The following is a 72,089-nucleotide window of genomic DNA, read 5'->3' on the forward strand; positions in this document are numbered from 1 at the left end:
TCATAATACGTAAAATTGTGTGTCATGATTTAGAACCTAAGGTAGCTAGGGTAACGGTACGACTGATGAGATGATAAGGACATGGTAGATACGCCGTTGGTACATCCTATATATAAGTGCCCTTATCGGATTGTCATTTGAAGCGTTGCTTTGGTTATTATAAGTTCTAGGTTATGATATTTTCTTTAAAAAGCTTAGCTGTTTTCAAAACGATGATGTTGTGGTTTTTCTTAATTTCGAGACGAAATTCCCTAAAGTAGGGGAGACTGTAACAACTCGGGTTTTCCAATGAACGAATTTATATCTTTTAACCCGACTCGTTTTAAAATTCGGAAAATTTATCACTAAAAAGTTCGCGTTTATCGAGAAAATATGATAGGATTTATATTTGATTACTATATTTATTTAATACATATATTTAACTTAGAAAGATATCCATTTTTGCCCAAACATAAACTTTAACCCCTTATTGTTTCCACCTTCAATCTATAAGGGCTAAATTGCAATTTTAGTATAAAATCTTTATAACCCATTTAACCAAACCCGTAAACCATTTACCCAGACCCGAAGTTGATATCCATACCCGCATACCGTGACCCATTTATCTTACTTGATGCACAATCTTCGTCATAAATTAGGAATTGAATCATGTTTTTGATTATTCTTGCTATTATCGGCCTAAATAACTCAAGTAATTAGGAAACCAGATCATAAAAAACTTGTTTTAGGCCTAAGCCTTGAACTCGTGTGTGTGTGTGTGTGTGTGTGTGTGTGTACTTGTGTTCATAGTCGTTAATGAAATATGCGGTACAGTAATACAGTAATAGTAAGTGAGTTTAAACAATCAAGTAGAGGCTCACATAATTCTATCATGCAACCTAAACATTTAACAAATAAGCTATAGCTACATAGAACACTACGTCTAATGTCCTATCTTATAGCCATGGCTCTGATACCAATCTGTAACACCCCGGCTAAAGCGGAAATGCCTGAGTGTGACGTACAGATTGCTCAAACACACGTGACACTATTAGGTGACTATAATAACATTATTTCATTTAAATCTTCATGTAACACAAGTTTATCAAATAATACAAGTTGTAATAAATAAATAAACAAATGATAAGTGGTTCTTCAAATATCCTATAGGCATGCTATGTGTCTTCTAACTTTCATCCTCGTATCTTTATACCTGTAACATATGTATAAAATAAAGTCAGTTATGAACATAGCTGGTGAGATTCCCACAGTTTGATATAATACGTAAAAATCATATAATTCATGGACATGTGATAAACGAGCAAGTAAAGTCCTTTCCAGTTGGTATCAACCAACGTACTCGGGTAATCGCGCAAGAAAGGTGCTTTCCAGTTGGTAACAACCAACGTACTCGGATAATGAGGCCCTTTTCCATTTGATACAAATGGACCTGAGTGCAAAAGGGGGCGTATGATTATACTTATTGAGGCTACCACGTGCAAGTAAATTCGAGCAAGTAATCAAGTAACACACAAGTACATATAGTGAATTGTAGTTTGTAATCGAAATAATAAATACTTGAAGTTTTATAGGATACATATGCTACCCCATGTCACACCCCAACCTAAGGCGGAAATGCCGGGGCATGATCCGATTGCTCACAGCTCGAATATACTATCATAAATATAAATGACAATATCTAATTAATTATTTACAAATATTACACACATTATCCAAATATACAAAACAATTCAAATACATAAATATGAGTTCATATAACAATTATCTTGATTATATCCTAAGGTCTTGTCTACATTTCCAACTTCAATCTTCAGACAACCTACATATGCGTAGAAAATGGAGTTTTTGTCAACAAATATGTTGAGTGAGTTTACCACCAAGTTTTGACACCAAAATAATGTTAATATGATAAATAAGCAAAACGTAATAAGTGCGGCAATGAAATCAGACCATAAGCAAGTAAGTTGTCGATTAAACTATTGCCAAGCGAATCGGGCGCCGGTAAATCAACTATGAGCAAATAATGAGAATAAGACCGTTGCCAAGCGAATCGAGCGATGGTCACTGAGAATGAGAACCCTCTCCAAGGGGATATGTCAAGCGAATCAATACAATACCACATAAGCACATAACAAGTAGATTTGATTAATCACACACAATTACACGTTTGCTATTTTGATATGTATGTATATATAGATATGTATATATAGTATTATATATGCATATGTCCCCAAAACGTTTATGAAAATCGAGTAAAATAGGGGAATGATAAAACTCACCTTAGATGGAAAGCAAGTGATTAATAAATACGATAATTCGAGTTAACGAATAAGCGAGTCGTCCAATAAGCCTCCAACGAGATTAATGATCAGAATCTGAAACTTTGTGATATGAAAATATAAATAAAAAAGAACTTAATGCCGCTGGAATCAATCCAAACGGATGAGTAGAACTCTAGTTATGTTGAATTAAACGTTTAAGCGAGCTGGTACTGACCAGAATCTGAACAGCGAGTCGGAAGTTGGGTTTTGGCCAGTATCTTTAAAATTATGTTACGAGAATAAAAGTCTTTGGACCGAACGTTGAATCCGACCAGAAGTATGAGAAAACGGATAGTCAAAGTTATTGACTATTTTACCCTTAAACGGGTTTTAAGTGAATTGACCAGTCAACACCCTTCAACCACCGAAATTTATTGAAGGTTATTTAATAGGGAATATGTATGAACAATTCCTATGTTTACAACTTACCCGGAAAGTGAAAGGATCAATGAGAAACGAAGAGACAAAGTTCGGTGCATAAGCAAAGTCAACCGAATAAACGTGTATCTTCAACAATAATGCAAAAACCGAAGGATTTGGGGATGAACAGCAGGTAGGACGGCTGGTATTGGTAGGTTTAGGGATGATTTGTGGCAGAGAATATATGATATGTTTATATATGATTCACTAAATCGAACTAAATATGGTAACTTACTCGTTTTAGAACCAGGTGGGCCTTTAATGATCAAATCAACATTATAATCTGTAAAATTCGTTCTTGAACAAGGGGTAATGTATATGGACATGTATCTAAGCTAGGTTAGTTTTCTTGGGGCTTAAAACACTCGATTTATGCCAAAAATAAACGATTTGGATGCTAAAACGAACTAGGAAACGAGACGAGCATGTAAACTGCCCAGCTACCCCATAGCGCCGCGTGATGGGGAGCCCTAGGCTGGTCGCACAACGCCCCGGGCCTCCCTAGGTTGAAGTTTCAATTTTTGTCATATTTAGTCCTTGTGGTTTGGTATTTGGTCATTTATTGAATCTTTTGTGCATAAATTAAGAATTGAACAATATAAGAAGTATGAAGGGCCTAAAGTGAACATTATAAACTTAAATATTTGATTCTTGATTAATAATAATAATCTAAAATATTCTCGGGTCGAATTATGAGTAAACGAATACGGTTTAGAAAATCCGAAATGTTACACCCCAAAATATGAAAACGTTTAAAAAGAGGTTATAAGAAACTCACCTCGAAATCGAAGACAAACTTGTAATAAAAGCCGAAAGCACAATAACGAAACTGAAGCAACTGAAAGTACTTTAAAGAATCCGAAACGATTGAATTTCTCGAACTATAAAATAAATACATATGTTTAAAGACCAAACTATCGGGATTAATAAAGTTAATTATTGTATTTTGTTGGGAATATATAATGTTTTATTTTAAATTTTACTAACTTTAAGGCATTTGATTATTTTAATAATATTTTATGTTTTTAACGATTTAATAATATTTTAATATTAGTTGATTAATATCTTTACGTAAATATGAGAAATATGGTATTTGCTAGGCACGAGTTAACGAATTATAAAGTTTATCGAAATAAAAGTTAGCGAATTGTAAATTTACTTTTAAGGTATGACGAAAAGAAATCATAATATAATATTATATTTAAATGTTGTTTCAACTAGTTACGTATGATTAAATATGAGAATTTTATCACGTTTGCGAAGTCCGGATTTTAATGATATGATTTTATAGTTTTTGTGTTTTATAAAGTTTAGCGAAAAGAATACTAATATTAACGGGTTTTTCTTTACGAAACATTTTGAATATGAAAAAGTTGGGTTTTTGGACGAAATTTGGTAAACTTTAATTTATAAATAATTCTATTTATTTAAAAATAATTTTATTTGATTTATAAAGATTTTTAAATAATTTATAATATTTAACTTTGGTTTATATAAAAAAATTGATTAAGAAAAAGTAAATGACCTGACCCGGATTCGAAAGATTGTTTTTAGGTGAAAACGAAGATTATAATTTTTATAATTGGTTTTATATAATTGGTTTTATGTGATTAAAAATGATTTTATTTCATTTATAAAAGAATATATATAGTTTATAATATTTAATATAAAAGATTTAAAAATCAACAAAAATATTGCTTTGACCCGGGTTCAAACCCGGGTCCTTTTGGAGACAGCCAACTGAACTACCACTAGATCAAGCTGCTATTTTGATTATAACATAGAAACAAAATAAATACTTTATGCTTCAAGATCATCATCTTCATCCAAAAACCCTAAGTTTCAAGTAACTTAATCCGTTCTATGTTCGATCAATTAACGTTAGTGTAAGGCCCCGTTACCGGTAACCCTACTCTCGTGTTGGATTTACTCATAAACACAGTTCTAAATATCAGAGTTAAATAAAAAAAACTTTACGCGGAATATAAAACCTTCATAAAACATTACATATCAATTCATAATCATGTCTTAAAACATTCCTCTTGTCTTTCAAAATCAAAACATAACTTATAAAACATATCAGATCTTCAGATGCCAGGCTTTAGTCTTCTGCCATGTGTCCTCCACTCAAGCCAGCTGTCTCATCCTACTCACCTGCGTGCATACTAAAAGTCAGCTACGCTGAGTGAGTTCTAGTTAATCATACAATACCATACAATACCTTATTACATACATACGTACTTAACCTCATAACTTTCTTTCATACACACATAAGTACTCATACCTTCATTCTTACTTACATACTTTCTTTCTTACTTACATACTTTCTTTACATTCATAATCATACGTTTTAAAGAGCCTTTCGCCCTATAACCTCACAGATATTATAAGGGTCTGGTCCCTAACATCACAGATATTATAAGGGTCTGGTCCCTAACATCACAGATATTATAAGGGTCTGGTCCCTATCCTCACAGATATTGTAAGGGTCTGGTCCCTAACATCACAGATATTATAAGGGTCTGGTCCCTTGTTTTCGAATATTAGTAGGGTTTGATTCCCTCTTCGTTACCATACAACCATACATCATACCTCGAGTATTATTAGGGCTCGGTACCCTTCTCGTAACCATACAACCATACAACCGTCATTTCCTTCTTTTATTAACTTTATTACGTTCATACACATAAACATACATATCATACTTGCCATATTTATAACGTTACAACCTGACAGTACGTGCAATATCCGAAGATCGTTCACGAACCATCAAGCAATCATTCATACATATCACATATATCACATGTGGCTTTATAACGTTACAACCTGACAGTACGTGCAATATCCGAAGATCGTTCACGAACCATCAAGCAATCATTCATACATATCACATATATCACATATGGCATACACTTATCACTTAGGATAAATGTATTAACAACACATCAAGTATGCACACAGCCCCGAAAATATAACAAGGAATGGGGCTAGAAACTCACCTGGATCCTGTTACGCTCGCCGTTGATCGTAATTCCTTTCTTTAACTGGGCTCGGCTAACTGTATAATATTTACACATATCAATTAACTACTACTACTCGTTTTGTATTTCTATCTATATATGACCCACAACGAACGGGGGTCCGGGGGCAGCGCCCCTGGCAGCGGGGTTCTAGGGGCGGCAGCCCCTAGCGAGGTCCAAGGGGCAGAGCCCCTGGCTGGGGTTAAGCTGCCAGGTCAGCTTGGAAAAATTTTATTTTCGATAACTGCCTTAACACATTTTCCATTAGGTTTTTAATTTATTTTATAAACGAACTTCACTTCAGGCGAAGTTAAACCTTAGGCGAACTTGGCTTCAGGCGAAGTTAAACCTTAGGCGAACTTGGCTTCAGGCGAAGTTATACCTTAGCCGAACTTGGCTTCAGGCGAAGTTATACCTTAGGCGAACTTGGCTTCAGGCGAAGTTAAACCTTAGGCGAACTTGGCTTCAGGCGAAGTTAAACCTTAGGCGAACTTGGCTTCAGGCGAAGTTATACCTTAGGCGAACTTGGCCGTAGGCGAAGTTATCCTTAGGCGAAGTTACGCTTGAAGGCGAAGTTACGCTTGAAGGCGAAGTTCATCAGGCGAACTTAATCTTGCAGGCGAAGTTATCGCGCTGCAGATCTGTTTGCCCATAAATCCTTCGTTTCTTAGCCAAATAACTCGATTTTGGTACCCACGGAATCGTATGATCGGCGCCTACAAACCCCAACCATCAAATCGGCCTAAAATCGACGTTTTAGGGGTCCGATTTGGGCAGTTTGGGTTTCGGGTCCGGTTAACCCATCCAATCCTAACCATTTTCAGTAATATTAGCTTTGTTGGATTTGTTCTTACCTTACCAACTCAGATCTATCAACAAAATCTCGGGTCTCGGCTTCGTATCTTGATCGGTTAGAATGTGTGTGTTTTGAGGAGTGTGTGGAGTGTGTGTGGAGTTTGGTGAGAAATGAGATATTTTGGGATTTTGGGGGTATTTATATCCCTGAAATCCCATTCTCATTTATCCTATCTCAATTAATCCAAGTCCAGGACCCGCTCCTACTCGACATTAAATAATTAACAACGTGAAATCACTAAACATAACTTTCTTTATTTATAATTAAAATTTTAGGATGTTACAGTTAGGGGTTTTGTTTATCAGTTCAAATTGATGCAAAAGCACTTAACAATTACCTGGTATCGTTGCCTTTTGATGTTAAACCACAGCTCGCCAGAAAAACGAGTTTGGACGGAAAATTACGACACTTAGGGAGTGAATTAGATGAAAAGAAAGAACGGGACGAGTTTAGATGAATTCTAGGGTCCTTTTTATAGCCACAATTGGAGCGTATAGGCGTTTAATCATCATTATTGCATTTACGAAAATTCCGGCGGGTCACGCAGCCTTAATGGCGATTACCGCATATTATGGTGCAATTAATCTATTGACTAAAGATTGTCGTTGATTTGTTAAGTCGCTACGAAAGTTCAATTGGTCAAAGACATGTTATTTCCCGTTATATGCTCGCCGGAGTTATCACGACCGCTGTAACATTCGTTACTTTTCGAACCCGAAAATTCGACCCATTTTAAATTTTCGTTTTTGTTTATTAATACACACACACACACACACACACACACACACACACACACACCTCAAGTTTTGTTCCGTGTATTTTATTTAACATTCGGGCAATGTCTATTATTCCTAATTGTATTTGTATTCGTTAAACCAACCCGATTTGTCATTTTATTGTATACTTGTTTATCGTGCATCATTAATGTTTCAATCTCAATGATTTACTAAAACAAAAGTTTATAACTTACCTTTTACAAAGTTTAAGGTTTAAAAGTAATTATATATTTAAATCAAGAACTTAAAGGATATTGAATCTTGAGGGTTTAAAATGAAAATTTATTTAAATCATTTTATTAAGATATTCATCCCAAACCAGCCCACCCTCCCCCGTCTGTTTTACGTTTTTCCGGCCCCAAGTTTCCGGCGAAGCAGAGTAATTCCGGCGAGCTTTTAAAACTCGTTAAACCCGCGTTTTAATTCAATTAATCTCGTAAAACTCTTAGTCTATAACGGAGAAACATAAAGCACCATCTATTAACGCGTTTTGGCAACTTATAATTAGGAATTAATCCCGTGATTCTTGGCGGAACTGCCGGAATCTGTTTAAACAACATTAACAAGCATTAAACTTATTACGTCCCAATTGGGACTTTAAATAGATCTTAAAAATCAAGCTAAACTCGTACCAAACATCAAAATAACTTAAATCACTCTCTGTAATCGTTGATTTGTTCATCAAGTTAACTTTCCGGCGAGCTCTCGTTCTCCATCAAACTGTCATCTTTCTGGGTTAATTTTACATGGCTTTTGTTCGTTTTCCTTTGGCAATTGGAACCCCTAACACAAATCGATCAAACATGGGACGAATTAATCTAGTTGAAATCCTAGGGTTTGTATGATGAAGATGAACATGAATGCTTATATTTAAATTTCAGTTTCTATTCTCTTATTAAATAAGCAGATGGTCCAGTTGGTTAGTTCACATGGTTCTAGGCCATAGGTTCCGGGTTCGAACCCGGCTCAGCCTATAATTTTGTATTATTTTTATAAGGCCCTTTTATATATATATATGTAGTTTTTTTTCTGAATCAATTATTGTTATTAATTAAAGATCAAAATAATTTAAATAGAAATTATTTTTAAAACTAAATAAAATTTTATAATATATATATATATATATATATATTATTTCTCATCTAAAAACTAAACTTTTATAATCGTTAACCCGTTAATTTAAATTAGTTTGTTAAATTGTTACATCGTTAAACTCTTTTGTTTCAACCCGTTAACTTATATTTCGTCAATCGTAACCCACTAACTCTAGAATTTGCTAGTTTGTATTTTCGTTAAACCTTATTTTGTAAATTTTAATCCGTTAGGAAACTTTGATTAATTTACTCATTTCGTTATAAGCCCGATTAAATATTATATAAATAATTAGGTAACTTTGCATCGTTTAAATAAGCTTTTATCCTTCAAATCTCACTTAATAAATGCTTTGAACCTCATTACTTTGGCCATTAGAATAAATCGTCATAACTTTAAAACTCGTTAAATTAATTCGCCCGTTAAATTTTAGCTCGGTAATATTAATTCGCTAATTCGTCAAACATTAATTTGTTAGCTTATAATTCATTAAACCATTATAAATAGCTTTAAGCTTCGTTAACTTTTAATTTTTCTTTAACTTTAAATTCGTTAACATAAATATTATCCGAGATATGATTATCATTTAAAAACCGTTAAAACTTGAGGATAATATAATATTATAATACCACAAAATACTAATAAATATATTAACATAACACTAAATTCCTAGAAATCAAATTGTTTAACGTTATAATCCTGTTAGTTAAGCTTTTGTTTTAATTATAGTTCAAGAAGTTCAAACGTTCGAGTCCTTTAACGCACTTTTGGTTGCTTCGGTTATCATGCTTTCGGTTTTCATAGCAATGTTTATCTTCACTTCGAGGTGAGTTTCTCACAACCCCTTTTTAAACGTTTTCATATTTTGGGGTAGCATATGTATCCTATAAAACTTCAAGTATTTATGATTTCGATTACAAACTACAATTCATATCATGGACTTGTGTGCTTACTTGCTTATTTGTTTTATACGTGGATTTCAAGTGGTTGCCTCAATAAGTATGATCATACGCCCCCCTTTGCACTCAGGTCCATTTGTATCGAGTGAAAAAGGGACCTCATATCCGAGTACGTTGGTAGCCCCAACTGGAAAGGACCTTCGTTTGTTCTTTACGCTCAGGTCCATTGCATCGAGTGTAAAGAACCCTTTTTATGTGCTCATTTCACAAGTTTCATTGAATTGTATGGTTTTTACGCATTATATCAAACTGTGGGATTCTCACCAGCTATGTTCATATCTGAATTTATTTTATACATATGTTACAGGTGTAAAGATACGAGGATGAAAGTTAGAAGACACATAGCATGCCTATAGGATATTCAAATAACAACTTACCATTTGTTTACAACTTGTATTCGTTGATAAACTTGTGTTACATGATGATAATGTTATTATGGTCACCTAATAGTGTTACGTGTGTTTGAGCAATCTGTACGTCACACTCAGGCGTTTCCGCTTTAGCCGGGATGTTACAGCCGCCGCCGCCGCCGGCCGGTCACCAGAAAATCAGGAGTTAGGGGGGGTGACGAGCTGGGTTGGAGTTTTATATAATATTTTGATTAATTTACACACCAAGCCCCTGTACTTTCTAAAGGGTTTTAAAACATATTTAAACTAATTATTACATTGAAAACCTTCTAGTTTTATGTTTCTTGTAAATTAAAAATGAAGTATATTTGTAATATGAACCATGAACTTTGTCATGCTATAACTAATGAATCGAAAGTTATTATACTTGGATATAATATATTCGTGTAGCTTTCGAATTGTTTAAGCTTAAAACTTTAAATCCCTGGGCTTCATTATTTGAACAAAATGAACAAGAAAACAAACGAACAATAAACGTAAATCCACGTGCGTATTATATTAACGATGTACGTTAACCGCAAATATAATGAAGTGGCGAAATAGGTCGGTTTAACGATTACTAATACAAACCCAAATAAAAATAATGAATGACACGTAAAATACATGAAACGAAGTTGAAACACAGTTGATATATATCTAAAAAAAACCGAAAATTTAAAGTAGGTCGGGTTTTCGGGTTTGAAAAGTAACGAATGTTACATTTTGGCCATTTTACTTGAAGATACAAGCTTCGGTGTTTAACTTTAACATTACAACAACCTTTGACTTCACTTTTCGGTTGAATCATACACTTTTTGGGTAAGTTGTGAGTTGTAAATCATTCATATATATTCCTTAGTCAATAATCTTCAATCAATTTCTGATATTGCGGGGTATTGACGGGTCAATTTAACGCAAACCCGTTTAATGGCATAATAGTCAACATCTTTGACTAGTCAATTTCTCATGCTTCTGGTCGGAACCGGATTTTGGTCCATAAGACTTTTATTTTCGTAACAATATTTTAAGGCTAATGACCAAAACCCGACTTACGACTCGCTGTTTGGATTCTAGTCAGTATTGACTCGCTTAAACGTTTAATTTAACATAACCGGAGTTCTAGACATCCGTTTGGAACAATTCCAGCGGAAACGAGTTCGGTTTTACTCATATTTATTTATCTCAAAGTTTCTGGTTCATTTATTTACTTAGTTCGACGCGTTAGAGGACGATTCACTTAGTTGTTAACCATTTATTCTTATTCTTGTTTGCTCGCTTACGAAATAAGGTGAGTTTTATCATTCCCCTTTCGTTTTACTGATTTTCATAAGTTTTGGGGATATATGCATACTATTACTAATATCTAATTATATTTTTATACTACATATCTACACAAAACTAGCAAACGAATGATTGTGTGTATTTCGATCAAATGTTATTTGTTACTTGCTTATGTGCTCATATTCTATCATTTTCAGAGAGGTCCATCAGAAGTCTAGCATGTCAGTATGATCATACGCCGTCTTAGTAACCAAAGTCTGATTCGTTTGGCAATGGTAAACAACAATCACAGTTATACGCAGTCATAGTAGCCATAGACCGTGTTCGTGAGGCATGGTTAATTGACACTATTTGTTTATGGTTTGATTGTTTATTACTGATGTGTCCAAATTTATTCGTATTTATTGCACATCTTTTACCTTATTTTACACACTTTTGGTGGAAATTTAATAGAAAATTGTTGGAGTATATACTCATATATTGAATTGTGAATTTCCAGGGATTAGCGCTGAATAATGAGAATTTTGGAGGAGTAGTGTGGAAAACTGGAGTTTGAAAAGTGGAGTTACAGCAAACATGCAAAACATGATCATGTTAGCAAGCATGACCATGTCAAACACATTTATTCACATGACACATGACCATGTCTTTGTAATGACATGATCATGCCACTCTTTTCTACATATCTAATCAACTGTACCGTGCTGTGTCTTCAAAAGAGAAAGTCATGCCCTGCCTTTTTATTCTTGAATTCATGTTTACCAAATCTAGCTTATGTCCATTTGCATTCCCATGCCTAGTAACTTCAATCTACAGGGAATAGTTTCTTGGATACCAAAGAACCAATCAGAGTCTTAGATCTACATTGGACTTGAACATAACCATGTCTCTCTACAAGCATGACCATGTCTTCTTTTTTACAATATAAAGAGGTTGTCCACGGAACAGAGTGGGGGGGGGGGGTTTAATCCACTGTTTCTAAACTCTCAAAAAATTTTGGTGACTTCAACTCATTTTGTCACACCCGGCCCTGAGCGGCGGAAACAGCCGGGCGCGCGTGAGTGGGGATTGATAATTAAGCACGGGCCATTGCAAACATTCAAAGTAAGATTTTCATTGCGCATGAAATGTTTAATACAAATACATTACATTGTTTAAAAATTACATAAAAACATCCAAGTATAAAAACTGTTGAAGATTTCCACGCCATATCCCCTTGCGCAGCGGGAACAACCACGCGCATCGAAGGGATAGAACTAAAATCTTCCAAAAAGCTAGTTTTAGATGTTCAGCGTGAGGTGCTCTAAGTGTGACTCCATGCGCTACTTAGTTATCTCCTGAAAGACACGTAACACATTTGAATCAGTATAAACTGAGTGAGTTCACAAGTTTTAGTAACTTGATAAATCGTATTGCATCATAATCTTGATAAAACTCATTCTGAAACATAATTCTGATAGCATCATTAAAACACATGCTTGGTAAAACATAGTTCTATCAACATATTCTGATAAAATCGTTCCGCGGGTTACGCGCGAACATTTCTGGGAACTGTGCTCGTCTGTGTAAGTGGCGCTGCCGCTACGAGCGAAACAAGTAATACTGTCCCGCGGGTTACACGCGGACACTTCTGAAAAATCGTGCTCGTCTGTGTAAGTGGCGCTGCCACTACGAGCGAATAATACCGTCCCGCGGGTTACGCGCAGACGTTGTGCCGGAAAACAAGGCGCTCGTCTGCGTAAGAGGAGCGACCTCTACGAGCGGGCTCAAACCCATAGTACTGCCCCATGACCATACTAGGCACTCGTCTGTGTAAGAGGTGCGACCCCTACGAGTGGGCGGATCAAACCAGCAGTCCCTACCCTTAGAGTTCCAATGGTAAAGTGATCACTTACTCGAGTTCTAGCGCACATACATCGAAAATCTTAGATAACCGTTCGCATTGCTCATCATGAAATATAATTTAAGCACATAATCGCTTGCATAGCTTGTAAGTATACCATGATAAAACATTATTTAAGTACGTGTCCCTCGCCCCGAAAACAGTTTAAAAACAGTGAAAATAGTGAAAATAGGGGCTGTGAGACTCACCTGTGGTTCTTGTTAAGGGATTAATCGAGATTCGGGTTTTCTTGGTGTTGGCCTTTGAATTGAAGGTCTAGTAACTGGAACGGAATTGAAAATAACGGATGCTTGGGAGATGTTTAGTGCAAGTTTGCAGTTCTTAAGAGAGAAGTTTGAAGTGTGTTTTGGGTGATAATTTAGGTTACATATTTATAGGCAAACTCAAGGGAACACAATCCCTTGCTTTAGGGGATTGTAATCTTTTCATATCTAGGTGTAATGATGATAAAGTATGGAAATTATTATTATTTATTTAAGAGTGGAGTAGTGGATAAAAGATTTTGATTTTGATTTGGTCAGGACATGCAGGTCTGGGGTTGGTGAGAATAGGGTGGCTGACAGTTGACTTTTCATGTTACAGTGTGCTTTTTCAGGTACTTTTGTCAGTGTACAGTAAAAAGTGGAAAATCTCTGAAACACGCTACTGTTTCCTTTTGGGCGGGAGTAATCCCCTTACGTCTGGAGAATAGACTAAGTGTTCTGCGCGTATTACTTTGTGCGCATAGCTTTCTGCGTGAAGGACATTTCTTTGCTGCGGGTAGGCACGTAACCTTCTCGCAGTTAGGGACATTGAGTTTCATTTGTAGATTCTCCAGGTGGTCTTGGTATTTCAACATAGTGATCAGTTATGTTGAAGTCAATTCCATCTTGGAGCTTCAGACAAACTAGCTCTCAATGTTCCCGCCATGCGGGGAGGTTAGTTCCCTTCCGCACGCGCATAAACGATTTAGGATGCACCCGCCTTAGCATCATGCGGGATGGTCAACCCATTAGACAACATAACGTTAAGGTACATGAAAACATAAAGCCAAAACATTCGCGCATGGCGCATATAACATATGCTCACGCTGGTTCTTAACATGGCGCGCTCGCGCAGGGCGCACATAACAAATGCACGCGCTGATTCTAGCATGGCGCGCTTGCGCAGGGCGCACATAACAAATGCACGCGCTGTTTCTAACATGGCGCGCTCGCGCAAGGCGCATATAACATAATTACCTAATATTTAGGTTGATTACTTGGTTTAAGGGATTGGGAATTTACCGGGTGTCACACATTTGCAAGCATCTTGGAAGGCTTTCATCATCCTTAGATCATCCATTCCATAATTTCAATCTTTGTTCATCTAGTCTACACTTATTTGTTCTTAAACATGATTTGTAAGCTTCTTTTGATTGTTTTTGTATTAACCCTTATGGGCTAAATACCTTTACTATCTAGACAATGTTGAAGCTTTTACTAAAGTGATTTATTATCTATGCATGATTATGGTAAATTGGTTTTCTTTCAAGAATATGTTGAAGTTATGAGTTGATATTGATGGTGTTCATGCTTGTTAGAATTGCATACCTTGTTAGTCTTACAAATGTTTAGGCATTCATGTTGGAAAACTATGTTCTAGATGTTTGTTTATAAACTTTGAATACTCATTTTCTTTGTTTACATTACTAAGTTAGAAATGACTACTAAAGATTAGCTTGGTTATAATATTGTTGATGAGCATGAAACCCTACACTTGATATTGGAAAATTGATGAGTGTTGTTATGATTCTTGACTTGGTGATGACTTGTTAGTTAAAGTTTCATAAGTTGATGTTTAATTCATGAGTTTAGCTAGTTTAGTGTAATCTTAGGTGGTTAGAATGTTGTTCATGCTAGCTTTCCTTGGTTATGAGACTTTGTTGTTTTGACAAACAAGTTAGTCTATGTTTATTTCTTGATTGAAACTCATCATGATGATTATTTGTTAGTATTAGGTTGCTTGATTGTAATCTAGTATTTATATTTAGATTCATGATGTTTTACCATATCATTGCTATTTAATCATATTAGTGGAGTGGATTCATGTCTAGATAGTTTTGTTGGATTGATTGTTCTTGTCTTTTTTACTTGCCTTGTTTGATTGTATGTTAGTTTAATTAGCTTAAAAATTCACTTTGATCTAGTTGTTCGGTTTTTCAATTACAAAGATTTAGTATCAAAAAAATTAGCCGTGTCCATGGATTGACACTCGGTTCTTGGCGACGCTTTATTACAAACAATAGGTACACTTGCCTTTCGTGTGTGGTTTAGTCGTAGGTGAAAACCTATTATTTTTAAAACCCCCGATTTGTGTGGAACTTTTATCCAAATTTATATATAAATAAATATATATATATATATATATATATATATATATCACACACGTTGGGGTGTGACACCCTTGGACCCTGCTAGGGGCTGCCGCCCCTAGACCCCACTACCAGAGGCGCTGCCCCCGGACCCCTATTCGTTGATAGTTCACTAACCTAGAAGTACGAGATAGTTAGATCTAGATAATTGATACTTATAATTGTTACACGGTTAGCCGTGCACGGCTAAGGAAGGGTATTACTAACTCCGAGAAAAACTGGATTCGGATGAGTTTCTAGCCCTTTTCTCTGTTATGTTTTCGGGGTTGTGTGCATACTCCTATGTGTTTAGTAAATATACTTACCTTAAGTGGTAAGTGTATGTTATATGAATGTTTATAGATGTAAATTGAATGATATATAAAGAGTTAAGAGTATGTACACAGATGTATATGAATATATATATATATATATATATATATATATATATATATATATACCAAAAAGATAAGTAAAGTATGTATGGTTGTACGACAAGATATGTATGGTTGTATGGAACGAGAAGAAGGGCACCGGACCCTAGTAATATCCAAGGCATGAAGGACACTGGACCCTAATAATATCCGGGGTATGAAGGCATCGGACCCTAATAATATCCAAGGTACGTGGGGCACCGGACCCTAATAATATTCAAGGTATATAGGGTGAAATACTCTTTTAAACGTAGAGATAGTATGTATGAACTAAATGAGTTAAAATATGAAAGCACGAAAGCTATGCAAGCATGAAATAAAAAGAAAGAAAGTATGAAAATATGAAAGAATGAATGTATGTATGTATGTAAGAATGTATGAATGAAAGATAAGCAGGTTAAGTATATAATATGTATATTTGGATGTGTGTTTGTAAGTATACGAATGAAATGTATGTTGCCTGATTAACTAGAACTCATCCAGCGTAGCTGACTTTTAGTATGTACGCTGGAAAATAGGTTGAGGCAGCTAGATTTGGAAAATAGGTTGAAGCAGGTTAAGTGTATAATATGTATATTTGGATGTGTGTTTGTAAGTATACGAATGAAATGTATGTTGCCTGATTAACTAGAACTAATCCAGCGTAGCTGACTTTTAGTATGTACGCTGGAAAATAGGTTGAGGCAGCTAGATTGAGGGAGACACATGGCATAGACCGTAGAGGCCGGCACCTGTGAAGAGAATGTTATAGTGCTTATTTTATGACATTATTTAAGACAAAGATTTATGTTTGTAATATATTGGTTGAAGTTTTAATATTCCGCGAAAATTTTTAATTCACTTTGATATTTAGAACCGTGTTTATCAGTAAATCCAACGCCAAAATAGGGCACTGGAATCGAGGCCTTACATGAAACAAAAGCATTACGATCCAATACCAAATATAAGCCTAATATCGAAAACATATACAAACGTTAATTATAAACCGGAAGTGAAAATAATAGCAAATATGAACCAACAACGAGCGAACACAAATACGAATCAAGAGAGCGATTATAAACAAATGAACGATAATCGAAAGAAAAAACGGAATTTAATACCGTGTGGCGGCCACAACTCTTCAACTATCACTTGCACAATTGGATTGAAAGCAGCTCTGATACCATGTGTACTGATAAACATGTAAAAGAGAATGCGACGAGGATTTATTATTAATGAGTAAGAAAAATGTTACGTAAACAAAGAAAGAAAAGACAATATATAGGAAAGCAATCTAGGTTAATCGGCTAAATGGGCTAAGAACTAAGTCCAATGTCTAAAATAAACGAGCTCATACTTTATTATGCTAACTTAGAGCATTCTCAATCCGTTCTCTAAAATTATGTAAGGGAGATTGACAAATTATATGGTATGGTTTTGAGTGGTTGTGAGTGAAGGGGAGAGAATTTATATGAGAAAGTTAAATTTGAGGTTTTACTGTAGATACTGTATAATTTTTTAATATTTTCATAAAGTGGTTGTGAGTGAAAGAGAGATAAAATATGATGATAAAGGTATAAAAAATATTATTTAATTAAAAATGAGAGAGAAAATACAGTATTTTTTAGTATAATTATATGATATATATGGATATAGGGTAAGGAACGGGCTGGGAATGCTCTTAAGGAACATCTTTTTTAATAGTTTGCATCTAAAAGTAAGTTTGCATAGCAAAAAATGTTTTATGAAGAAGCAACAATGTAGCATACATATTTGATAGTGTTTGAATGGTCACATTATTTTGTGAGAGTATAAATAATGAAAACAAAATTTGTAAATGCATTTGTCATAACTTATAAGGAACCTAAGCCACCAAGTTTGTCTTGGATACAAGGTAACCTAGCTAAGCTCTTAAAGATGTGGATGGAGCCCTGAGTGTGAATGGTCCAGAGTTAACTACTATCAGCCATTGACTCAATTAAACCTCTTTCAAAACCATTTTAAACCACATATTTCTTCTTTATGGTTTATACATAAAATTTTGTATCTTTGATTCATTCTCATCTCTTTTCATACACTCAAATACACCCATTTTGTTAAATTTATACTAAACATATAAATGCATAATTAGTATAAAATACGAGTTAAAAACATGTAAAGCCGTAAAGGTAAACATAAAGGGTGACAAGTCATAATTAAGCCATTGATCCAATAACCCCTTTTGACCAGTCACCCTACCTGCCTGCCCATTTGGCAGGCTTAGTAAAGATCAATAATTCTCGTTTGCTTTGACTATGAAACCGCTTATGGCCTTTGCACGAATGAATTATATCGCTGCATTAGTTAGGAAATTCGTAATGAACCAAGACTAGGACTTGACAAAAAGAAAGAAAGAAAGGGACAAATCAAAAGAACATGCACATAGAAGAATAAACTTAACTATGGTGATTGAAAATAAAACACATACAAAAATATCCCCTTCTCCCCACATGACAATTCAGTCCACTATATTATATGGTATGATCCATCACAACCCAAATTAGAAATCCCAACTTGGGGCCTACAAAATCCCATATTGAAAGCAGAGAATCTCATCATAAATCTCAACCATTGAGAGGTTGGGTTGGGGGGGGGGGGGGGGGGGGGGTAGGATTGTTATTTATATATGAATTCAAACTTAGTGGGGAATACCAAATTTGGAATCTGATAACATCAGAAGAAAGCAGAAAACAAGAAGAAAGATAAAGATCCTTCCCACATGCATAGGCAGCAGCAGCAGCAGCATACACCTCCTGTTGTCCCCATGTACATGCCCACTATTATACTATAGAATAACTTTCATTTTTTAGTTAAGACCTTTTTTCCAGAGGCTATTCACTTACTTGTATGTTGTGCAAGAAAGTTTGTACAGTGCTTCTCTGGATAAAGGTCTAGCCTTTCTTTATAAAGAACCAGTTTTGCAACTTGCAAGTGACTGTCTTTACATTACCCAGCCTTCTTGTTCTTCATCAACTTGCACACAAAATAAGCGCAAAAATAAGCCCAAAAATAAATGGCATTTTCAAGGTTATTATCAGTAGTACAAAAAGATTGATCTTTAATACCCAAGAAATTATTTTTTTTCTTTTTATATCATTTTTAGTGATGGGTATTTAAGTAATTTACTTACAATTGTTTTGTGTAAACTTTCAGTATTGGTGACTATGGAGTTGCAGAAATAACATGGCAAAATGGTCAACCAGCCATGCATGAACTTGGAAGGACTAATGAAACACTAGAGTCCATAGTTCATCATGCTACAACAGTTTACAACCAAAGTCAAAGTCAAGACTTTGACCTACAAACAAGTCAAAATCTGCCAAGAACTTACAATCTAAGCTCAAATGTGGCGTGTTCGAGTGGGAAATGGGTCGATACCACAGGCCCGAGTTACCTAAAGAAGCGGCCTAGATCATCTGCTATTGTACATGATCAAAGTGCAGGAAATTTGGCTTTGCAACAAGAAGATAATAATGACACTACCATGATGACTTGGCCTTCATACGAGTCGCCTAATCAGAGCTTGAAGAGCAAAAACACAGATGATGATTCTAATTGTCAATATGGATGGGTAAGACTTTTCAAAATTTTATGAAAAAAGTTGACTTTTTAAGTCATTTGAATTCATATTTTGAAACTATTTGCAAACATGTTTCTTGATTTTAAACAGGAAAATAAAGAAGAGGAATGCAGGACTGAGGATGAAACGGTTCGATCTCGATCAAGTAGGAGAAGCCGAGCTGCTGCTATTCATAACCAGTCTGAACGGGTAATTTGTTTTTATGTTTATTATATAAAAAAAAGTACCAAAAATTAAAAATTTGAACACTAAATGTTCTTATATGATATATCGATATTCTAGCGACGAAGAGAAAGAATTAACCAGAAGATGAAAGCTCTACAGAAGCTTGTGCCTACTGCTAATAAGGTTAGAACTTAAAGTCAATCCTACCAATTTCCATTTCTAAATTCATTATTCGTTTTTCGATGAATTTTGCACCAAAACATTTCTATATAGAGAAAATAGCATAAAGTAAATTGGCTTATCAAAAAACATTTAAAACCATGATCTATTGTTATCCATATTTAAAGTTATAAATTAGTATTTTGACTTCAAAAGTCAACATGTACCTCTCTTTTTAGTCATTTACATGTGAAAAATGAAAAGTGTCTAAATTTGGGAATTGTTTATACAGACAGATAAAGCTTCAATGTTGGATGAAGTAATAGATTACTTAAAGAAGCTTCAAGCACATGTGCAAATAATGAAAAACATGTCAATTCCACCTCAGCAAATGATGATACCGGTACCGTTACAATTGCAGCAGCACCAACAACAGCAGCAGCAGCAGCAGTTTCAGATGTCAATGCTAGCAAGAATGGGAATGGGATTAGGCCTTCAGATCGGTATGCACCCGCCAGCTCAGCATCCTTTCATGGTCCCACAAACAATGATTAGCCCCCTCCATATGGGCGCCACGTCACAAGCAATCCACAATCACCTGCCTGCCAACACCACGGTTCCTTTCAACGATCCACATAACGCGCTTCTAGCACAAGTATGTCAAGAATCGAAAAATGTGTAATTCAAATTTTATTTCGACTTCATAAGAATTAAGTCATTAACCATATTAAGTTTTATTTCTTGGTGCAGCATATAAATATGGATATGTACAACAACATGGCAGAGTTCTATAGGCAACAGGTCAACCAGGGAAAGTCAATGGGCCCGAGCTCGTCTCAGCCGGACCATGTTCCGGGGGAGTGATGATTAAGAAAACCGTCTTGTAGTTAATTCTATTATTACAACTTAAGTATGCATTATGTGTTAATTAATTAATCATGTAAAAGTTTTTTTTGGTGTATTTATTCATAGTATATATCCATTGCACTGGTTTGTTCCAAAAACATGTTACACTAAAGGTGTCATCTTTATTGCACACAGTACAACTATTAATATAGATGAGTAAAACACAAAAGACAGTGGATAGGTTTGACAAAAAGTGGGGTCAGACCATGGATTTCAGTGATTCTAAGCTTTGATGTTCCCATAAAACTGGATCAATAAATTATCCCCAAAAGATTTGATCTTGGTTTTCATGGCCTCAAGAAAGATCTTGAATTGAAATAAAAAATAAAAAAATGAAAGTGAAAAGGGGTGATAGGATAATATTAATAATTGAAAAACTCAGTGTAAGTGTGCTGAATAATGGAGAAAGAGTTTAGTTTCTTTGGAGTTATGAGGTTGTTCCCAGCATTAAATCACACAGGCTGGATTCATGTGAAATGATTGGATAAATGTTGTAGTATTGAGTTGCCTGATGCTGACATTTACTCCATGAATGGACTCCACAATCATTTCCACTGTCTGTCCGTGTTACTTCACACAACAAAACATACTCTTTTCTTGCTTAATATATTATGTGAACCTAATGACCAAAAAGGTACATGTTTTTATGCTCAATATAATACTATATATATCAACTAAATTGTTTTTTGGTGAGAGTGTGTGAATTGGATCTTGAACTTATTTAAGTTTTTTAATGTGTAAGATTGAGACAATATTGTAATCATAAAAAGGTTAAAAATTGTTGAAAGTGTAAAAACAAAAATAAAAAAGAACAATATTGTTTTTACAGCGTTTTTTTTAACTTATATACTTCATTATATCTAAAAACAATATACCATTTATTATAACTAATTTGAGTATAATATTGTTATATTTAAAAAAAAATCTGAACTTTGATAATTGTTGCTATACGTTGCATAAGTATAATGCATCTTAGTACATTGTCAATCCTGGTTTATTTTGTTTCATGATCTTAATCTTTCTTTTTTTCATTTTTTATGTATAAAGAGTTTAATAACAAAGAGCATGAAAACAAATAACAAAATTAAAAGAAAAAATTTTAAAAAAAATCAGTATGTGGATTTAACTAAAAAGTCTAAAAAAATTATTCAACAGGTCATTATGGGCAGGCTGGAAAATTTGCTGGTTATAATGGGCAGGCTGAAAAGCACACTAGGATGTTGCAAGTGAATGTCGCAAAATGTACTTGATGAGATTCAAAGCAATTTTCACTTTGCAAATGAGTACTAGATTTGAGATAAAGGACAATGATGCCAACTTGGCGGTATTAGACGGATAGTTGTATAGAGATACTACTGTATATTTGTATAGAGTTTGTTAGTTTGAGATTTTGTTTAGATTCCCTTTCATCATCCTTATATGTAAGCTACTGTTGTACACATTTTGATATAAGATTTAACAACAGATTTACACTAACTTCATTACAACTCTAATATGCGGAAGCATACGTCGCTCTCAAAGATCAACCCAAAGTTGGACTAGCACACATTAATACGATGAACTCAATTTTAAGAGTCAGTGTCTAAATTCTATGTATCTTGATATTTCAGAATCTATTATTGGGAGGTGGATGTTGCAATCCTTAAGGGTTGGGTGCCCACCAAAGAGAGACACCATAATGTGAGTTTTCCTTCTGATATTATGAATGGGCTGAAGGTTTTTATTTTTCAATTTTGTTAGAGTAAAATGATATAAATCATTAAATGCACTTGTTCACTGTAGAAGTTCTGGACTTCTGGCTGCTGCCTGTCTCATTCAACCTCGAAAACCTGGGCCGCACTATAAGGTGTAACTTAAGATTTTCGGTTCATGTATGACACGAATTGAAGGTTTCTGCAATTTAACCATTTATGGTTTACACTTTCTAGTTATAAAAGAGCTAGGACTAGGCATGGCATTTTTTGCCCAAACTCCTAAATTTTATCATTTATCTAAAAGTTTTTGGCCTCCTCCAGTCAAATAAAAACTGTATGAAAAATCAAAAAGTCAACACTGGAACAAAATTGACCATTTTTAAACCCACCCGTTTTCACCATATCCATTTTTGTCAAAACTTGATCGACCCAAACCAAAATGACCATTGTTTTAAACGAAAATCCTACTCAAACCCATTTTGACTAGTTGCCCCACCCAACCCGACTGTTTTGCCATATATATTTTCAATAATGTTTTGGTTAATTTAAACTCGCAACCAGCATACCTACTATTCAAATTTGTTAACAACCCAACTATATTGCTTTCAGGATCATCCTCCCTTCACTGAGAGATTTAAACATTACCATAAAAAATCCAATATCATAAAGTATATAAAGAGTAGAGTCTTCTTTTTACAAGCATTGAGAAGCAACATAATACCAGATACTTTATGTTTACATCCCAAAGATTGAACAAGTTTCAAACTTTAAACACAAATACTAAAAAGAGGTCCAAAATCAAGAACCAGAAGCCTCAGGTGATAATTTCTCTTACCAGCCAATCAAGACTCGGGTACGCGAAATAAAGAACAAGAAAAGACGGAAGAGCAAACAAAATTGTGATGAGTATATACACAACCAAGATGATTGCACTTGCGGGTATTGCATACAGAACAATCAGTAGAAATATCAACACCAGCGGAAGCTTAGCCGTTAAGTGAACAAAATAGATTAACGACTTACGGATTGTCGACTGCAGCCTCCCACCATGAGACCCACCTTGACGGTTAGACTCACCAGCACGTGGCCTGGCCAAACCATTACCATGACCATGACCATGACCAGTAACTAAACCTCGAGCCCAAGACCAACCAGGGCCTGGTACATGGTCATTACAAGAAGACAGGTGAGATTTGACCCGATCACCATTCAAGCTCTCAACCATCCAAAGAAGAAAGTAGTTCTTTCTTGGAAACTTTAGATTACCTTTATAAACGAGACGAAACGATAATAAGTTGCACCATGGGCAAGATATGAAAAAAGGGAGCTGGATTGGAAGAGTCGGTAGTTTGACAACAGCCCATTGCAGCCCGAGAACACAATTTTTACAGAGTGTGTGTCCACACCATAAAACATAAGGCACATTTTCCACAATATTGAAAGATTCCCAGCAAATTGGACACTCTAAACCTTCCTCCCTGCTGTTATTTACAGATATCTCATCATCAGAGCAGTCTGAAGAAGTTTGGCCAGCCCTTGCGGAGTCAATTCTCGGTCCAGATGTGCCCGTTGTAGCTTTCGACCCAAAACCCCACATGTTAAATAAACAGTATATCGTCTTCACCTTCTACAGAATTATCAACAATAGCTGCTCATGTCCATGCCTGCAACATCTAGACATGTTAACAATTCCATTTTATTTCAGATTCATATGCTTTTTAATCAAACAAATTAAAAATAGGGCTGTAAACGAACTGAACCGAACAAGGCCTTGTTCATGTTCATCGGTTCACTGGTTCATTTTCTACGGAATCATCGTTCATTAAAAAAATGAACTTGTTGGTGAAAAGCTCACGAACAAAAATAAACACAAACTATGTTTTATTTGATTTGGCTAACCGAGAATGGCCAGTGCCAATGATTCGGTCAAGCTACCAACTTTGTGGTGGTGTTTTTTTATCATTCATATTTTTATGCTAATTTTACATATAAACTAATCACATAATATACTCATATATATTTCTGTTCTTCTATCATTATTCAAATTTTGCCTAAAAACTATATGATAAAAAGTATGAATAACCGTTAATTAACAAACATAAATAAACAAAAATTATAAGACATTAACAAACGCATTATCATCGAACATTCACAACACAATTGAACGAACATTACCTATGTTCGTGTTCGTTCATTTAATTAATCGAACAAAATTCCTTATTCATGTTCGTTCAGTTATTAAACAAACTTCCTTTCGAACAGTATGTTCACTTCGTTTACAGCCCTAATAACAAGATATTAACAATGCAATGCAACTAAAACTGTGTAGTAATAATGTTTTCAATAGGCGGAAAAAAAGCCCTAAATCTAATCATATCCAGAGAATCAGAACATATTCAGAAAGCAAGCAATCTACACACCATATGCGAATCTAATCCAGATCATATAAACATATCAAAAGGCAGCAGAAATTCAAATGGAAACAAAATTGGCATAATAATATTCAGCTTTACTAATAAAGAACCTAACACATAATAAACAATAAAAAGCACTGAAAATGATAAAATAGAAGCAAAAATGAAGATGGTTTGCCTGGATCCGTTGGATATACGGAGCGGCTGTAATGATAAAACGGTGAAGATATAATAATATTAATTAATATGAAGAGAGGACGTCGGCAAAGAGAGAGAGATGACAGACAACGACCACTTCAAGACCACAAACACAAGTGTGAATGTGAACTCACTCTCAAATGGCGTGTGCTTCAGTAGTTTGGGCTAAGTTATCATCCACGGGCCTCATGAGCCCAAGTGTAAAACTCCAATTATAAACACCAACTACACTTTATTGGTAGAGGTAGAGACCCGTACATGAATCGCGAGTACGATTTGGAATTGGGTTTCTTCCCAGACTTGTACCCGAAACCGTACCTGTCGAAACCGGTTCCACCTTTACCCGGTCAATGCTTGACCCGACCCTACTCGAAACCCCGAAAACCTAGTCAAATATCCGATATGCCGGAACCAGTTCCAATTTTGACTTTTTTTATCATACCTAGAACCGGTTTCTACCGGGTTCCAATTTCTAATGGTACCCGGTTTGTGCACCTCTAAGTAGAGGTGGTCAAAACATGTTTTTTTATATGGACCAGTTCTGGAAATGATCAACAAAAGTCAAGAATCGGGTTGAGTAAGAACTTGTTCCGGGTATGGTCGAAGTTTTGATTGGTTTTGTTGGGTTTGTATCAAGTTTTGCCCTGGTCGGGTTCAGGTTTTGACGAGGTAGAGGTGGAACTAGTTCCACCAGGTCTATGTACGATTTTCCAAGGGAACCAGAACTTTGTTTGTACTCACAGGTCGGGTAGTACTGGTCCAGTTCCGAATTAGACACACCGGGTCGGGTCTGGAAGGACCGGGACATGGTTTTTTTCCAACTTATATTTATTAGTAGTCAACTTAACTAGTGTAAGAACGAAAGACAACAATGTCCAATCATTTTTGCTTCTTTGTTAATTTCTATTATTAAAATTCAATTATCACTGAAAAAGAAAAAAAAAGAAGAAGCTTCATAATGGTCCCATTTTAAACCCCTATTATCTTTTTTCAAAAGCATGATTCGAGTGGTGGTGGCACACACAAAAGTTTGATAGGAAGTATGTGATTGCGAAAAGAAAACTAAGAAGACAGTTGTACATGTACGGGTATGTTTGGTAAAACTAGCTGGTAGCTGTTAGCTGTAGTTTTTTAGATATATTTAGGTGTTTGGCAAAGTAGCTAGAGCTTTTTAGATATATTTAGATATTTGGCAGAGTAGCTGGAGCTTTTAATAAAACTAATTGGGTGCCAACGTGGTGCGGCGGAGTGCGCGCGCAACCTGAGATGAACCGCATAATCAGTCGATACGTGATTCACTTGATATTAGTGCTCGCATAACCCGAATGCAAACGTGTACTTCGTGCAAAGGCAGCAAGCGTGTAATCGTGACGAAAATCAAGAAACAAAGCTAAAATATACAGTAATTTCAAATAGATAGTTTTTTAAACCAACCTCTTTTGATTTGAAACCCTTTCCGACCCAACACCGTTTTAATCTGAAACATGTTCTGACCTGGCCTCTTTCGACCCAAAACCGTACCGACACGAACCGAACTAAATTAACCCTTTTTTATCGACTCGTTCCGACCCTAATTTGGTCTTACACATGACCCAAGCTCGTCTGACTCGACTTGTTGCCAATCATAACCGGTAAAGAAGTATGTCAATATCATACTCAAATTAAAGAGAATAAAATGATCTTTTTTATGATGTAATGTGTTTAAAAAATATTAACGTATGAAAAAATTAGGACTTTTAAAGAGTCATGGGGATAGTTAGTTTTGAATAAGGGTAAAATATGTAACTTTTATATAAAGTAACAAAAGTTGATGAAAGTTCAAGTACCAAAATTGTAAATTCAATTGTAAAAGCTTGTAGCTTTCTTAAACGCTAGTAGTAGTAGCGTTTAGAAAAAGAGCTTTTTCTTCTACTATAAAAGCTTCAAACTCATTGAACCAAACAAAGTTTTTTGTTATGTAGAAGCTTTTTCTTAAAAGCTTGAAGCCCCTAAAAGCTCCGTGCCAAACATATCCGTAGTATATATCGTAAAGCAGATAGATGGCGAAATGTCAGCATGGATACGTCACCAACAATATAAAGAAGTATCAAATTGAATTGAGGGTATTTGGTTCGGTTTGTAATCGTTATAAAACTAGTCAAAGCCAAACTGGTTATTTTTATAGTATAAAATTTCTTTTTTGTTCTTTTTTTGGTTTATAGTTTTTTAAATATTTTATCGAGTCCAGTTCTTGAACATATCCAAGCAAATAATCTTTTGATACTGAGTTGTGCTGCTATATTAGATTCTAAACATACACCGAATCAAACCTTATCCTCAATCCTAAATAAAACCAAAGACCAACTTAAATAGCAAAATTAGCAAACTGGACTAGTAAATTGTGAATTGCAAATAATCATTTTTATTGGTTTTAACGTGCATGCGTGGACAGACTAGAAAATGTTTTGGGTGAACATCCTTTTCAAAAGCACCCCTACACTTTTCCAAAATTAAAGTTTCTTTATTCTCATTTCATTTTCAGTTTTTCACCTTTTTTTTTTTCTTTTTCTGGTCCTAACCAGTCATATATTTGACCGATGGCTTCTTTTATATCTTAACTCCCTAATGCTCTATTTTGCAACTCACTTTTTTTAGCTCAATAAGTTTATCACTTCCCATAACCAACCTCATTATTAACATGAAATTATTGCTAATTAAAGGCATTGTTGAGGTGTGATGGAAGTTCTTTAACTTGGCATTTTCTTATAGATATCAATTGATCGAGTCATGTAAGATTTACGATCTGAAATCTTACCGCTTCAGTAAATTTATAATGAGTTTTGTGGATTATCACACTTGTGACATAAGTTTCCTCCACTGCCCAATTGAGTGTATATGAGAATATATCCTTCTTTCTTAGGCTAAGAATTAAAGAACCTAGATGGTGATGATCCAAAATCAACTGTCACGGAACATAGCACATGAGGGCATTGATTCAAAAACTCCTCAGGATAGGGCTGGTAATGTTAAGTTTGTACTTGTAAATTAATCAACAAATGAAGCTCAATCCATATAAGTAAAAACAGATTTGTGAATATACGTTAACTATCACAAGATCATATTAGAGACCTACAGCCTTATTACCAACAACAGTTTGATTTTTGATAGCTTGTTTTTATTTTGAAGATCGATGGTTGTATCCCATATACAAAGTAGCCCATAAGACAGCCCTATGCATTCACAAATTCTGAATCAAACCACCACTTGTCCCAACAATCTTTAACCTTGATTTTTTGAAGAATATGAATATTAGATCATGATCCAGGTCTTACAAACCAAGATGGGTTAAAAAGGTTGTATGACCCGAGTCATGATCTAATAATTGAAACCCATAAATTGTAACTTTTGTTTAATCTCTTTCGATTCTTTACCAATCCAACTAGAGCTGTCATTTTTATCCGCAATCTGAAACCCGACCCCAATAATTACTAACCCGAACCTGGATCTAACAAACTTTAGTACAACCCGAACTAATACGAGTCGAGTACTAAGTACTTTTTAATGGGTTTCGAGTATACTCCAATAACCCGTTTGACTAAGTCTTCTATTCAATTATTATATCTCATGTTTTAGCATATTTAATGAATGTGGCGGCCTATCAAAATGATGGGTAGTGCATGGAAAAAATTTCATGTAGTGCATGGAAAAAATTTCATATTACACCATGCTAATTTTATTATATAGCATGTGTTAGAAAAACAGATATACAAATATTGCTCAATTTACCTTACATATAGAAAAGGAAATACATCTTATCCTACAACTATACGTTCTTTAACGAGAAAAGCATTTCATCTTTGATCAGGGTTAAAGTGACTCACCTTTTATTAGTGTTAAACATAAATTGTTAAAGAATTGTGTATTTCTTATTATGTGGTTTGTTCTTTGCTTAAGTAAGTTAAAATTTGAAGATGATATATTTTCTTGAATTTTAGCATATATATATATATAGGGCAAGTATAAATTGAAAACCCATAAAACCCTAAAACTCAATATGTGGTCAATATCTTGCCACATATAACTTTCTCACATATGCTATCTTTCTAACAAACGGGTGTTTTTGTAATTAAATATTTCACCTTATAGCCAGCCATCTTTACTAGACTTACATATAGATATGATTTGTTACTTTTATACCATGACTTGACATGTAAAATTTTACAAGATGTTCATTATTATAATATTATTTCTATTGAAAGTATATGTAGGGCCAAAATCTCTAATCTGGTCTTAAATTCTTCATGCAGTTTTATTTTCATGGGATCTATCAACAAATTTACATATTTATATAAATAAAAGTGACGTTAATTAACTTAAAAATATAATTTTCTCAATATGGTATTTGATATTAAACATTAATAATAAACATTTTGTTTTATAATATAATTATCAAAAAGAGTATTATAATATGGCAAATTAGAAATAAATAATTTTAATTTTTGTGTATTGGCCGATATAATTCCAACTTTAAAAGTCACTTTTATTTATATAAAAGTTACTTAACGTCATAAGTTACTTAAAAATATGAATATTAAACTAAAATATATAAAAGCTATGATTTTAAGGAAAGGCTTTGATGAATGCAAGTTACTTAAAAATATGTAAATTAACATATTTTAAAATTTAAATTACTTAAAAAAATATAAATTAACATATTTTAAATTTTAAATTACTTAAAATATGTAAATAACATATTTTAAAAATGTAAATTACTTAAAAATATGCAAATTTACATATTTTAATATGTAAATTACTTAAAAAATATGTAAATTAACATATTTTTAATATTTTTACATATATTAAAATACGTAAACATTTAATTTTTAACATTTTTTTAAGTTGAAAATAATATGTAACCTCCCACATATGTTATAATGACATAGACATGAAAAGTTATTTTAAAATTATGTAAACTTAATTAAAATATGTAAAATTACTTAAAATATTTTTGTATGTGCATTAAAATTATGTAAAATTTATAAATATTTAAACTTATTTAAAAAAATGTTATACCATCTTATATATATGGTGAGGGTAATGCTACTATTTTAAGAATAATAGTTGCTATTTTAATTAATGTAAACTATAAAAAGTAACAGAATGCTAACTTTAAAAATATAGATAGTTTTATACTCGATTAAATAAAAAACTATATAGGAATATCTGAAGACTAAAATTCTATTAACTTACATTAAAAATATTATTATTATAATAATATAACAAATTAGTATTAAACTTCATTATAATATAATAAATTAGTGTTAAACTTCATATAAAAAAGTAGTCACTTATGTGGCAAAGCATATTTGATTTGATGGCTGCATGTACAGGAGAACTCTAATATTATATGAACAATTTTCAAACATAACAAGAGAGAGAAAAAACTTTTTGCATACCTAAAATACCCTTAAACGTACTAATACATATTAAAATATTTTATAAAGAAACCTCAACACCCATCTTTTACTCCAAAAACTCTTCTTTAAATATGAACCATAGATCATATTTAATCGATGGCTATAAGGGAGTTTCTAGGGTTTCTTCAAGTGAAGTGGGTTTTTATTATATCCCTACCCAATATATGTATATATATACTATATATAGTTTTAGCTTTTTAGGTCAAATACTCGAACCCGATTAACCCGTACTCATAAAACCCGAACCCGAGTAACCCTGGGAAGATTAGGGTCGGGTATGAGTACTCAAAATAAATTTCTCAAACCCAAGGAAAACCCAAAACCTGAAAATACAACCCGAATAACATCCCTAAATCCAACTTGTGCACCACACACACCTCTAACGTATATAGTTAAAAAATTCATTTACAAATCGACTAACTTCCTTATCCGATTCTCGCAGCCCTCTAGATTGAATCTTAACATATTCTCAGAAATTAAATTATAATAAATTTACCAAGAATTTGAATAAAATCTTTTAAATAGTAAAAAAATAAAGGTTCACGGATGAATGTCTCGATGCATATATCTACCTATTCTAATAAAGTAAAATAATTGTGGACACGTGTCAGCTTGTGGTTAAACCTCATAACTTTTTTCCCTCCAAACTAATAAATATTTCATAGATTAATAATTATTCACTTTTCTTTTACACTTCATTTATATTATATATTTACTTTCTTTTAAGCTCTATTTTATTATATACACTATATATTTTTATAAAAATAAATATTCTTATAAATTATAAATATATGCTTTAAATCTATTCATTTATTTTTTCAGTTAATTTACTAAACTATTTATATATGTTAAAATGTAATGATTATACAATTCACTTTTATATATAATAAAGTTTATCATAGTCATTTTCTCAGGTTTTTTTATCAATGATGGTTTCAGGTTTTTTGTGGAACTTAAATTTGATTTTTACGGGTCAAAAGTTGGTAAATAGATTGTGTGGTACAAGTTAACTAGATTTGACTCAAAATTTGTTACGGGTCAAAAAGAGGTAATATGAGTATTTTTAAAAGTTTTATAATGCAAGTAATTTATCATCAAATTTGTTACGGGTTCAGAGTTTTAACTTGAAAATGCCAAACAAATGAAAATTAGAATTTTAAACGTGATTTAGGTTTTGAATTTATTTTCAAAGACATTTATGGAAATAATGAAAATATTCAGGATTTGGCTAATTGAATATTTTCCCATAACTATTAAAATTTAAAAAAAGACGGCAAACACTTTCGACATGCTACCTCCAGGCCTATAAATGCTTCAAACTTTTATAAAATTTGAAACATTTAATTTTTCCTTTAATGGTGATTAAAATGTAGTGTGTGAAACATGTCATACAAAATTATGATCAAGTGAAGGAAAACATTCACAAAATTGAGCAAGTTAACGTGTTATTTTTATGTGTTGTCATTATGGCAAAGTCAAGAAGCCCCCTCAAAATTATAAAAATCATTTCCATGGTATAGCTCAGGACTATTATTGTATAAAAAATCTTTTTTGAAATTGGTTCATAACCAAAATTCTTTCTTTTTTCTTTTTTTTCTTTTTGAAATTGGCATACCTCAAAATTATTATTATTATTATCATTATTATTATTACTATTATTATTATTATTTTTTATTAAGTTCATTTTTTTTGAAAAAAATCATTTTCTAATATAAATAAAATCAATTTATGTACACATAGTATAGATATTAGCATAGATGTGATTATTTTTTCATATACAATATATACTTATTTGCTTTATTTATAACTTTATTATTTAGATCATCTCGTGTGTTACACGGGCTCCAAAACTAGTTTAATAATATATTAAGTTCACGTTTAATATATTAGTAAGCCGTAGCCCACGTGAGCTGAGAGTTGAAACAAACCACACTCGTGGCATCTTTTTAATAAATTATAAAACTAGTTTTTTAACCCATGTATTACACGAGATTTGTTAAGTGATAAAAATAAGGTTTGCTATTTAAAATATACAGCATTTGTTGTTTTATCACAAGTTTTCAAATTGTCATCCAATACAAACAAATTCAGGTCATTTCTGTTGTTACCCTAAATAATGCAGCATATAATGTTTATGAAATCAAACTAGACATCGAAGGAACAAAACAATCTTACGTTACTATTTTCTACTTGTTTATCATATTTTTACTTGTTTGGTCTTCAATCAATATTTTACTTTTAATTTCGTGACTATTTTATAATCCAATTGTCAAAATAGTATTGGCCTATTACTCATTGATAGCTAGTATGAATAACATGAAATATTAGAATGAAAAATTGACTATTTTATAACCCTATTATTGTCAAAATGATTTCAACCTATGACCCATGGATAACGTGGATTAATGAGAATAGAGATTGAAAATTATGATTTAATGTGGTTATAGCACATAATCATCATTATTTTTGTTATTAGTAGCAGAAGATAAGATATACAATACTTTTATCTAATATTATGTTGGCCGTTTAAAAAAAATCTGATATTATATTTTGATAAATCACACAAAATTTAATTAAGTTTTTTTCTTTCACATAATAAATTTTCGTGGTTGAACACCTTAATACTAATCTTCTATTTTTATTTTTAACTATAACATGAAATCTTTGTGGGTGATATAAGTTTATTATTAGGAAAATCTATTTATTCTAATAAAGTAAAATAAATAGGGACACTTATCATGTTTTGGTTAATTCTCATAAATTTTTTCCCTCCAAAACTAATATACCCTAATATATGTAATAAATCAATAATTATTCATTTTCCTTTTACACTATATTTATATAATATCCATATATTTTTATAAATATAAATATTAATATTAACATATTATTTTACTATATATTTCAAAATACTTGTTGAATTCCAAAATCAATAACAAATCATGTTTCTCAAATGAAAATTGTTTCGGGTTTTTTGTGGAGGTTAAATTTGATTTTATGGATCAAAAGTTGGTAAATATATTGTTTGGTACAAGTTAACTACATTTAGGTCAAAATTTGTTACGGGTCAAAAATGAAAATTTTGAGTATTTTTAAAAGTTTGAGAATGCAAAATAGATTTATCGTTAATTTGTTATGAGTTCAAAGTGTTACTTTAAAATGTCAAAAATATGAAAGTTAGAATTTTAAACATGATTCGGGTTTCAAGTTAATTTTTAAGAGTATTTTTTGAAATAATCAAAAGGTTCAGAATTTGACAAATTGAATATTTTTCCCCCAAACTATTAAAATTTCATAAAAGATTGCAAACACTTTCGACACGCCACCCCAATGCCTATCAATGCTTCTAACTTTTATCAAATTTGAAATATTTATGTCAACATTAATTTTTCCTTCAACGTTGATCAAAACGTTGTATAGGAAGCATGTCATGCAAAACTATGCTCAAATGAAACAAAATATTCACAAAATTGAATTCGTTAACATGCTATTTTTTATGTTGTCAAGAAGCCCTCTGAAACTTATCAAAATTTTTTTTATGGTGTAGCTCAGAAAAACATAATTCTTGAAGAACATCCATTGCTACAATTTAATATCCTACTTTCCTTTGATGGGTGGTAAATTGATAAATATATCAATAAAGGTAACGCCTCTTTTGTATTTAGACTGAGTGGTTAGAACTACAATCGTATGAGAAGTATTATTTTCGAAATTGGTTCATAACCAAAATTCTTTCAATTATACATATATGACATCGAGAATGAATTTTTCAATAGAAAAAAGCATTCTCGGGTACGATTTTGCACGAACATTTTTTTATTAAGTTCATTTTAAAAATATCATTTTCTGATATAAATAAAATCAATTTATGTACACATTGTATAGATATAAACATGTAACACCCCGACCGATGGCGGATTATACATCGGGGCGCTACGAATTGTTTCATTAGTCGTGACACTATTTGGGTGTCAATATTTAATAAATACATTTCATTGCGCATGCGCATAACACACCATAAAGTAACATAAATCACATATCATAACACATAATATTCAAATACATAAATTCGTCTTGTTATATTTTAAACTAGGTCCAAAGTAAAAGAAAACATCCTACGTGTCCTCGAGTTTCCAAAAGCAGCTACAGCAAACCTGAACATGTGTTAAAATAAAACGTCAACACTTGCGTGTCGGTGAGAAATCAAGTTTAATAGATATGAATAGATAATAACAAAGCACTGCGCGCAACATGTGTATAACTGGTGTTCAACATAGTGTGTAAACAGATTGTGATCAAGCCTAAATAGATCATAGCTCATAGTTCATAGCGTGCTCCAAATCGAGCAAAAACAAATAATCATTCGTGTATGTGCAAACAAACCAAGAAAATCGTAACAATAGGTCTCCCGTGTTCATCTAATGGATCCATGAAAACTTCGGAATAGGCCGATCAAAGCAGTTAATGATCCACACATACAAATATACAACACTAGTAAACGTCCATAACACATGGGTTTTGCGCACATAATTTCATAAACAAGTTTAAGACTCATGTTGTACGAACACATGAACATCCCAAAACGTTAAAATAAAAAAGGGATTAGGTACGAGATTACTCACCTGTAAAAGGTGCGTTGAAAGATAATGCAAGAACCAACTTTTAAACAAGCGAAAGTTAACCTATAAATAAGAGGTTATTGGTTTAACGATTGGTTTTTATGTCTTGAATATATGTAAGTCATTTAAACAAATTATTTATTTACCGAGATTTCTGGGCAGAAAAGAAGAGATGACGGATTGCAAAGAGGGGAGTTGGAGGCGTCGCTGAGGATCTTCGGCTGAGAGTAAGGGAGAAAGATTTTGGGGAGTGTTTAAGTGTTTGAGTGAAGTGTTTAATTATCCAAGAAATTAGTTTTATTTATAGGAAAACCCTAGGGAACACATCCCTTGAATTGGGGAAAAAGATCTTATCAAATCAAAGCAAAAGATATCAAAAAGCAAGAGATATGGTGGCAGCTGCAGGGGATGGGGAAAGCTGACAGGTTACTGTTCATAGCATGGGAGGGGTCAGTCAAAGTACTGTTCAAGACATGGAAAAGAAGATTTTAAAAGATTATGCCAGTTACTTTTTCCAACAACCAAGAGGGTTGGTAAGCAAGCTGCGCCGAAAGTGACTTTTCGGACAGATGTCAGATCTGGCCTACTGTGCCCATACCTTGGCAGGTATAGCACAGAAGATAAGATATTTCAAAAGCATACAGGCTGGCTTAAACTGGAGAAAAGACTTAAGTGTCTAGCGCGAGAAGGCTTGAGTGCGCGAGGGCGAAGGCAGACAGAACAATCCTTAGCGCACCGCGGGAAGAACTACAATCCTTAGCGCGCCGCGGGAAGAACTACAATCCTTAGCGCGCCGCGGGAAGAACTACAATCCTTAGCGCGCCGCGGGAAGAACTACAATCCTTAGCGCGCCGTGGGAACAGTTCGCCTCGCGTATCGCAGGAACGACTGGTCTTCACGCAGGCTTCCTTGTAAGGAGTCTAGCGCGTGGAGCTGCGCAGACATCCTTAGGCGGGAAGAACCAAAGGACAGGCAAAGAGTTAAGAGAAAAGGGGGTTCAAGGCTTAAGGGTTAAGCAGAGGGGCGGGACGGCGACAAGAGAGAAAAAAAAAAGGGGCGGGACGGCGGAAAGGAATTATTATTATCATTATTATTATTAGTAATATATATATATATAAATATTTGATAAATTTATAAAGATTATAATCAATTTTTAAATCTTAAGATCGGATCCGAAAACGGGTACCTGGGTCGGGTCGGATTTGGGCAGTTGTCACAGTCTCCCCTACTTTAAGAAATTTCGTCCCGAAATTTATCTCGAAGTAGGATGCGCAGAGAAAAGGTGTGGGTATTTGATCTTCATTTGATCTTCCCTTTCCCAAGTGAACTCGGCTCCGCGCTTGGAGTCCCAGCGAACTTTGACAATAGGGATGCGACTGCGCTTGGTTTGCTTCACCTCGCGATCCATAATCTCAACAGGCTTCTCAACGAAATGCATAGACTCATCAACTTGAACTTCATCAAGTGGTATGTGGAGGTTCTCGTCAGCTAATCATTTCTTGAGATTGGATACATGGAACGTTGGATGCACATTGCTGAGCGCGGGCGGCAGGTCCAGTTTGTAGGCAACCTTTCCCACTTTCGCAAGAATCTTGAACGGACCAACATAACGAGGTGCAAGCTTACCTTTCTTCCCAAAGCGGACAACACCCTTCCAAGGCGACACTTTGAGGAGAACAAGATCACCAACTAGAAATTCGAGAGGCTTCCGCCTGCGATCTGCGTAACTCTTATGTCGGCTTCTGGCAGTCAGCAGATGATCACGGATCTTGGCGATTTTATCGGTTGTCTCTTGAACTAGTTCGGGTCCTGTGATTTGAACTTCACCCACTTCGTTCCAACAAATCGGTGAGCGGCACTTTCGACCGTAAAGTGCTTCAAATGGGGCCATACCGATGCTGGAATGATAGCTGTTATTATAGGAGAACTCGATCAGAGGTAGGTGTGAATCCCAATTACCTCCAAAATCAAGAACACAAGATCGAAGCATATCCTCAAGGGTTTGGATGGTTCGCTCAGACTGTCCGTCAGTCTGAGGATGATATGCAGTACTCATGTCCAAACGAGTTCCTAACGCAGATTGGAGAGATTTCCAAAAGCGAGATATAAAACGGCCATCGCAGTCGGATATGATGCTCAAGGGAGTACCATGACGGCAGACAATTTCTTTGACATATAGATGCGCAAGTTGTTCAACACGGTAGGTTTCACGAATGGGCAGAAAGTGGGCAGACTTGGTCAATCGATCCACTATTACCCAAATGCTATCATGTTTGCTTGCGGTCGAGGGTAACTTGGTGATAAAGTCCATTGCTATACTTTCCCATTTCCACGTAGGAATTTCTGGTTGTTCGAGCAAACCAGATGGGCGTTGATGTTCCGCTTTTACCTTAGAACAAGTTAGGCATTTAGCTACGAACACAGCAATATCCTTTTTCATACCGGGCCACCAATAAGTAAGGCGCAAATCTTTGTACATTTTGTCAGCGCCAGGATGAATGGAATATCGAGTTTTGTGCGCTTCACTCAGTATGTCAGTGCGAAGAATCTCATCATTGGGAATCCAGATGCGATTGAGATAACAGAGAGTTCCATTCAGGTTAGGGACTAGATGCGCTTCCGCGCCACACGCTAACTCGGCGCGTAGGTTGCCTTTGCTGATCGATGCGCGCTGCACGTCGCGAATGCGCGATTCAAGATTGCTTTGGATCGGCGCGAAGTGAAGCTGCGTGCGCGGCAAAATACAGTTGAGTTGACTGGGTTTGCGGCTGAGCGCATCGGCTACCACATTAGCCTTTCCAGGGTGATATCGGATCTCACAATCGTAATCGCTGATGAGTTCGTTCCATCGGCGTTGTCTCATGTTAAGTTCCTTTTGATCAAAAATGTGCTGAAGGCTTTTATGGTCGGTGTAAATGATGCACTTAGTGCCATAGAGGTAGTGTCTCCAGATTTTTAAGGCAAATACAACTGCGCCAAGTTCGAGGTCGTGAGTCGTATAATTCTTTTCATGAATTTTGAGTTGCCTTGACGCGTAAGTGATAACCTTGCCTCGTTGCATAAGTACACAACCGAGACCTTGGTTGGAGGCATCACAATAAACGACAAAGTCGTCAGTACCCTCTGGTAACGTTAGAACAGGAGCTTCGCACAACTTTCGCTTGAGCGTTTGAAAGGCTTCTTCTTGCTTCGAGCCCCAAATATACGGTTTGCCTTTGTGCGTTAATGCTGTTAAAGGCAAGATGATTTTTGAGAAGTTCGAAATAAATCGCCGGTAGTAACCAGCTAAGCCCAAAAAGGAACGGATTTCGGTAGGAGTGGTCGGTGTAATCCAGTTCTTGATTGCTTCAATTTTGGATGGGTCGACATGAATACCCATCTTGTTTACAACATGACCAAGAAACTGTACATCGTCAGACCAAAACTCACACTTGGAGAGTTTGGCATAGAGTTGTTCGGTTCGAAGCTTTTGCAACACTAACAGAAGGTGTTGTTCATGCTCGGCCTTGGTTTTGGAATATACCAGAACGTCATCGATAAACACGATCACGAATTGGTCCAAGAAAGGCCTACACACCCGGTTCATTAGATCCATGAAGACAGCGGGTGCGTTGGTTAAACCGAAGGGCATGACCAAGAATTCAAAATGACCGTAGCGGGTTCGAAAGGCAGTTTTGGGAATATCTTCTTCGCGGATACGCAACTGGTGATAGCCAGAACGGAGATCGATTTTGGAGAAACAAGAGGCACCTTGGAGTTGGTCAAAGAGGTCGTCAATACGCGGTAAGGGGTACCGGTTCTTAATGGTGAGCTTGTTCAGCTCGCGGTAATCGATACACATGCGAAACGAACCGTCTTTCTTTTTGACGAACAAAACCGGAGCACCCCACGGCGAAGAGCTAGGGCGAATGAATCCTTTATCGGTCAACTCTTGAAGTTGACTTGCTAATTCTTGCATTTCAGCGGGTGCAAGTCGATAAGGGGATTTGGCTACGGGGGATGCACCAGGAACAAGATCAACACGAAACTCGACTTCCCGAGCGGGAGGTAAACCAGAAAGATCTTCGGGAAAGACTTCAGGAAAGTCACGCACGATGGGGATTTCATGAAGTTTCTTCTTTCCTTCATCGGGTTTGACCACATGAGCTAAGAACGCGACACATTTCATTCGTAAAAGTCTTCGGGCTTCAGTGCATGACATAAGTTTAAGACCGTTAGATGGTTTCTCGCCGTAGATATGAAGATCTTGACCATTTTCCCGAGGAATGCGAATCAATTTCTTGGCGCAGATTACTTCGGCGCGATTTTGCGAGAGCCAGTCCATACCAATAATAACATCAAAACTTCCAAGAGGCATGGGAACGAGGTCGATTAGAAAATCGTGTTCATTAAGGTTAAGCGTGCAATCTTTGATCACGGAGTTTATTATAATTGTTTCACCGTTAGCCATTTCAACTGTAAAGTTTCCGTTTAAGTTTATTCGCGGTCGAGCAAGTTTTTGTTCAAATGCGCGAGAAATAAAACTCCTAGCGGCGCCAGTATCAAAAAGTATAGATGCATATTGTCCGTTAAGTAAAAATGTACCATTAACCACGTCATTATTCGCTTGCGCTTGGTGCGCGGTTATATTAAAAGCTCGTCCGCGCGCCACTTGGTTTGAAATTTGGTTAACCGGATTAGCTTGCGTAATTTGTACTTGTAGTCTCGGGCACGCGTTCCGGAAATGACTGGGGTCACCGCAGTTATAGCACGACCTGGGTCGTGGATTATGGTATGTTGATTGTGGGTTTTGCGGGTAGGTTGGTGGTGTTTGCGCGATTGGGTTGGCGGGAAGGACTCTACAGTACTCAGCAGTATGACCAATACGGCCACATCGGTTGCATTGTCGACACGGGGCTTGAGTTGGGTGATGAAGTTTACAGGTTGGGCAAAAGGGTTGGTTTCCTGTGTAAGGTTTCTTAGTTGACGGGGCAGGGAGCGCGGAATTGGTTAAGGCATAGTTATGGACTACAGGGGGTGTTGGGTAGGTTGACAGTGGGTTAGGAGCGTGTACTGGAGGTTGGTAGGCGGGTTGCTGGACGATGAGCGGGTTGGTAAGCGCGTAGGCTTGATGATTGGGTTTGCGCCTGCGTTTGAGGTCGTTACGGTTTGAGGGTTCTGGTTTGGTTTCTGTTGGTTCTGGGACAGTCTTGGTGAGTTTGGTCTTCTCGGCTCCCCGCAGGAACAGGGTTCCTGCCCTGACATGGTTGTCGCTGAGCACAGCGGCCAACTCGATGGCGTCAGAGAGGGTTACTGGGTTCCTGGCCCATACAGAATCTTGAATTTCCATGGGGAGACCCCCAAGAAACTTTTCGATGGCGCGGCGGGAAGGGGTAACAAGGTGCGGGACAAGCAAACTTAGTTCGTGAAAGCGCGTAGCGTACTCACGCACTTCGCCACTGTACTGTTTCAAGTTCCAAAATTCCTCCTCAAGGCGCTTTACTTCGTTGGGAGGGCAGAATGTAAGCGCCCTTGATTCCTCCTCAAAAGATCCTTGAATTCTTCCCAGAGCATGCTAGAAGCAGCCTCTGCGCCACGCGCGTGAGCTACTCCATTCCACCATGTAAGCGCCCTTGATTCCAGGACACTTGAGGCGTATAAGGTTCGTCGGTCTGGAGGGCAATAGGTATGGAGGAAGGTGTTCTCAATTTTCTCGAGCCATTGGAGCATTACGGTGGCTCCTTCGAGCCCTGTGAATTTCGGAGGGTTACCCGCATTAAAGGACTTAATATTGTATCCGGAGGGGTTGGTATTATTTTGATTTAAGGCTTGGGCTATTGCGGCGGCCATTTCCTGGGAACGACGCTGCATACGTCTGCGCGAGGCTTCTCTCCTCTGATGACGGCGAGCTGATAGCGGAGGCATTCTATAAAAGTTTTAGTTTTTGTTAATATCGTGGTATGGGAAATCGTTTTAGCGCAAAGTATATCACTGTAAAGCTTGTTTCGCGGAGTTAAATGCTATCAAATTTTGAAGTAAAATATGAATTTAAAGGCAAACTTAATACAGGTAATGAATTCGAATTGAAAATCGACAATTCATGCATCACCATGACTTTTCAAATCTTCAATTTAAAATATACGAGTAAATGAGTATTGGAGGTTGACAATTCATGTATCACCATGACTTTTCAAATCTCCAATTTTAAAATATACGAGTAAATGAATATTGGAGGTTGACAATTCATGTATCACCATGACTTTTCAAATCTCCAATTTTAGAACATAAAGTTAATGGGGATTGAAAATCAACTATTCATGTATCACCATGACTTTTCGGATTTTCAATGTTAAGTCCCAACAACAAACGAATATGTAAGTAAAGAAACGAATTGAAATTTAACAATAAAAATCGAAAGATCGCGGATAAAACATGAAATCATGTGCTGCGTATGCGCAAGCATATTTTATAAATATCGAGTAATTAACAATTAGCGCGCGATCATGAGATTTTTCTCATGCGCGAGAAGGGACTCTTAGGTATTCTAGGTCGTTACGTCTAACCACCTAATCCTAAAGTCACGGAGCTCTAATACCAATCTGTAACACCCCGACCGATGGCGGATTATACATCGGGGCGCTACGAATTGTTTCATTACTCGTGACACTATTTGGGTGTCAATATTTAATAAATACATTTCATTGCGCATGCGCATAACACACCATAAAGTAACATAAATCACATATCATAACACATAATATTCAAATACATAAATTCGTCTTGTTATATTTTAAACTAGGTCCAAAGTAAAAGAAAACATCCTACGTGTCCTCGAGTTTCCAAAAGCAGCTACAGCAAACCTGAACATGTGTTAAAATAAAACGTCAACACTTGCGTGTCGGTGAGAAATCAAGTTTAATAGATATGAATAGATAATAACAAAGCACTGCGAGCAACATGTGTATAACTGGTGTTCAACATAGTGTGTAAACAGATTGTGATCAAGCCTAAATAGATCATATCTCATAGTTCATAGCGTGCTCCAAATCGAGCAAAAACAAATAATCATTCGTGTATGTGCAAACAAACCAAGAAAATCGTAACAATAGGTCTCCCGTGTTCATCTAATGGATCCATGAAAACTTCGGAATAGGCCGATCAAAGCGGTTAATGATCCACACATACAAATATACAACACTAGTAAACGTCCATAACACATGGGTTTTGCGCACATAATTTCATAAACAAGTTTAAGACTCATGTTGTACGAACACATGAACATCCCAAAACGTTAAAATAAAAAAGGGATTAGGTACGAGATTACTCACCTGTAAAAGATGCGTTGAAAGATAATGCAAGAACCAACTTTTAAACAAGCGAAAGTTAACCTATAAATAAGAGGTTATTGGTTTAACGATTGGTTTTTATGTCTTGAATATATGTAAGTCATTTAAACAAATTATTTATTTACCGAGATTTCTGGGCAGAAAAGAAGAGATGACGGATTGCAAAGAGGGGAGTTGGAGGCGTCGCTGAGGATCTTCGGCTGAGAGTAAGGGAGAAAGATTTTGGGGAGTGTTTAAGTGTTTGAGTGAAGTGTTTAATTATCCAAGAAATTAGTTTTATTTATAGGAAAACCCTAGGGAACACATCCCTTGAATTGGGGAAAAAGATCTTATCAAATCAAAGCAAAAGATATCAAAAAGCAAGAAATATGGTGGCAGCTGCAGGGGATGGGGAAAGCTGACAGGTTACTGTTCATAGCATGGGAAGGGTCAGTCAAAGTACTGTTCAAGACATGGAAAAGAAGATTTTAAAAGATTATGCCAGTTACTTTTTCCAACAACCAAGAGGGTTGGTAAGCAAGCTGCGCCGAAAGTGACTTTTCGGACAGATGTCAGATCTGGCCTACTGTTCCCATACCTTGGCAGGTATAGCACAGAAGATAAGATATTTCAAAAGCATACAGGCTGGCTTAAACTGGAGAAAAGACTTAAGTGTCTAGCGCGAGAAGGCTTGAGTGCGCGAGGGCGAAGGCAGACAGAACAATCCTTAGCGCACCGCGGGAAGAACTACAATCCTTAGCGCGCCGCGGGAAGAACTACAATCCTTAGCGCGCCGCGGGAAGAACTACAATCCTTAGCGCGCCGCGGGAAGAACTACAATCCTTAGCGCGCCGTGGGAACAGTTCGCCTCGCGTATCGCAGGAACGGTTGGTCTTCACGCAGGCTTCCTTGTAAGGAGTCTGGCGCGTGGAGCTGCGCAGACATCCTTAGGCGGGAAGAACCAAAGGACAGGCAAAGAGTTAAGAGAAAAGGGGGTTCAAGGCTTAAGGGTTAAGCAGAGGGGCGGGACGGCGACAAGAGAGAAAAAAAAAGGGGCGGGACGGCGGAAAGGAATTATTATTATCATTATTATTATTAGTAATATATAAATAAATATTTGATAAATTTATAAAGATTATAATCAATTTTTAAATCTTAAGATCGGATCCGAAAACGGGTACCTGGGTCGGGTCGGATTTGGGCAGTTGTCACAAAACATAGATGTAATACATTTTTTTTTCATATACGCTATGTAATTATTTGTTTTACTTATAATTTGAATTATCCCGTGTGTGACACGGGCTCTAAAACTAGTTAGAATTTAATAATAAAAAATATCATTTATTGGCCTATAATTAACCAATGCTAAATTGGAGGTTCAATCCCCATAATCCCATAATATACCATATTTAGCTGTTAAATTTTTTTAAACCTTGATATATGAGAGTCATACATTAAGGTTTTGTTTGTTTTTACTTAAAAGGTCTGCAAGGGGCTTACGTCTGTAGGCGCGCAGACATAAGTTTCGGAAGACTGTTTGTTTTTTTAGGAAAAAAAGATCTGAAAAATGCTTTTATGGTTTTAAAAAATAAGCTATTGTTCAACTTCTTCACACTTCTTCACATCCTATCAACACCCAATGTCCAACACTACCACCACCCACCGTGCGCCACCACCATTACCGTCCACCATCACCACCCACTGTCCACCGCCACCACCCACCACCACCGTCTATCACCACCACCCACCATCCATCACCACCACCACCCACCATCGGCCACAACCACCATCTACTACCACCCCCCACTGTCCGTCGCCACCACCCACCACCACCGTCTATCACCACCACCCACCACCGTCTATCACCACCACCACACCCACCATCGGCCACAACCACCGTCTACTACCACCACCCACCGTCCGCCACCACCACCACAGCCACCATCGGCCACAACCACTATCTACTACCACCCCCCACCGTCCGCCACCACCACCGTCCACCATCCGCCACCACCACCGTCCACTACCACCACTACTGTCCACCAACCACCACAACTGTCCATCACCACCACCCACATTCCGCCACTACCACCACCGTCGTTCACCACCACACCCACCACCACCACCACCGTCCACCACCCACCACAATTGTCCATCACCACCACCCACCGTTCATCGCCTACCACAACCGTTTGCCACCAATCGTCCACCACCACCCACTTCCACAGTTCGTACACCACTACCAATTATTTTAGCAGTCTACAGACGTTAAATAAATTTTATCTACTGTGATATATATGTAGATAACTAATTTTCAGCTTTTACAGACGCTATCCAGTTTATAAAACAAGCAGTATTATATTTTCATATTGCAGACCTTCTGACTACATCTTCAGTTGCAGGCATGAAATCAAATGAAATTAGATTGTAGACAGGTTTTGTCTTTAAAAACAAGCAGCACCTAAAGAGTATAATTATCATAAAAACTGAATAGTTAAGTGTATACTTTACACATCAATATTCCTTTAATAATAAATATAAAATTAAAACTATATAACATAAACATTCTGAAAATGTAAAGAAAAATAACAAATAATGAAAAAAAAAAACACATGGTTATTTAAAGATGGACGAGACCCCACAGAGATTGCCCCTACTTGAAGCCAAGGGAACATACTTGGACTCACCAGCCCCCTTTTTAAGAACACAAATGCTCATTTATTTGTTTTTTCATTATTTCCCTTAAACCAATTACCAATTATGCATAATTATAATATATTATATAACAATAAATAGGTAATATATCCACACAATTTCCTTTTGCTTTCTTTTTTTCAATTTAGAAATCAATAAAATTGTTTGTTTGTTTGATTTATAACAAAAAATAGTTAAAAGAAATGAGAAAAACATGGCCATTCGACCCAAACCATTCAAGAAATGAAACCTTAATGTTTTATTTTATAAAATGATTGTCCTATAATACAAAGGCATATCTTATTTTTCCGTCCTTGCATCACCTAGCGGCCTAGCACATGAAGAAAGCGAGGTTTTTGCCAAAAAGAAAAAATAATAATAATAATAAAATAATATAATTAAACCACCTTGCGCAACTTCATGCTCTATATTGATATCGATGATTTTCCATAAAAGATTTTTTTTTTTAAAAAAAACTATCATTTTAGCATTTAAAGTGAAAATATTAACCTGGTAGAGGCAAAAACTAGATTTAGAACCAACCACGTAAGAAGGCTTGCAAGACAAACTACATTGATGATTCTTGGCCCCAAATCTAACTTATGATCAAGTTGTGTCGGTAGCTAATTAAACATATACACCTTACTTAACAAAATCTATTCCTACATTATGATTACGACCCCTACGTTGGTACCCTTATAGCCTATGATTGCATGTCACACTATTAGAAATATGTTAACACTTCATGTATAATAATCATATCTTAAAAAAGAATTAAAATAAACTAATAATACAAGTTACAACCTACTTTTAGATAGACAATGTTGGAAGAATCAATCTTCCTAACCTTGTTTTCTCCTTTAGAAGCAATCTTTTCACATAATAACTTTAGTATAAAACACCACACAACCTTCACACAATATGCACCCAACTTACCATTAAATTACTTCAAACCCATTTGCACACACTATGGTTTCGGTGAGGAATCCGCCCCGGTGCGTGTGTGTTATTGGCGCTGGACCCTCGGGTTTGGTTGCCGCTCGGGAGCTCAAGAAAGAAGGCCAGAAGGTGGTGGTTTTGGAGCAAAACCATGATGTTGGAGGGCAATGGTTATATGATCCCAAAGTTGAAGGCCAAGATCCCTTAGGCGCGGGTTTAACCGTTCATAGTAGTATCTATGATTCGCTAAGGCTCACATCGCCTAGAGAGATAATGGGGTTTACTGATTTCCCATTCTTGATCAAGAAAGGTAGAGATACAAGAAGGTTTCCGGGTCATAAAGAACTCTTTTTGTACCTTAAAGATTTTTGTGATTGGTTCGGTTTAAGGGAGATGATTCGGTTCAACACAAAGGTTGAATATGTTGGGATACTTGATTATGGCACATTTGGAGAAGATTTTAAATGGATTGTTAAAAGCAAAGTTAAAGATTCCGATGAGGTGGTCTCAGAGGTGTTTGATGCGGTTGTTGTCGCCACCGGACACTATTCTCATCCTAGATTGCCTTCTATCAAAGGTCATATATCATAATTATCTTCCTTCACATACATACACATAAATATATATTGACATATGTTTTTACTTTCAAACTATAAAGGAATGGATGCATGGAGAAGGAAGCAAATGCATAGCCACCTTTACAGGGTTCCCGAGCCATTTCGTGACCAGGTAACCAAACGGTTGTTTTAATGTGTGTGAATGTGCGCGTGTTTATAAGAAGTCGAATACTTGCAGGTGGTGGTGGTAGTGGGGAACTCATTGAGTGGGCAGGATATATCAATGGAGCTTGTGAATGTAGCTAAGGAGATCCATCTTAGTTCCAAATCACTTGATGTTTCAGAGGGTTTATCAAAAGTAATATCTAAACATGATAATCTACATCTTCATCCCACTGTAAGATTGATAAATTCATTTCTTGACCATTTGTTTATATATATGTGTGTGTGTACCATCCGGCCAGTTTAACGAGGTTTTCACGTTACACAGATAGAATGTCTACATGAGGATGGACGGGTTGTTTTTGTCGACGGTTCATGGCTCACCACAGACACAATCATATATTGCACAGGGTAATTTAAAAGTTAAACAAACAAGAATATAACCTTTAGTCTTACACAAGCTTCATGTTTTAATTAAAATAAATATATGTATAAATTTTAAAACTCGTAAGGTTTAGATATCTCTCTGAATCGTATTGACACGTATTGTAACACGCAGGTATTCATACTCATTCCCCTTTCTTGACACTAAAGGAGCGGTAGCTGTTGACAACGACCGAGTGGGACCATTATATGAACACACCTTTCCTCCGAACCTTGCCCCATCTCTCTCCTTTATAGGCATTCCTAGAAAGGTAAACTTAAAAGCCATTTTGCTTTTCTTTACTTGCTACAAAATACAACTAATTTATTTTTTATAACCACCCATTTATATTAATGGAGTCCCTTCAAGTGTAATACTGTTAAAAGCTTGTTTCTTTAACTTATTTTGGTGGCCGTTGATTGATGTAGCTTATAGGGTTTCCTTTCTTTGAATCACAAGCAAAATGGATAGCTCAGTTGCTTTCTGGCAAGAGAAGTTTGCCACCAAGAGATGAAATGATGAAATCCATTCAAGACTTCTATAAATCTAGAGAAGCTGCTGGTATTCCGAAGCATAATACTCATGATATAGCCGATTTTGAGGTAACCGAATCCATTTAAATAACTAATGACTCAATATATAAATAGAATGTACATTCATACAAGAAATACTAATTTAGGTAGCACTATGTTATTGTAGTACTGTGATAAGTATGGAGATAGTGTTGGATTCCCTCACTTAGAAGAATGGAGGAAAGATCTTTGCCTTTCGGCTTTGATCAATTCGGATGTGAACTTGGAGACATATCGCGATGCATATGACGACGAAGAATTGCTTCAAGTTGCTCATCAAAGCCCTCATTTTACTCAACTTGAAGCTGAAGCTTTTTCGAGTTCGCTTTAAAGTTTAAATAAATTATGGGTTTGAAATCATATAAAATTATATATTATGATTAGTTTTACACAAAAGGGCTTTTGTTGTTTTTGAAAGCAAAGATCAATGGAATTATTTTGCTTTCAAAAGCTAGATAGTACGGCCAAAACAATAGTTTTACTTAGACAACAACCTAACAAGGGCAGAGTTTGAACTTCAAGTGTACCTTGTTGAATTTTTAATGTTGTCCATCTTCTTTACATGATTGCAATGTCAGCTCTTTTGTTTTCAGATTTGTTGGTGTTTTTCCTTGCCTAAAATGGTCATAAATGGGGGATGACAATTATGGTGCTTATATAATACATACACATACCTACAAGATAGTAGGGGTGTTCAACAAATCGATTTTAGAATAATCGAATTAGTCCAACTTTAAAACTTTAAAGTTGGATTCAATGTCGTTGTTCATCTTCTTTACATGATTCCAATGTCAGCTCTTTTGTTTTCAGATTTGTTGGTGTTTTTCCTTGCCTAAAATGGTCATAAATGGGGGATGACAATTATGGTGCTTATATAATACATACACATACCTACAAGATAGTAGGGGTGTTCAACAAATCGATTTTAGAATAATCGAATTAGTCCAACTTTAAAACTTTAAAGTTGGATTCAATGTCGTTGTTCATCTTCTTTACATGATTCCAATGTCAGCTCTTTTGTTTTCAGATTTGTTGGTGTTTTTCCTTGCCTAAAATGGTCATAAATGGGGGATGACAATTATGGTGCTTATATAATACATACACATACCTACAAGATAGTAGGGGTGTTCAACAAATCGATTTTAGAATAATCGAATTAGTCCAACTTTAAAACTTTAAAGTTGGATTCAATGTCGTTGTTCATCTTCTTTACATGATTCCAATGTCAGCTCTTTTGTTTTCAGATTTGTTGGTGTTTTTCCTTGCCTAAAATGGTCATAAATGGGGGATGACAATTATGGTGCTTATATAATACATACACATACCTACAAGATAGTAGGGGTGTTCAACAAATCGATTTTAGAATAATCGAATTATTCAAATCAAATTAGTCCAACTTTAAAACTTTAAAGTTGGATTCAATGTCAATCTAGATTAGGTTCAAGAAAATCGATTCAAATTAATTCGATTTGAATTTAATCCAAGTTCGAATTGATTCGATTCAAATTCGGCGATAATTTTTTTTTAAATTCTATTACTAAAACAACTATAAACTTTTTAAAAATCTTTAAAACAAATAAGCATTCAAAGTGACAACATTCAACATATTCAAAGTAGTAACATCCAAGTTACATGTTGATAGCAAATGATGTGAGAAACTGAAAGTAGCGGCGATTGGGACGATTACAAATTTAGTATTTAAATTTTAGGATAATTGTTTATTAGGTTTGATATTGAATGTTGGTAGGCCAAATGTTAGGAAATACAACATCCAACATATTCAAAGTGATAACTCACTATCTAAAATTTCTTTTAATGTTTCTTTGATAGGAAAACAAATCTCATAAAACTTAACATCTCTTAAAAATACTCACTCAGTTTTCTTGTTTAAGATCCCAAAGCTTATAACCTATCCTTGTTAAAGAATATCCAATTAGCGTACTTTTCCAAGCTCCAGATGAAATATTAGGATCAAGCATGGTCGAAAAACACACAAACAACCAAATGATCTTAAATGTAACGGAGAAGGTTTAGATCCAAACACCATTTCATATGGAGATCTTTCGGTTAAAACGGATTATGTATTAACGTTTTGATTATGAAACCACAAATTGTACAATTACAATGAGAAATATAAATACAATACAATGACTAATATCTATGAATACTATTAAATACAAATTATATGCAAGCTAATTGTGTGGAGACAATCACTCCAACATATTGACCAAACATGATTTGTTTTTTCATAATCAATTGATTTGATCACATTCCTTGATTTGCTCCCAGAAGATAGACAACCATAGGATAAGTCCAATCTTGGATAAAAGTGGAAGATATATTATGGTATTTAAGAAATAAAAGAAGTTGATAAAGTTGAAGATGTAAATGGAGATGAACCAAAAATAAGATAGATTTTGTGAGTTTTTTATTTTTTTATTATTATTTTTTTAGGGTGAATGAAACAGAAGATAAGATATAAAAGGTAGGGTTCGCCGGAAGATGATGGTTGCGACGGTGATAGGATAATAGGTTTTGCAAAACCTAACAGATATAGACAGAGAAATTGTTGTGTTTGAAGAAGTAACCATTACAATAGTGATGTAGGTAGAGGTGTTTCTTTAAAAAGGATTTCGGTAGGGATGATGGGATCATAGTGCCAGGAAAAGAAATATAGAGGTGGTCGGAGAAGAAATTTAGAGGTTGGTGAACGGTGGTTTGTGTCACATCCATACCTAAGGTGGAAATGCCGGGGCGTGATCCGATTGCTCACAGCTTGAAGATACTATCATAAATATAAATGACAATATCTAATTAATTATTATGTTCAAATAATACGCACAATAATCAAATACAACCAAACGATTCAGATAAGTAAATACAACAAGTCTAATTCCATGTATGTCTTCATTATAATCCTAAGGTCTTTCTAAGTTTCCATCCTTCAACTCAGGCAACCTGCATATGCGTAGAAAATGGAGTTTTTGTCAACAAACATGTTGAGTTAGTTTATCACCAAGTTTTGACACCAAAAATAATGTTAATATAATAAATAAGCAAAACGTAATAAATGCGGTAATGAAATCAAACCATAAGCAAATAAGTTGTCGATTAAACCATTGCCAAGAGAATCGGGCGCCGGTAAATCAACTATGAGCAAATAAATAGAATAAGACCGTTGCCAGCGAATCGGGCGGTGGTCAATAGTATGAGAACCCAATACATGGGGATATGTGGGACCTCTCCTAGCACGAATGCGCACATAAACAAGTAAACACATAATAAGTAGATTTGATTAATCACGCATAATTACACGTTTGCTATCTTTGATATGTATGTATATATAGATATGTATGTATAGTATGATATAAGCATATGTCCCCAAAACATTTGTGAAAATTAAGTAAAATAGGGGAATGATAAAACTCACTTGATCGATTAATCCAAACGGGAATGAATACGACAAGAAAACGACAATCACCCTCTTCGAGAATTACAGACAATAATCCAAATTAAATAATATTATGAGTGAATTATAAATGATGCAATACGTATAACGAATTTAGGATTTCGATATGACTTGAGTTATATTTATGGTTGGATACGTTATGGATTGAACGATTGATCTCTAAGGATTATTATTATTATTTAATTATAAAAATCATTGTTTATTATAAAATTTATATTTTGGAAATCTTAACGAATTTGATGGTAAAAATATAATTAACACTTTTAATACGTTTAATACATTTATTATATTTTTGTTTTAAAGACAATACACACACACACATATATATATATATATATATATATATATTAAAAATATATATCTAATAAATTCGAGCAAATTTATAAAGACATTTTAACAACGATAAGCCTCAATATTAGTATCAGTTTTTAATAAAATAATAATGATTTATTATTAATAAGATATATATATATATATATATATATATATGTAGGATCAGGATCATGTGAGAACTTTTTGGGAATTGAGACCTATGAAAACCATTTTGGACCACAAAAAAACCTAAAAATAAAAAAAATCATAAAACAAAAAAAACACAAAAATAAAAAAAGTAAAAAAACCAAAGTTCTTATTTATCATCCCGGTTTCTAAAAAAAACGTAAAAAAAAAATTCTCGGTTTAGCTAAATTATACATATACATATATGTATAATATGTACATATATGTACACATATGTTTTTTTCATATACACATATGTATAATTTAAGGTAAATGATAATGTATATACGTATACATTACATAACTAGAGATTAAATGAAAGTATACATATGTGTATAGGTATAATACGAATTAAAAAGAAAAAAAATCGGCTTTTTTTATTATACATATATGTATAATATGTACACATATGTTTTTTCCTATACACATATGTATAATTTAAGGTAAATGATAATGTACATATGTGTATATTACGTAACTAGAGATTAAATGAAAGTATACATATGTGTATAGGTATAATACGAATTAAAAAGAAAAAAAAATTCGGTTTTTTTTAATGAAACCGGAATGAAATATAAGCATTTTGGTTTTTTTACTTTTTAAAAATTTTCGGTTTTGTTTGTTTTATAATTTTTTTAATAGTTTTTAGAGGGTTTTTTTAGTAGTCCAAAATGGTTCTCAAAGTTCTCAATTTGCCAATGGTTCTCTTAGGATCCTTACCATATATATATATATATATATATATATATATATATATGATTTGGTTCATTTCAGAAGTGTTTTTAGTGTGAGAAATGTGAGAACAGATTCTGGCCAATCTTAAGTTTTCTTTTTAATTTTGTATTATTTAATTGTAGAAGTATATTAATAAAAAGTTTAGGAGTTTCTTTTGGTAATTAATACTAATTAATGTTAAGTTACAAATGATTATACATTTATTTTTAATTTTTAATTTGATTTAATCTTTAAACAATTCATAAAACAAAACCATCATACTCATACTACAAAAAATATAAATACATTAACCATCATAAAAACAAATACCTACACAAATCATAATATTAACCTACATATACAAAAACTAGTTAATGTTATCACCTACACAGATCACAATATTTATATACATACACATAACTAGTTCATGTTAACCTACACAAATCACAATAATAACCTACATATACAAATTTACTTCGTGTTATAGCCTGCCCATTTGTATTTACCTACACATATCAGAATATTAACCTACACAAACAAACCTTGTTCATGATATCACATACAATTAATAGTATTAACATAAACTTGTAAAATATTTGCAATGTAGGAACACATCATATTTTTTTTATAATTTTAATTATTTTATAATTTATTTTTTATGTGTAGGCAAATACGAGTTATGTGTAGATGAATATTATTTATATGTAGGTGAAAATAAAATGAACTAGCAAGCTGTGTAGGTAATAAGATATAAGTGTAGGTAAATATTAGTTATGTGTTGGTGAAAAATAAAAGAAATAAAATTAGTGTAAGAGAAAATAAGTTGTGTTGGTAAATACGGGTTACATTTTGATAAAAATAAAAATAACTAACAATTTGTATAATTGAATATGAGCTATGTGTAGATTATTATGTTACTTGTGTAGGTGATCAATTTAATACAATTCACCTACATATACATTTTTTTATATGTAAGTAATAGATAATTCAAATTTGTAACATTCTACAAGAATTATTGTGGAGAATATTTTTGGAGTAATTAGAGGAATTAATGCATTGAACAAATCAGAGATAATCAATGGTTGAGATCGACTTCTCGCACTTCTCGCTATAATATCACTTCTCGCATGATCCATCCCCTATATATATACACGAAAACTTGTAACGAAACTAGTTGACATGAAACATTTAACTTTATAATGTCGGATAAATAAAATATTGTTTATTTGATATTTACTATTAATTATAATGTATCATAGGTCATTAAAATAACTAAAAATAAAAATAATCACCCAAAAACGACTGCTGGGACTCGAACCTGCGACCTAATGGCCGGACTAGAAGACTTGAACACACACACATCAGCCAACTGAGCTGGTGTGTCAGTTGATTAAGGATTGTAAATGTCTTCCGTAAAGACTTTCATGCGCACCTTCCTTCATAAGGACAGGTAACCTGGTAGGTGAGTCACTCTCCGCTAACCTGGTAGGTGGGACTTGCTCTACTTCTCTTTTATATATTACTAAATTAACAAAACCATATTTGACTTATAAACCCTAATTCAACAATTGATTGATCTGATCATTGTTCGTTCAATTAATGTTGGGGTTATTGTTTATTGATGATTTTCGAACCTAAAGCATACTTTAATTACCTTGATTGCTGATGAAATCACAGAGAACCACCGATATCATCGTGACAGCAAGAACATGATTGAACAGGGTATTACAGCCAAAACTAATGTAATTAAGTATAGGGTTTTTGGTCACCGGATCATAAGGGAGGTGCAGATGAGAGCAATTGAATTGTTATGAAGCCTAATTTATATAATCAATTTTTAGGTTAAGGAGGTTATTAGGATGTATCAATACGTATCTTCATGGATCTTGTTTCTTAATTAGTTAGGACGGTTAGAACTAGAATGGCAAGAATAATCATAATCAAGATCCAATTCCGAGTTTAGATCGTTATTTGAGGCTCAAGAAATCTAAACGGGTCAAGGTTTCGGGTTAATGGGTTACCGGTCTGGTTATGGGTTATAAAGGTATTATGTACAAATTGCAACCTAGTCCTTGAAGATGTGAGGTGGAAACGATAGAGGATTAAAGTTTAGTTTTGGGCTAAAAACATACATTTTCCAAAGTTATTTATATATTAAATAAATAAATATAAATTGTATATAAATTCCTTATAAATGTGATATTTTTTTATTGTTAAAATTTCCCGAATCATAAAACGGGTCGGGTAATAAGTATAAGTGGTACGTGAAAAACCCGAGTTGTTACAGTTTGCTAGCTAATAGGATCATAAGTTTTCTCGTTGAAGATATGAGCTCTGATACCAAATTAAGCTTTGAATATATTATGAAACCACAAATTGTACAATTACATTGAGAAATATAAAAACAATATAAATACAATACAATGACTAATATCTATGGATACTATTAAATACAAATTATATGCAAGCTAATTGTGTGGAGACAATCACTCCAACATATTGGCTAAACATGATTTGCTCTTTCATAATCAATTGATTTGATCACATTCTTTGATACTATGTTGTTGTGTTAATCAAATAGTTAAAACATAATCAGACCACAAAAAAAAGGAACGCCTCGTTGAAGCATTAAGTATCTAGCCGCATCAAGGAATTGCCTATGTTTCATTTAGCAACACCGTTCTGCTAAAGTGTATAAGCACAAGATGTTTAACGAATAATTCCGGTTTATCAGTTATCTTAAAAAATTCTCTTGTAGTCTATTGTTCATAAACTAAGTATTATAATCGGACTGAAAGCACTTAAAGCTGGTATTAAACAGATTTTTTTTAACAAACTAACAAAACTTTTAATATTATAAAAAAAAAACCTTCTTTAGATTTTTACAAATATAACGTGCCACACCCGTGAACTATTTTAGAAACACCCCAAAACCAAATCTCGTTACCAAATACTCGTCTCAATACGAACATGAATGTTGCGGTTTTTTATTTCTCCGTCGAATTCAAGCTTTTTTTCCAACTCCAGGCGCATAGCGGGTTAAATTGAATGGGTTGACTAGGATGCACTCTAGTTCATTTAGAAAGTGTCAAGAGGCTTTCGGCCAATTGGCCCAATGGAGTTAGTGAATTTTCTTTAACCAAGTGGTGAGAGTTCAAACTTCATACTTCATTATTGGTATTTAAGCGGATTTTAGATGGTGTAGAATTAGAAAGTTGTGTTCGCCGCTATTCTAAGAAAAATAGAAAGTCTTTTTTTTTAAAGTAAGAAAAATAGAAAGTTGATTTAGAATAAGGCTGTTCACGAGTCGAGCCGAATCGAACGGCTGAAATTCAAACCGAGCGAAAAACGAAACGAGCCAAAATCAAACCGAGCATTTTTCGATCGAACATCGAGCGATTTCGAGCATCTTTTATTTCTTTTTTACTTTAATATTTTCAATAAGAAACAAGTTTAAAGGCTGTAAATAATATATTTTGTAAACAAATTAGTAGTTTTTAGACAAACGTATAAAAGGTTGTAAATTTTTAGGAGAAAGAAGTTTGAAGTGAGATATAATGAACATATAAACAAGCTTTCAGTATTATGAAAACTTGAATCGAATTAATAAAACTATAAAATTGACGGAATAGGAAAAAATTAAAAGGGTTTTAAAAATTGTATACTTATATTTTATGTGTATTGTCTATATATTTATACATTTCTTCATATATAATTATATATAAAATAAATTTAAAATATTCGAGTCGAACCAAACCGAACCGAGTAGACCTTTGCTCGTTGCTTGGCTCGTTTACAAACTGAACCAAGCAGAGCGGCTCGTTTACAATCGAGTGAAAAAACGAGCGAGCATTTTCCGAGCAAATTCCGGACGAGCGGCGAGCGAGTTCGAGCGTCGAGCGGTTTCGACGGCCCTAATTTTGAATATACTTTTCGTGGTAACAAGGCCCAATTATTTGTTGGCTACTTCAAGCTTGAAAGAACAAAAGGCCCAAACAAGAAGTCTAAAAATAGTAGACTAATTCAAACTAAAAGGCCCAAATTCTCACACATTCACACGAATAGCGAATCTACTCAAGTATATTCTTATTTTTCATATTAAATTTGGCAAAACTGTTACATGTATGTAATGTAGCTAAAGAATAAAAAAGAACTTTATAATCGACATAATTTCTTTGAATGTATTAAACTATCATGGCTTAACTTGAATACTACGTAGATACTCTAGTTTTATAATTCGTCAGAATGTCTCTTAAATACATAAACATAACCCACTAAGAATTGACCTAACTATTTTTTTTTTCATATCCAAGTTCATAATGATGAAAAATCACTTTTTCCATCAATGGCAACAATTCTATCCCGTAACTTTTTTACATTTTCTTTAGATTTTTACGTTTAGTTCTAAGAATATGTAAAGTTGAAGTATTTTGTTAATTTTTTTATTACAGTTTTTTATTTTTTAACTATAAAAACTGAGAAAGGTTTGACACTTAACTTATATATATATATACATAACACAAGGATATTTATGATTTTTGCTTTTTTCTAATATAGGTCATTGTCAAATTTAACAATTAAACAACTTGAATCATGAGGTTGTGTTTAGCAGTTGTCAAAGCTTGCATCACAGATTATATGCTAGCTATTATTATTTTCATATTTAATGTTTTAACTTAGAATCTAAAAATAAAGTTATTCCTCCAAGGGGACATTAAATGAAAATTCGAACACTCAAATTAAGTCAAAGAGAATAATGTATAAAAATATAAGAATTTATGTGAATCAATGTTCAGACTATAAGCCAACAATGACAGGTATATCACAAACACGTTCGTTCATTTGAGATGTTCAATTTCGATAAGATTGTAAAAAATCAACATCAAAAGTAAGACATATGTGTGCATAAGTATTACAATTTACAAATCACATCTATCCAAACAAGCAAATCACATCTCTATCCACAACATCGACAAGCATTATGAATTTATGAAAGCAAATTAACTTCTCAACAAATAATACGTCACTAGAATACATATTATAAAGCAAGAGAGCGTTACGAGAAACAAAGTTTATAAAACCTGCATACATGAGTTATAAATTGAACATGGAATAACATAAAATAGAGTTTCACTTGTTTTTATTACGTTTCATTTAAAATTTAAAACTAATAATAATATTAGTATGTGGCAGAACCAAAAAGACAAAGGATTGAAACAAGACCATAAAAAGACTCTTTATATAAGTGATAACCAGGGGTTGTAAACAAATAGAGCTGAGCCTTAGCTCCACTAGACTCGAGCTTGGCTTGTTTTGACTTATAAGGGCTCGAGTTAAGCTCATTTCAAGCTCTTTTTCAAAAGCTTGAGCTCGGCTAGTGAATTGTCTTTTCAGCTTGATGTCGGCTTGACTCGGTTATTATTAATTAATTAACTTATATAAATTTAAATTATTTTTATATAATTTGATAAAACCATACACGAGCCTAAGCTCGGTTGCGGAGTGTTGAATTAATATATAGATATCTAAAATAGATAAAACTTATATGAGACTCAAGTTCGGGTTGAGCTCAAAAAACTCGACTCATTTTGAGCTTTTATCGATCCGAGTTCAAGTGACTCACGAACAACTCAGCTCGTTTGCGCCCTTAGCGATTGACATAAGTATACATATAGAAATGTTAATAATCCCTAAAACAAAGTAATAAGATAGCAACAACATAATAAGATAGATGATAAAACTTTTTTTTTTTGGAACAACGATTTTATTGTATGTTAGGCCATCGCACTCCTCGTATTTGAAGAGCCTCATTGTCTTACTCTGGTCAGACTATACTGTCTTAACCGGCCCCACATTGTCTTTCAGAGTTTGTCTTGGGTGTTCTCCCGAAAAACTATACCGTAAACCGACACTTTACGGTTGTGCCGCCACAAAAGCAGAACTGCGAGATAGTTAGACGAAAAGCAGTTACATTTTGATAAAAGTGTTAGAAGTGTTGGGATAAAAGAGAAAAGTCACATTCTGGGCGTAGCTTCAACGCTAACATCTAACAAGATCAACGGCTGAGGGTGACTCCGTCCCTACCAAAACCCTACTTATAACCAACACCGCCCAAATCCACCTTCACCACTACTCTTCTTCCGATCCATTCCCATTCAACGCCCATCATGTCGGACGAAGAGCACCAGTTCGAATCCAAGGCCGATGCCGGAGCCTCCAAGACTTACCCGCAGCAAGCTGGTACCATCCGCAAGGGCGGTCACATTGTTATCAAAAACCGTGCTTGCAAGGTTTGAATCTCTAATTCATTGTTAATTTCTTTATCTCATCGGTTTTTTTAGGGATCTAGTTCTTAACGATTGATTTAGGGCTTATAATTACTGGATGTAAATATTATTATATATTTTAGGAGCTGAGTTTATGAATTAAATAGTATCAAACTGTTGTATACTCTAGATCTGTTAACTTGTAGTTGGTTTTAGGGATGAGCATACGATACCAAGTACCGGTACTGTTCGGATAAATTCGGTATGCCGTACTTTTGTTTTAGTACTGATGTTGGTTTTTGTGTACAGTTGATTGATTCAAAAGTTATTAAAATTTAGCCCTGGTATAACAAACTTGCTTGTACTGTTTTAGTTTTAATTTGATTTCTAGCTATTTGAATTAACAAAACTTATTTTTGAGACTTTTAAACTAGATAAACAAATTTGATGTTAATGGCAAACCTGTGCGTTTGATGATAGAAATCAGGAATTTGCTGTAGCTGTTAAAATTTGAACAAATCCTTTTTTTTTTTTGGTGAAGTAAACAAGTTTTGAATCATATATTAAATCTTGGAAAAGTTATATGATTGGATTGCAGTTATCAAAAGCTATGCAAGTGAAGTTTTATATATCTTTCCTGTTAGCTGTAGTGAAATTTGTTGTGATTCATCAATATGCTGATTGTATTCACAATCTCGTAACTTTTTAAATCTTTTCTCTTATGATGATTTTGATTGTAAATTGACTTATGTTTTTGTTAACGTCAATAGGTTGTGGAAGTCTCTACCTCCAAGACTGGCAAGCACGGTCATGCTAAGTGTCACTTTGTTGCAATTGACATCTTCAATGGGAAAAAGCTTGAAGATATCGTCCCATCTTCCCATAACTGTGATGTATGCAATCAATATATACAATTAAGCTACTGTTTTTCTTTCGTATAATTCATTAAGCCATCTCTTATTTGTATCCTGTTTTGCAGGTCCCTCATGTTAGCCGCACTGACTACCAGCTCATTGATATCTCTGAAGATGGATTTGTATGCTCCTTTTCCCTCTTTCTTAAACTAACTTATCTTTAGACTCGCTGTTTGATATAATTTTGAAACTTAATAAATGGTCCCATCCTAGGTGAGCTTGCTGACTGAAAATGGTAACACCAAGGATGACCTGAAGCTGCCAACGGATGATGCTCTCCTCACTCAGGTATGTTGTTTTTTCACATTGATTTCAGTTAATTGTATTGTTTCATTTTGAAGTTTAATGGTGTGATATTTGATTGATGAAACTGTGCAGATTAAGGATGGATTTGCAGAGGGGAAAGACCTGGTTGTGAGTGTGATGTCGGCCATGGGAGAGGAGCAGATCTGTGCTCTCAAGGACATCGGTCCAAAGTAGTTTCCTGATATTTATTATTGTGATGTTAAAGAAGACGGTCGGTTGTGATATCAGCAGAAACTTTTTTCTGTTGTAATACTAGCATTTTATTTTATTTTATTTTATTTTCTGCACTAGTATGACTAGTCCATTCTATTTGGGCTACGAACAAGTGTATGTCACCGGATTTTATCTGCTTTCAATGACTCTTTTAACTTATTTACTCTGTGTTATAACTGGTCTAGCTGAGTACTTTTATACCATTTGTATCGGTGGGTTTGATTTTAGTATTTTAGATTTGCACTACCGAATATCATTTAATAATTGAGGTGTTTTATGCGTGTTGTATATTGGTTTTTTATTTCTAAATTATGCTACCGTGTGGGGCTGATAAGCCTGCCGGTTTGATAATCCGTTCACAAAACATTGATCTACACAGCTGGGGTATATTATGGTGAATGATTGTTGAGCAATGATTTACAAATAGTTATGGCTGAATGGGTCCGACTGAGGTCAATTGGTTTTGACTCTAATTCAACGGAACATATATCTATACACAATGCATTATTAGCTTCTTTTTTTCTGTGGTTGAAGTTGAAACTTCAATGTTTTATTTAACATTTCTAATGGATATTAGAAGAAAACCATTAATAAATAGTGACAGCTAATCTGTTTAGATGATTATTAAGAGACGTTTACTATTACTATCCCTAGCTTGTGTCTTTCTTTTTATCAACGACCAACAAAGCCTAGCAATCAGAATACGCCCGTTGGCAATAGGCCATCCATGCTTGTAACTGCAGACAATACTGGTGATTCCGGCCGACCACCCATTCCAGTGGAAACCCATTGCCGAAGGCCCATTGTGGTAAATTTGTTGGCTCGCACACACCATTTTATCTCTAATGGGACTCAAATCAACGACATTTCCTGGAGAAAGTCACTGGGATACCGTTAGAGTACTGCTATAAATTCAGCACATCGGGATACACTCACCTTTCGATCCGGGGAAAACCATCACCTAAGTTCAACGCCCGTGAATACTAGCCTTCCAATCTGGGGAAAACCTTTCACCTAAGGCCAACGCCCGTGAACACTTTGCCGGAAGGCACGACAGTGCGGTGAGATAAAACTCATTCAGTTCAAGGATCCAACTATAGGCAAAATGTAATATTAAAAATTGAAAACTCAAAACCTGTGAAATTAAACAATTTGTGTATCTTAGACACCAAGTAATTCTCTTATTATAAGTTAAAAAAATGACAAGCAATTTGTGTATCTTATACACAAAGTAATGTTCTTCGGTAATAAGCTAAAACTATCTATACTTTAAATTTTGTTTTTTTTTTCAACGCTGACGTTCACATAAATTTTAGAAAAGAAAAACAAGTTTTGAAATCTATCTTAAATATATAAATCTCTTGACCTTTATCACAAAATATGATGTTGAGCAGGCATGAATATGGATTATATATTTATATTATTATTATTTAATTTCTAAACAACCAAGCAAACACGTATCTGACACATCTATAATTTCCTATTTGTTGATAAATAAAAAAAATGTTTGTTTTTGTTATTTAAAATATTCAATAAATAGCGAGCGTTTCTTATCATGTAATACATTTTTAATTAAGATTATAAATATCTCGATATTCGTAAATGTAGATGATACATGTGCCAAACTTGTCAAAGAGACGAGATGGCCAGTAACCGTTAACAAGGTTTTAGTACTAAAATAAATCTTTAAAATTGTCACACCCTGATTCAGGGCCGGGTGCGACGTCCCGTGTTGGTATCTGGTTTTGTAAATATATAAGAGTAGCGGGTTCATTTTAACGGAAGTTTTAAAGTATTAAAATATTAATTTACATTATCAAAATTTCTCGGGAATTAAATACCCAAGATTCAGTTTACAAAACAGTGATATTAATATTACAAGAATTTAATATCAAAATCGAGCCATCTCAAGCGATCTTCTAATGACTCCAATTCTTGTATATCATTCATTATCTAGTTACCTGCATGGGTTGGAAAAACACGTCAGCTATATGCCGGTGAAACGTTGATTCGATAAAACAATTTATAACAGTCGTTAAATACAAATATAGTTTTCTGTTTCACAAACTCAGTAGGAACGCCTGTCATTCCCGGGATTTGTACCACTGCCCTACACACACAATTCAAAGGTTCCCCGAGTACATAGCCCCTGTTTGGAGACAACCTTCCCCTAGGCTATGTAACCCTGTTGCAGAACTGGTTATGACTGACTTGGTTTTGTATGCCAATTATCAGTCATGTTTGGATCCAGACACATGTGTATTCGGTATGAGTTGCTTTTTATTATCTATTTTGTATTATAACGATTTTAGAGACAATAATCTCTTGCAAACATTTATCAGATTCTTTGCAATAAACACCCTGTCTATTACAAGAATAAAATAAGTTCAGACCATAAAAGGTTAATGTGTTCACCTTGTATTATCAGCACTTCTTTCCTCAGCACTTCTTTCCTCATTATGCTATTGACCTATATTTGTAATAGGCATGCATAAGTGTCTAGACGGTTTATCTTATTCAGCAGACTTTAAGTCTGTTTCAGTTTCAGCAGACTCGAGGTCTGTTCAGCAGACTTGAAGTCTGATTCAGTTCAGCAGACTTGAGGTCTGATCAGCAGACTCTTAGGTCTGACCTAACCTTAGTAAAATTATAGTTGTTTTATGAAATTACTTTGTATTTACATATGACGTTTGGAATAGCATGTTTTGGCCTAATAAAGGATATCACATTGGCAAACTTCTCCAGATGAGTAAACGGGTCCCGCGGTTGATTGGGATGTGTACGAATTACTTTCCTTAGGCAAGAATAGTCTACTAATGATATCCCTCTTCCAGTTACTACGTACCCGTCAAAATATAGTTTTGGTAACATTACTTCTTGAGGAAGCAACCTTATTATATTCAATAAAACATTACTTTGAAAATCAGGCATATGATGTATATATGTGTGAACCTGCTTGCGGAAGCCCTGCTTGCGGTGCGCACATATGATGTATATATGTGTGAACCCTCGGGTGGGCAAAAGTGGAATTGCACTAATTTTGACGTTATTTTACTAATCTCGTGAAAATAACGTTAAAAGTGACGGACGGTTAATCAGGCATCATGTAGTGGCGTTGATAGCTGAAAGATAAGGGTACATGCACCGATCAGCCGGTGTCCCGATGATTGAGTGCTATGTGCCTTATGTCCAAGGCTTGATGCAAAACTACTATCGAGCCGGGGGTCTCACCGGAAGCAGCCTCTCTATCCCTATGGGGTAGAGGTAAGGCTGCCTACATCTTACCCTCCTCAGACCCTACCATAGCTTTGCTATTGGTGGGATATACTGAGTACGATGATGATGATGATGATGATGATTACTTTGAAAATCAGTTATGTTTAACGACTATAACCATAACTATATAATAAAGTAACTTAACCATAATCCTACCTTAGTTGGCTAGTCGGAAGTGAAAACTAAGAAGATCGGCAACAGTTCAGCTCGTGCTTCGCTTACGAAATCAACAACTCGTTTAACAGCGTAACAACACCTTGTTTCTTCGCGAAATCAGCCCTCGGAACCTTGGAATGCTCTAGCACGCTTACCAATGTTAACTATGTGAAATCTAAGGTGAAAATGGGATGAATGGGGCCGAACCCGTAGCTGCCCTTTTATACTCGAATTTTGCAGACCATCGCGTAGTGCGATGGCCTTTCCTCAAGGCCGTCGCGTAGCGCGACGCCGCAATTAACCAGGAGACGTCACATGGTTGGACACGTGGATTTTTGATTATTTAATAGGGTCTCGCGTAGCGCGATGTCCATGGTGGGTTGACCGTCGCGTAGCGCGGCGCCCCACATTTTCTTGAACTGTGTGATGGATCATCGTGTAGCGCGATGGTTTAATCCTAGAGACCATTATGTAGCGCGATGAGTTTTAATATTCAAATTTTTATTTTTAATCCTTTAACTTTTAGAATTTACACTTTTAGCCCAAAATTAAATAGGGTATTTTCACGGTATCACAAAAATGAACATTAATCCAGCTTAAATTTACATTAAGCAACTACGGTTTTTCTTTTATAAATAATATATAGCTTTAAATCCATTGTCAAATTAATAATGGTGACAAACCAAACACCACGAGTCCCGTTGGGTTACTATGTTCATTATTTAATTTTATAAGCAATTAATTCATTAATCACTAGTGTAAATGCAATTGTTTTTAACAATTTGTATATTAGTAATCTAAATTAAACTATAACCCACCTATCACTAATAATTCGTACTGACAATGTAAACAATAACATTACCAACTTTCACTTTCGTTTACAAGAACAATACTATACTAACAAAAAATTAACTTGTATGTCATCTTAAAGCAACTTACATTCTTGTGTCATACTGTCTTAAAACAACTTACAATATTCTAATTACAATAAATCCCAATAAGAAGTTCATTAGAGGCAACGAGATCCTTATTGTAATTGAGTCATTTTATTTATCAAATTTGAACGTTTTACTTAAAAAAAATTAGAGGCAAACAAAGCAAGTTTTCATACAGAGTGGGATCGACCTTCCCGTCAAAAACGAAAACAAGTAATGACATTAGTTATATTTTATTATAGTTATAAATACAACTTATTATGAAATGTAAAATTTCAAAGACAATTAATAAAGCCATAAACGGTGCTAAGTAAGTCCATTTGGTAGATGAAGGCAAATATTATTACATTTATTTTTTTGTACCCCTTTGACTCCAATAAAACTTTCATCTTTGTTTTTGTTTTTGTTTTTGTTTTGTGTTCTTTCTTCAAACTTGAAACCCTTATTCATGATCTTTCCGGTCTCGTGTACATCAGATTCATTTCATTTGCATCTCACTTGATTCACACAATTGGTCCATTAACTTCACATAATTGTTGGTACACTCAGCTGCTGAGATAGACTATAAACAATCAATTAGGGATCGAATTCAACACTTATCTGGAACCAGACATAAAAATTGGAGGCCTACGAGACCGATCTAGAAATTAATCAATTATTATTATACAGTCAACATTTGTGGCTGAACAGAAGAATTTTGGATCGGGTAACAGCGCCATTAGATGGCGCTGTTCAAGCGGTTCTTTTACCGGAAGCCGCCGGATCGGCTGCTCGAGATCTCCGAGAGAGTTTATGGTACGTGTATTCATCTAAGTAACCTCCACATATTTCGCTTATGTTGAAAGATACTCGGAATTAATTAAACACTAATAATTAGGTTTAGCTTCCTGATTTTGTTGCTGGATTATTTCATTTATCCATCCGTAAGTTTAGTAAGCTGGTTTTTAGGTCTGCAAAATATATACACTTGAAATTTGGGGGATCCTTGGTCAACAGGTTTCAATTATTAACAAATAGGTTTTATTTATATGTTTGATAAATATTTATACAAATGTAGCATAAGATTTTTGGTTACTTCTTAGATATAAAGTTATATCTAGGACCGAGCGTTCAGCGAACTATTCGTGAACTGTTTGGCATGAAGTTCGTTTGTGTTCATTCGTTTAATTAAATAACGAACACAAACAAGGAATTTCGTTAGTTCAATAATGTGCCCGTTAATGGTTTTTTGTTTATGTTTGTTCATTAAAGGTTTTTAATTTTTGGATACAAAAATGTAGCATAAAATTTTTGGTTATTCTATAGATATAAAGTTACATCTAGGGCTGTAAACAAACTGAACGTTTGCAAATTTGATTAATTATTATACAAAACTATAGCATAAGATGGTTATTCTTATATTCTATAGATATCAATTTACATCTAGGGCTGTAAACGAACTCAACGTTTGCGAATTGTTTGGCAGGAAGTTTGTTAATGTTCGGTTGTTTAATAAATGAATGGAAACGAACATAGGCCTTGTTAGTTCAATTGTCTTTGTGAACGTTTGATGATGCGTTTGTTTGTGTTCGTATATGTTCGTTAATGGTTTTCTGTTTATGTTTGTTTGTTAAAGGTTTTTAATACTTTTTAATGACTTTTCAAATCTTACTGGATAGATTTAAGCAAAATTGTTAACTATTAAACAAAAAAAATATATGTGTATTATGTGATTAAAATATATGTAAATTAAATGTATGGATATGAATGTTACAAAAACACCAACACAAACTTGGTAGCTGGACCGAACCGTTGACACTGACCATTATCGGATAGCCAAATTAAATAACACATTGTTTGTGTTCATTTGTGTTCGTGAATCGTTCATTTCCTTAATGAATGAACGCGAACAAGAAATCTCGTTAGCTATTCGTGAACCGTTCGTTTGCCTGATTAAAGCTTAACGGGCGAACATGAACAAGGTCTTGTTTGGTTCGGTTCATTTACAAACCTACTCACTTACATCCACGGGAAGAAAATGTAGTGGGCTAGTGTTAGGTAACATGTATTTAACTACATTTAGAGATTTAAGATTAAATTAACGGTTTTAAATATCGTTTGCAGTTTTTGATTGCTGCTTCTCAACTGAAGTACTTGAAGAAGATGAGTACAAGACCTACATGGGTGGCATTGTGGCTGAACTTCAAGTCTACTATCCTGATTCGTCTTTTATGGTTTTTAACTTTAGAGAAGGTGACAGAAGGACCCAAATTTCAGACATATTATCACAATACGATATGACAGTAATGGAATACCCTAGGCAATATGAAGGATGCCCAATGTTACCATTAGAAATGATTCATCACTTTTTGAGATCTAGTGAAAGTTGGTTGTCATTAGCAGGTCAACAAAACGTGCTTTTAATGCATTGTGAAAGGGGCGGATGGCCAGTTCTTGCTTTTATGCTTGCAGCTCTTCTTTTATTTAGAAAACAATATAATGGTGAACAAAAGACTCTTGAAATGGTGTATAAACAAGCTCCTAAAGAGCTACTTCAGCTTTTAACACCTTTAAATCCACAACCTTCTCAATTGAGGTATCTTCAGTACATTTCTAGAAGAAATTTAGGATCTGATTGGCCGCCTTCAGACACACCGTTAGGTTTGGATTGTATCATACTCAGTTTCCTTGCTTTATTTGGTGAAAAGGGTTGTCGGCCTGTAATTCGAATCTACGGTCAAGATTCATCTTCAACAACAGCCAATAGGAGCTCTAAGCTTTTATTTACATCCTCCAAAAACAAAAAACAAGCCCGCTACTATCAACCGGTGAGTTTTTCTATCAAACAATTATGAAACCTAAACTTTTGAAGCTGATTCTGGTGGCTGCAATTCAAAAATAAGATAATTAGTTTCATAATGCAAATCCAAACGCTCTCTAATATTATATAAGTCTGTGATTGCAGGAAGAGTGTGAACTGGTGAAAATTGATATTCGTCATCGTGTTCAAGGGGATGTGGTTCTTGAATGCATACATTTGGATCATAGTAGGGAGGAAATGATATTTAGAGTGATGTTTCACACAACGTTTGTGCGAAACAGTGTACTGAATTTGAGTCGTGATGATGTTGATGTTATGTGGGATGCACGGGACCAGATACCAAGGTACTTTAGAGCAGAGGTAGGCTTTTTGGCTCTTTCTTATTACTGAAATGCCCTCATTTTGGAAAATCTAGAAGCTGAATGCATAGTTATATATGTATCAGGTACATTTTTCAGATGCTGATACTTTACAATCTATGATCACCACTGAACAAGAATCTGAAAATGAGAATGGGACAGAAAGTCCTACACATGAGGAGTTTTTTGAGGCAGACGAGATTTTTAGCAATGCAGAAGGGCAAGATGGTCATTTACCTAAAGAAATTAAATTGGGTGTCGAGAATGGTGATATTGTCTTGAAGGGTGAACCAGAACCAGATGTTGATGCATTTGAAGACTATGATTCAGATGACGGGAACAAAAAACCTGAAACTAAGGTTTATGAGAATAATTTGGGGGATGTTAATGGTGGTTTGAAGCTCATGGTGGCGGTTGCTAATGAAGATAATAAGTCAAATGGGAATGGGAAGGAAGCAAAGTTGGCGGGGGTAAAAAGTAAACAAGAGAAAGAAGAGGGTGCAGGGAAGAAGTTGAGTAAAAAAAATTCGAAGGTTGGTTTGGATGGAAAGCAAAAAGGTAAGCCGGAAGTTGGGGCGAATACAAGAGTTGCAAAACCGAATGTAGTATCAAGGTGGATCCCACCTAATAAAGGGCCGTATACAAACTCGGTGCATGTGTCATATCCGCCTACAAGATATAATAGTGCACCTCCTATGTTAGCTGTATCAAAGGATGAAAAAAAGCCAGTTGAAGGTACTGGTAATAAAGCAGAGAGTACAAGTAGGAAACAAGCAGCTCAAGTAGTTGACTCTTCAGCTAAGTCAGTGGGTTCTTTTGCTAGTAATTTGGAAGAAAAATCACCAAAGGTTACCTCATCACTTCCTCCACTACCACCACCTTCTCCATCAACTGATAGAGATACTTCTGTAAAACCTACAACCAAAGCCCCTCCACCGCCGCCGCCACCACCACCACCACCACCTCCTCCTCCTCCTCCTCCTCCTCCTTCATCGAACATCTACAACATTAATGCAGCTGCTATTCCACCTCCTCCACAATATGGTGCGCCATCTTTTTTGTCTCCACCGCCACCCCCTCCTCCTCCACCTCCACCCCCAATGTATGGATCTTCCTCATCTCCTCCACCCCCACCCCCGCCTCCACCTACAATGTATGGATCCTCATCTCCACCTTCACCTCCACCACCACCACCACCTCAAAGGTATGGTGCCCCTCCACCACCACCACCACCTCCACCACCAATGTATGGAGCCTCATCTACATCATTAGCTTCTACACCTTCAATGCATCATGCTCCACCGCCGCCTCCACCACCACCATCAACATATGGATCCCCATCACCACCTCCACCACCACCTCCGCCTCCTTCACGAAGTGCTCCTCCTCCACCTCCTCCGCCTCCAATGCATGGGGGACCACCTCCAATGCATGGAGCACCTCCTCCTCCACCGCCTCCTCCTGGAGGTCGTGCACCCGGACCTCCTCTGCCGCCGCCACCTCCACCTGGAGGCCGTGCACCCGGACCTCCAACACCACCACCACCACCTCCACCAGGTGGTCGTGCACCCGGACCTCCTCCTCCACCACCTCCACCTCCACCAGGTGGCCGTGCACCTGGGCCGCCTCCACCACCACCTCTTCCAGGAGGCCGTGCACCCGGACCGCCACCACCACCTCCACCAGGTGGCCCCCGTCCACCTGGGCCGCCTCCACCACCTCCCCTGGGTGGCCCTGCACCTGGACCACCTCCTCCACCTGGACCACCAAGACCTCCAGGTGCTGGCCCTCCACCACCTCCGTTGGGACCTCGCGCACCTGGACCTCCAAGTAATGGACCTATTCCACCTAGAGGTCGGGGATTTGCGCGTCCAGCTGGAGCAGCTGCAGCACCACGAAGATCTAATTTAAAGCCACTGCACTGGAGCAAAGTTACTCGTGCATTGCAAGGAAGCTTGTGGGAAGAATTACAAAGACTTGGAGAGCCCCAAATGTACTCTACTTTCTGTCCTCTAAATGTTGTTTTCATCTCAATGAAACAATATTTCATTATTTTCTTTGTGAGAAAATAAACAACATATCTTTGCAGACAGTTTTATACACATTTTTAGATATATTTCATTCTAAGACGGCTGCACATTATTGAATTGTAGTGCACCAGATTTTGATGTGTCAGAACTTGAGACGTTATTTTCTGCCACAGTCCCAAAGAAAGACGCTTCAAAAGGAGGGAGGCGCAAGTCTACTGGTTCAAAACCTGAAAAAGTTCACTTGGTAATGCAATCTTAGTTGATGAATTAAATATCTTATCCATGAAATTGCGTTAACTTCATTTAGTTAATTGACATTTTTTTATAGCAGAGGATATTTTTCATAGCGCAACTTGACGTATTTTAATGTGAATAGTATAATTGGATCGGGCGTAGAATATAGACTACCAGAATTTCATGCAATTCTCTTTTTCATGTTGACTTACTTTTTTCCTTTTGCAAACTTGTTGATTAGGTTGATCTGAGGAGGGCTAACAACACAGAAATCATGCTTACAAAGGTTAAGATGCCACTTCCTGACATGATGGTAAGTGTGGACTTCATTTATTAGCATAACATCTTATTATATTTGTCATTTTGATGCTTAGTTCTTCTTCCTAATTAGTGACATGTCTGAATAGATATCTTCTCTATATGCATGCTATAATGGATATGTAATATATTTCTGTGTTAGAAGATTTGGATAGAAGATAGTGTAGCTCTTTGTGTTTTATGCACAATTGCACTAATTTTCAGGCATGCTTCATGCATCAGTATGGTGATTCAAAGATCATAATTTTTAGTGATTTTTTTATTACTACTATGTTTGTTTGTTTGTTTATTTATTTATTTATTACAGTGTATCTTTTAAAACATAAATGGTTTTTTGATAATATTTTTTAGGATGATAGATTTTTTAAAATGCTACTATTTTTAAGAAAAAAATATAAAGTGACTTGTTTTATAACATAAAATTTCTAAATGGTTTCAACTTTTAGTATCATATATATTATAATAAAGGATAGATGATTTGTCAACTTAAAATTTTGATTGACTTTTTGATGATCTTTTAAAAAAAATATTACTCTTTTTGTCACTGCTAATATTCAAAAAATTGTCAGTGAGTTGAATAAAAACAATTTTTTCTTGAAATTGAAATTGCAGGCTGCTGCTTTAGCTATGGATGAGTCAATTTTAGATGGCGATCAAGTAGAGAATCTTATCAAGTTTTGTCCTACTAAAGAAGAGATGGAGCTTCTCAAGGTATTATGCAAAATCTTATTTTATTTACTCTGTTATAATTTAGTGGTTGCAATATGCTCGGGTTGGGCTTAGTGTGATTTTTTTTTTAAAAATGATATAGTAGGTATTTCATTAATTATCTAATTTGCTGCCGTTCTATTTATGCATTGCAACTGTCAGAATTATACAGGTGACAAGGAAATGCTGGGAAAGTGTGAACAGGTTGGTACCCAAAGCATGAATTATTACATCTTTTTATTACAACTGGGATGTCAAATTGTTAATTCTTACATGTTATTTAATTTTTTATTAATAAATTTTGTTTCCCAGTTCTTTCTGGAGCTAATGAAGGTGCCACGTGTGGAATCAAAGTTACGGGTTTTTCTGTTCAAAATTCAATTCAATACACAGGTAAATTTTTATAGTATATTTTGAGTGATCTAATACCATTCTTATGCCAAGTTTTCTTTTCATTGGCTACTTTTGTATTATTATAATTTCATTTTGTCCTTTCTTTCAGGTTTCAGAGTTTAAAAAGAGTCTGAACACTGTAAACTATGCATGTGACGAGGTACTTAAATAAGAAAGTTCACGCTCTTTCTAATCCTTGTTCATTTTTATTTACCTTATACAATCCTGTTTCTGGTATCAGGTCCGAACTTCTCTAAATTGAAGGAAATCATGAAAAGAATTTTGTATTTGGGAAATACATTAAATCAAGGAACTGCTAGAGGCAAGAACATCAATATTGAATACTACACGAGTACACATACTTTAATAATTGAATCCCTATAATGTGTATTTCATATTTGGTTCTATACATATTGCAGGTTCTGCAGTCGGTTTCAAGCTGGACAGCCTTTTGAAACTCACTGATACACGGGCCTCTGACAGCAAGATGACTTTAATGCATTATCTCTGCAAGGTACAAGTTGCTTATGCATAAGTATTGCCATTTATTTAATGTCGTAGATCTTTATCATATGTATATCATCATTTTACAGGTTCTTGCTGCCAAGTCACCAGCCCTTTTAGATTTTCATGTGGATCTTGTTAGTCTGGAGGCAGCAACTAAGGTTCACTTTCACTTATTTTCTTGAAGTTTAATCACTGCTTATTGATGGTGAAGAAAATGATTAACGGAAGTCTTATATTGCAGATACAATTGAAGTCTTTAGCAGAAGAAATGCAAGCCATTTTGAAAGGACTTGAAAAGGTCAAACAAGAA

General features: G+C 35.0%; 4 protein-coding genes and 1 pseudogene across 5 annotated transcripts in view; 4 read left to right on the forward strand and 1 right to left on the reverse strand.

Annotated features, from left to right (window-relative positions):
• Positions 1-18,480: 18,480 nt before the first annotated feature.
• On the forward strand, positions 18,481-20,623 carry LOC143601482 (transcription factor PIF7-like). The gene is made up of 6 exons (XM_077078887.1): positions 18,481-18,606; positions 18,994-19,411; positions 19,511-19,609; positions 19,703-19,768; positions 20,037-20,399; positions 20,495-20,623. The coding sequence occupies exons 1-6, from the start codon at positions 18,560-18,562 to the stop codon at positions 20,606-20,608; spliced, it is 1,107 nt and encodes a 368-aa protein (XP_076935002.1). The 5' UTR covers positions 18,481-18,559; the 3' UTR covers positions 20,609-20,623.
• Positions 20,624-23,158: 2,535 nt separating this feature from the next.
• Positions 23,159-24,074, reverse strand: LOC143601483 (uncharacterized). The gene has a single exon (XM_077078888.1). The coding sequence runs from the start codon at positions 23,939-23,941 to the stop codon at positions 23,159-23,161; it is 783 nt and encodes a 260-aa protein (XP_076935003.1). The 5' UTR covers positions 23,942-24,074.
• A 21,892-nt stretch (positions 24,075-45,966) lies between these two features.
• Positions 45,967-48,077, forward strand: LOC143601484 (flavin-containing monooxygenase FMO GS-OX-like 9). The gene is made up of 7 exons (XM_077078889.1): positions 45,967-46,545; positions 46,627-46,697; positions 46,764-46,922; positions 47,016-47,098; positions 47,247-47,382; positions 47,540-47,713; positions 47,811-48,077. Exons 1-7 carry the CDS (start codon positions 45,999-46,001, stop codon positions 48,012-48,014), a joined length of 1,374 nt encoding a protein of 457 aa, XP_076935004.1. The 5' UTR covers positions 45,967-45,998; the 3' UTR covers positions 48,015-48,077.
• A 10,398-nt stretch (positions 48,078-58,475) lies between these two features.
• Positions 58,476-60,226, forward strand: LOC143601485 (eukaryotic translation initiation factor 5A). Its single transcript, XM_077078890.1, has 5 exons — positions 58,476-58,654; positions 59,401-59,523; positions 59,610-59,666; positions 59,758-59,832; positions 59,923-60,226. Exons 1-5 carry the CDS (start codon positions 58,532-58,534, stop codon positions 60,022-60,024), a joined length of 480 nt encoding a protein of 159 aa, XP_076935005.1. The 5' UTR covers positions 58,476-58,531; the 3' UTR covers positions 60,025-60,226.
• A 4,910-nt stretch (positions 60,227-65,136) lies between these two features.
• The window catches only part of LOC143601486 (formin-like protein 20), a 7,165-nt pseudogene continuing 212 nt past the window's right edge, over positions 65,137-72,089 (forward strand). Inside the window, exons 1-14 of the transcript XR_013147657.1 lie at positions 65,137-65,225; positions 66,534-67,237; positions 67,375-67,590; positions 67,676-69,582; positions 69,743-69,863; positions 70,095-70,166; positions 70,784-70,882; positions 71,042-71,083; positions 71,192-71,272; positions 71,382-71,432; positions 71,514-71,594; positions 71,692-71,786; positions 71,866-71,937; positions 72,021-72,089. The exon at positions 72,021-72,089 is cut by the window's right edge and continues 48 nt beyond it. The product of XR_013147657.1 is annotated as a formin-like protein 20 (transcript). The remainder of the gene's footprint in view (positions 65,226-66,533; positions 67,238-67,374; positions 67,591-67,675; positions 69,583-69,742; positions 69,864-70,094; positions 70,167-70,783; positions 70,883-71,041; positions 71,084-71,191; positions 71,273-71,381; positions 71,433-71,513; positions 71,595-71,691; positions 71,787-71,865; positions 71,938-72,020) is intronic.

This window comes from Bidens hawaiensis, unplaced genomic scaffold, assembly GCF_021521415.1.
Source record: "Bidens hawaiensis isolate Kalapana, Puna unplaced genomic scaffold, B.hawaiensis_p1.1 tig00056552_1, whole genome shotgun sequence".
Taxonomy (NCBI): Eukaryota; Viridiplantae; Streptophyta; class Magnoliopsida; order Asterales; family Asteraceae; genus Bidens; species Bidens hawaiensis.

Excerpts from the sequence above, each read along its gene's own strand:
- LOC143601485 (XM_077078890.1), top strand. The coding sequence starts at position 58,532 with ATGTCGGACGAAGAGCACCAGTTCGAATCCAAGGCCGATGCCGGAGCC. Across the intron at positions 59,524-59,609 it reads CATCTTCCCATAACTGTGAT|GTCCCTCATGTTAGCCGCAC; the intron begins GTATGCAATCAA and ends CCTGTTTTGCAG. Across the intron at positions 59,667-59,757 it reads ATATCTCTGAAGATGGATTT|GTGAGCTTGCTGACTGAAAA; the intron begins GTATGCTCCTTT and ends GTCCCATCCTAG.
- LOC143601482 (XM_077078887.1), top strand. The coding sequence starts at position 18,560 with ATGCATAGGCAGCAGCAGCAGCAGCATACACCTCCTGTTGTCCCCAT. Across the intron at positions 19,412-19,510 it reads CTAATTGTCAATATGGATGG|GAAAATAAAGAAGAGGAATG; the intron begins GTAAGACTTTTC and ends GATTTTAAACAG. Across the intron at positions 20,400-20,494 it reads ATAACGCGCTTCTAGCACAA|CATATAAATATGGATATGTA; the intron begins GTATGTCAAGAA and ends TTCTTGGTGCAG.
- LOC143601483 (XM_077078888.1), bottom strand. The coding sequence starts at position 23,941 with ATGTGGGGTTTTGGGTCGAAAGCTACAACGGGCACATCTGGACCGAGA.
- LOC143601484 (XM_077078889.1), top strand. The coding sequence starts at position 45,999 with ATGGTTTCGGTGAGGAATCCGCCCCGGTGCGTGTGTGTTATTGGCGCT. Across the intron at positions 46,546-46,626 it reads TAGATTGCCTTCTATCAAAG|GAATGGATGCATGGAGAAGG; the intron begins GTCATATATCAT and ends CAAACTATAAAG. Across the intron at positions 46,923-47,015 it reads ATCTACATCTTCATCCCACT|ATAGAATGTCTACATGAGGA; the intron begins GTAAGATTGATA and ends CACGTTACACAG.